The following is a 72,089-nucleotide window of genomic DNA, read 5'->3' on the forward strand; positions in this document are numbered from 1 at the left end:
AAAGTGAAAGTGAACATGGAATACCTCACTGATATATTAAGCAGTTCCCAGGAAGAATATGGGCTTTGATTCAAACAGATTTGTTCAGGAATCCTGTCTCAGTAACATACAAACTCTGTGACTTTGGGCAATTCGCCTAACCTCTCTGTTATTAAATTACCATGCTTGCTTCTCGCTTCTGTTGTTGGAGAGTACCCTACACTTCGCTATCAGAATGTTTATCACCCTCCATGTTCAGGTTTCAACCTCCCTTAGAACACTAAAACCATTTTGAGGGCGGCAACCATGTGTATTTTGCTATCCTTGTATTTCCAGCACCTAACATTATGGCATATAAAATATTTGTTGCCTTAGGGGAGGTGGACTGGAGATCTGGAGCTTCAGGAAGGTTACTTTTCATTTACATACTTTTTATAATTCTCGAATGTTTTACCCTGCCAATTTGGTACATGTATTTCTTTTTAATTAAAAATAATATTTATATGAAAAGAAGAGAAGGGAGAAAGTGGTTCTTGCATATAAATAAGTAAATAAATATTCAGTAATGGAATAGTAGGCACTCAATACTGTTCAGCTTCCTTACTTCTTTAAGGTTGGGATCAAAGTAGGTGATTTTAAGGCAAATTATTTTCTCTATCTTCTTATATGTGATAAACCATATGTATAATTTGAGGACTAAAGTGTAATTTCATTTGGATGTAATTTTTCTTTTATTATGAAAAAGTGATAGTCCAACCAGCTCTATCTTAAATCCAGACCATTCCAGTTTGAGGTTAGATAGAGGAGGGCAGGGGGGGGAAGATTCCTTGGGCCTTTTGCCTAGTGATCTAGCCAGCTAATCAAAGCTTTAAAAATATACTACTACTTTTCCTTCTTTTGCCACAATTCTTCATGTGTATAGCTCTATCAGGGCACCTCATGGAACAAGATGGCTGGAGACTGAGGCATGATGTAGCTACTCCTCAGTCCCTTGTCCAAATGCCATCGAATAACACCAAAATCCCTAAGCCCATCCATTAGCAATTTGCACTTTTTAGCAAACAAGCTTCCCTGCATGGAACACTTCCAAAGACTGGAATTGCTGATCATCTTACTCTGAATGACCACAATAAATCCTTTAGTCTTTCCAAAGGATTTCTGATTTTTAGCTTCATAATTCAGATTATGCTGATGTGGAAAGATTTGAGTCAGAATTTATATATGAACTGAATGCTTTCTGACAGTTTATGCTCTATATTTCCAATTTTAAAGTTTTAACAAAAAATAAAATAAAGGCTTAACAATACGATATTTCTATGAGCAAACAAAACAAGTAATTTGCCCAGGCTATAATCTAAAAGGTAAAGGAAAAATTTCCTGAAGTTTTACAATCTAAGTGAAAAATATTTTCTGGATACTAATTTATCTGGTTAATTAATGAAGAGAGGTCTCTAGTAGTTACCTCTAGATTCTGAACTTGTTTTTTTCTTGTCCGTATTTTTGTTGAGTTGAAAACACAGAAGAGAAAGAACATAGCACCCTGAGTGTATGCCATATACTAAACACTTTCTATACATTATCTTATTTCATATTTTGAATACTAATTAGAGCAATAATTTCACAAAAGAAGGCTCAAAGAATTTAAGCAGGCTGCCCAAAGTTACACAGTTCATAAATGACGAAGCAGAGAACTGAAGTCAGGTATGTATAATTCCAAACATTGTGCTACCTGGAAGAGACAATCAATATAGCAAAATACAGGTTTAAGAGCATCTTGAAAGGCTAGAAGAATAGACCTACAAAGATATAATAAAACTTAACATGATTAAGTTAAAAAATGAACATTCATCTACAAATGAGATATTAGTACACACTTATTAGATAGCTAAAATAAAAAATAGTGACAATATCAAGTGCTGATAAAGATGCAAAGAAACAGAATATCTCATATATTGCTGGTGTGAATGTAAAATGTCATAGACAGCCTGAAAAATAGTGTAGCAGTTTCTTAAGAAAACTAAAAATGCCCTTACCATATGACCCAGCAATGACACTCCTGGGCATTTACCTCAGGAGAAATGAAAATGTCCACACAAAAACCTGTACGCAATTGTTCGTAGCAACTTTAATTGTAAGAGCTAAAACCTGGAAACAACAAAAATGTCCTTCAATAGGTGAATGGTTAAACAACTTTGGTATACCCATACCATGGAATACTATTCAGCAATTAACAAAAAAAACAACTATTGATATGAGAAACACCTTGGATGGATCTTAAGGGCATTATGCTGAGCGAACAAAGCCAATCTCAAAAGATCACATATTTTCACTAACATAACATTCTTGAAATGACAAAATCATAGAAATGGAAAACAGATTGGTAGTTGCCAGGGATAAAGGATGGTGGAGATAGGAGTGATGGGGATGAGTGTGGCTGTAAAGGAGCAGTATGAGGGAGATCTTTGTGGTGATGGAATAGTTCTGTATCTTGAATGAGGTGGTGGTACAGGAATCCACGCATATGAAAAAGTGACATAAAGCAATGTACACACATTGGATGAATGTTAAATTATTGGTTTTGATATTGTATTATAATTATTTAATATATAATGATTGGGAGAAACTGAGTGAAGGGACCTCTCTGTACTATCTTTGCAACTTCATGTGAGTCTATTATTATCTCCAAATAAAAAGTTTTAAAAAATTATACCTGAGTGTATTAGTTTCCTGGAGCTGCCATAACAAAGAATCACCAACTTGGTGGCTCAAACCATAGAAATTTATTCTCTCACAGTTCTGGAGGCTAGAAGTCCAAAATCAAGATGTTAACAGAGGTGATTCCTTCTGAGGGCCATGAGAGAGACTGTTCCATTCCTCTCTCCTAGTTTCTGGTAGCCTCAGGCATTCTTTGGCTTGTAGATGGCTTTCTCTCTGTGTGCTTATAATATCTTCCCTTTATGTGTACCTGTCTGTGTGTCCAAATTTCCCCTTCTTATAAAGACACAAGTCATATTGGAGTAGGGCCCATCCTAATGACCTCATCTTAACTTGAGCAGCTGCAAAGACCCTGTTTCCAAATAGGGTCACATTCACAGGTACTGGGGGTTAGGACTTCAACATCACTTTGGGTTACACAATTCAACCCATAACACTGGGTTTAAAGAATCAATTGCACAAGTACAGGAGAGAAAAACTGGTTTAAAGGCAGTTTATATTAAAAACAAAAAATGAAGAAACAAGTTAACAATTTTAGTTGACCACAGGCTCAACCTAAATTAATAGTTTAACAAGACTGCTTAATAAAATGAATACTGTCTTCCATTGCACTAATACATTCAGATCAGAGACAAGCACAGCCACTCTCTCTCTCACCTATCAAATTTCATATGGAATTTTCTAATCTGATAGATGTAGGGAAATATTGATGAAGTAAAGTAGATTAACAAGAGAACCACTGTGAGTCTGAAAACCAAGTTGAAGTAAATGAGATGAATTAAGATGCTGAAGACTAAAGATGACATAACAGTTTTCAAAGCATTCCTCTTTTAAATCTCTCATACCACCTTAAGAAGTGGTATCCCCTTTACGTTTATTGAATGAATGACAAAGCTTAAATTGTCTAGGTAGAAAAATTAGGCTTATTCAATCTAGCACAAGCAGGTAATATTAAGGCCAGAATAACTTCCTAAAACTTAGAATGTTGGAGAATTTTAACAATAGAAATCTCCAACAGATGGAAATGGCTTAAATGCTCAAAATGTTGCAAATTCCCTATTGCCAGGAAATGCTCAAAAGAAGCTTAGCAACCCTTTGCCAGGTATACTTTTTTATTTATTTGGGTGTTTTTTTTGTGTGGTATGAAAAACATTTTTATTTGGCAGAATGACAAATTAGTTTTTAATTTAGCTTTTTGTTTATATTAATGTGTCCAAAATATATAAAGAACTCATACAACTCAGCAAGAAAAAAATGAACAACCCTGTGAAAAACTGGGCTAGGTATTCTTTAGATGGGAGACTGTACTAGCTTGGTGTCTCCCAACGTTTCTTATTTAATTTTCAGTACTTTCACAAAAAGATATATTAATTTAACCTTCTTAGGAATTTTTTAAAAATAATTTCACCTTTTTCTGAATGCTACATGGTAAAAATGCAACTTTAGATTGAAAAATGTTTGAGAAAAGTGTTATAAATACTATATTAAAAGCTGATTTTAATGTTCTGTACTAATAATTCTAGTATGAGAAATGTTTACTTTTTTAGGTTTAACTTAGCTTATTATCAGAAAAAGCATCATTTTATCAATTTTAAAATGACATCATGTTCACTTTTAGAGTTGGACACAATTAGAATGGCTAAATGAGCAACATTATTGTGCTCATTAACTACAAAAATGTGTACTTCTCTGACTCTTCATAATAGACTCTATGTCATCAGATATATCAGGTATTTTTTGAGATTTTTTGGGGGGAAAACAGTACCAAATGTACCCCAAACCTTAGTTTTCCCATGCAGATCATTCATTGTTATGTAATTATAGACTTTCCCAATATTTGTGTTTTTAAAACTTACTCGGTGCTTTTAGACTGAAAAATAGAAAAAGTTAAAATATGAGATGTCTGAAATTCTTAGATTTTTAATTTTTAAGTGGTTTCTTTTCCAATTTTTCAGTCCTGTTTCTAATTGAAGAGATATGAAAGATTTCAAGCTGCTATTTCCTAAAACAGCACATGCATGTATAAATAACCTTTATTCCCAGTAAATGGAAAAACAAATCTTAGTGTGATTTTATAGAATTTTGAACAGATGAATTTAACATACAGACATGATGCTTGTGTCAGCCTAATTTGCATAACCATTCTCATTTAGTTGATGTAGTTCAACATCAGTATTCTTTAAGTTTCCTGCCTTTACCCAATTCATTAGGGGAACTAATTAAACTATATATATATGAATAAGAATATATATATTTTTAAACTGCATGATGGTGAAAACTATCATGAAAGCTAAAGGTTTGAGGTTGTGATAAATAAATTGAAGTCAAATATTTAGAAGGTTTGCAATAAAAAGAATCTTAGCATTTTTTTTTAAATTTTATTTATTTATTTTTTTCCCCAAAGCCCCAGTAGATAGTTGTACGTCATAGCTGCACATCCTTCTAGTTGCTGTATGTGGGACGCAGCCTCAGCATGGCGGGAGAAGCAGTGTGTCGGTGCATGCCCGGGATCCGAACCCGGGCCGCCAGCAGCAGAGCATGCGCACCTAACCGCTAAGCCATGGGGCCGGCCTGAATCTTAGCATTTTAATGAGTTTAGAAGCACTGAACTTCAGGAATCAGTAGACCAACATTATATTACCTATCTCAAAAGGAAAAGAAAGCAAGTGTGTGGAGGAACAGCTATTCTCATTGTCTGCAGGAAAAAAAAAATGGGTACAACCTCAATGAAGAGCAATTCGACAATATAAACCAAAATTACAAATAAACATAACTCTTCAGTTCAGCAATTTACCTTCTAGGAATTACATATGTGTATATATTTGCATATGTATGAAATGACATATGTAAAGATAAGTTATTGCAGCATTATTTGTAATAGCAAACATGTGGAAACAATCTAAGTGTCCACCAATGGGGAATAAATTATGGTATGCCCATCAGCCATTAAAAAAAAAAAGGAGGACATGGTGTCAAGACGGCAGCATGGGCAGCCTCTGAACTCACCTCCTCCCATGGACACAACAAATTTACAACTACTCTTGGAATAATTACCCTTAAAAGAGAACTGAAAACTGGATAACAAGAACCCCCACAACAAGGGACAGTGATGACTGAGGTGGAAGAGGGAGAAATTCCTTTCTGGAGAGGAAAAATGCCACCTTTGCAAGCTGCAGCACTTCATGGCTGCCCAGGAGCAATCCAAAGGTATGTAGCCTTCCCTGGAGGAGTGGGGGACCTGAGTAGGGCAGCATTACCACTATAAGCATCCTTTGGACTCAGCACAGCCGAGATGAATGTCATAATATCCGGCTTTGCTGGCTATTAACTACAACGGGGAATACCCCCAGAAAAGCTGGAACATAAGGGAAAAAAAAGCCTGCTCTTAAAGGGCCCATGCACAAGTTCACCCATTTCAGAAAGCAACCTAAAATCATCAGAAAGAAAAGTGCACAGTCCTTTGGTGAAAAGAGACTCACCTGATAAGCTCTTGGTGCATCTTGGTGAGAGGTGAGACCTCTCGAGGGACTGAGACATTGGCAGCAGCTATTATTGTGTCCTAATATGGGCACGCTGACACAGATGCTAGCAGATGCCATTGGAGTTCTTCCCCTGGCCTGTTAGCACAGGGGTCTGCCCCACCCACTAGAAAAGCACTGATTTAATCCAGCTCAGCCAGGGCAGGCAGCCCGCCCTAGGGACTGGCCCTACCTGACAACAAGCCCTCAGGCAACTTATGGGCCCACATAGGCAGGGTGCTTGGAACCTCTGCAACCAGGAGAGTGAGTCTGCCTCTGTGGGGCAGGGTATGCGTGAGGGGTGGGGCATTGGTGAAGTATGTAGGGCCTCTGCAGCAGGGTGTCTGAGTCCACTTTAACGGGTCAGGGCCCACTTACGGGACAGGACTGTGTTGACAGGGTGTGTGGCCTGTGGTCAACAGCAACAGACTTATGCTTCTCAAACACAGGGGATCAGCCCCACCTTCCAAAGCCTGAAACAATCAGGTGCTGTCATGCCTGGGGCCAGCCCCACCCAGCTGCAACCCTGAGGGAGCTGACAACAGCCTTGCAGGCCAGAGGCCTACAGCAATTGTAAGCGCCTGAGTCTAGAAACCAGCCACACTGGGGGCCTACTCACTTAACAGAAAAACTGCAACAGGAATGTTCTATTAGACCTTGCAGCAAACTGGGCTGGGGCTCCCCACACCCGATAAAGTGACTGAAAGGATGACAGCAGCCACATGTTGAGCATTACAACCAGCTAAACAGTGGGACAGCCTAGCCTCCCTGGGCACCTGCAGCAAGAGTAACACTGCTATAAAAGAAGGACACGTAGCCCACACAGGGGTCACTCATAGAACTTTTGGAACTGGTGAATAGAGGGAAGCACACTGCTGGGCCTCATAAGGCATCTCCTACATAAGGGCATCTCTCCAAGATCAGGAGATGTAGCTGATCTACCTAATACATAGATATAAACACAGAGAAAGAGGCAAAATGAGGAAAAAAAGGAATATGTTCCAAGTAAGGGAACAGGACAAAACCCCATAAAAAGAACTAAACAAAACAGAAATAAACAATCTACCTGAAAAAGAGTTCAAACAAAAAGTCATAAGTGTGCTCACTGATCTTGGGAGAAGAATGGATGAACTCAGTGAGAACATCAACAAAGAATTGGAAAACATAAAAAAGAATCAATCTGAAATGAAGAATACAATACTGGAAATGAAAAATTCACTAGAGGGATTCTATAGCAGAGCAGATGACACAGAAGAACGGATCAGGAAGCTGGATGAAAGACTAGAGGAAATCACCCAAGCTAAACAGATAAAAGAAAAAAGAATTAAAAAGAAAGAGGACAGTCTAAGGGACCTCTGGGACAACATCAAGTGCACTAATATCCAGAAGGAGAAGAGAGAGACAAAGGGGCAGAGAGTCTATTTTAAGAAATAATAGCTGAAAACTTTCCTAACCTAAGGAAGGAAATAGACATCCAGGTACAGGAAGCATAGAGAGTACCAAACAAGATAAACCCAAAGAGGCCTACACCAAGACACATTACATTAAAATGTCAAGAATTAAAGACAAAGAGAGAATCCTAAAAGCCACAAGAGAAAGGCAACAAGTTACTTACAAAAGAAACCCCATAAGGCTATCAGCTGCTTCTCAGCAGAAACCTTACAGGCTTGAAGGGAGTGACATGATATATTTAAAGTGCTGAAAGGAAAAAACCTACAGCCAAGAATACTCTAGCTGGCAAGCTTAACATTCAGAATGGAAGGAGGGATAAAAGAGTTTCCCGGACAAGTAAACACTAAAGAAGTTTATCACCAAGAAACCAGCTTTACAAGAAATGCTAAAGGGACGTATTTAAGTGGAAAAGAGAAGACCACAAATAGGAATAAGAAAATTATCCAAAAAAAAAAGCGATAAAATCACTGGTAAAGATAAACACACAATAAGGTAGCAGAAAACCACCTATGAAGCTAACATGTAGGTCAAAAGACAAAAGTACTGAAATTATCTATTTCCATGATAAGAGGATAATGGTACACATGCACAAAAAATAAGGTTAGATATGACATCAAAAACATAAAATGTGGGAGGAGGCGAGTAAAAGAGTAGAGCTTTTAGCAAGAGGTAAACTAAAGAGACCATCAAGTTAATATAGATTGCTATATACATAGGTTATTATATATAAACCTCATGGTAATCACAAACCAGAAACCTATAATAAATACACAAAAAATTAAGAGAAAAGAACCCAAAAATAATACTAAAGAAGGTCATCAAACCACAATAGAAGAGAGCAAGAGAAGAAGAAAGGAACAGAGATGAACTACTAAAACACTCAGAAAAAAAGTAACAAAATGGCAATAAGTACATTCTTATCAGTAGCTACTTTAAATGTTAATGGACTAAATGCTTCAATCAAAAGGCATGGGGTGGCTGATTGGATAAAAAATCAAGACCCATATAATTGCTGCATACAAGAGACACACTTCAGACTTAAAGACACTCACAAACTGAAAGTGAAGGGATGATAAAAGATACTCCATGCAAATGGCAATGAAAAGAAAGCTGGGGTAACAATACTTATCTCAGACAAAATAGACTTTAAAACAAAAACTGTAATAAGAGATAAAGAAGGGCACTACATAATGATAAAGGGAACAATCAAACAAGAGGATATAACACTTGTAAATATCTATGCACCCAACATAGGAGCACATAAATATATAAAGCAATTATTAACAAAGGTAAAAGGAGAAATGCAATGCAATAATAGTAGGGGACTTTAACACTCCACTTACACCAGTGGATAGGTCATCCAAATAGAAGATCAATAAGGAAACACTGGCCTTAAATGACACATTAGACCAGTTGGACTTAGTAGATATATACCAACCATTCCATCCAAAAACCACAGAATACACATTCCTTCTGAATAGGGGACATTCTCCAGAACAGATCACATATTAAGCCACAAAACAAGTCTCAATAAATGTAAGAAGACTGAAATAATACCAAGCATCTTTTCTGATCACAGTGGTATGAAACTAGAAATCAACTATAGGAAGAAAATCAGAAAAGCCACAAATAAGTGGAGATTAAACAAAATGCTACTGAACAATGATTGGGTCAAAGGAGAAATCAGAAAATACCTGGAGACAAGTGGAAATGAAAATATGACATGCCAGAATTTATGGGATACAGCTAAAGGAGTTCTAAGAGGGAAGTTTATAGCAATACAGGCCTACCTCACCAAACAAGAAAAATCTCAAAATGACAATCTAAAGTGCACCTAAAGGAACTGGAAAAAGAAGAATAAACAAAGTCCCAAATCAGTAGAAGGAGGGAAATAATAAAAATCAGAGCAGAAATAAAAGAAATAGAGACTAAAAAAAAAGAAGAAATCAATGAAACCAAGAGCTGGTTCTTTGAAAAGATAAACAAAATTGACAAGCCTTTAGCTAGACTCACCAAGAACAAAAGAGAGAAGGCTCAAATAAATAAAAGCAGAAATGAAAGAGAAGAAATTACAACAGACACTTCAGAAACACAAAGGATTTTTAGAGAATACTACAAAAAGTTATACGCCAACAAATTGGATAACCTAGAAGAAATGGATAAATTCTTATAATCATACAATCTTCCAAAACTGAATCAAGAAGAAAAAGAGAATTTGAATAAACCAATCACCAATAAGGAGATTGAAACAGTAATCAAAAACCTCCCAAAAAATGAAAGTCCTGGACCAGACAGCTTCCCTGGTGAATTCTACCAAACATTCAAAGAAGACTTAATACCTATCCTTCCCAAACTCTTCCAAAAAATTGAAGAGGAGAGGAAGCTTCCTAACTCATTCAACAAAGCCAAAATTACACTAATACCAAAACCAAACAAGGACAACACAAAAAAAAGAAAATTACAGGCCAATATCACTGATGAACATCGATGCAAAAATCTTCAACAAAATACTAGCAAATTGAATATAATACATTAAAAAGATCATACACCACAATCAAATGGGATTTACTCCAGGGATGCAGGGATGGTTCAGCATCTGCAAATCAATCAACATGATACAAACTGATTAACAAAATGAAGACTAAAAATCACACGATCATCTCAACAGATGCAGAGAAAGCATTTGACAAGATACAGCATCAATTTATGATAAAAACTCTGAATAAAATGAGTGTATAAGGAAAGTACCTCAACATAATAAAGGCCATATATGACAAACCCATAGCTAATATCATTCTCAATGGAGAAAAACTGAAAGCTATCCCTCTAAGAACAGGAACCAGACAAGGATGCCCACTTTCAACACTCTTATTTAACATAGTATTGGAAGTCCTAGCCAGAGCAATCAGGCAAGAAAAAGAAATAAGAGGGGTCCAAATTGGAAAGAAAGAAGTGAAACCATCACTATTTGCAGATGACATGATTTTATATATAGAAAACCCTAAAGAATGCACAAAAAAACTTTTAGAAATAATGAATGAATATGGTAAAGCTGCAGGATACAAAATCAACATACAAAATTCAGTTGCATTTCTATACACTAACAATGAAGTAGCAGAAAGAGAAAGTAAGAGTACAATCCCATTTACAATCTCAATAAAAAGAATAAAATACCTAGGAATAAACTTAACCAAAGAGGTGAAAGACCTCTACACTGAAAACTATAAAACATTGTTGAAAGAAAAAGAAGACACAAAGAAATGGAAAGATATTCCATGCTCTTGGATTGGAAGAATTAACATAGTTAACATGTCCATACTTCCTAGAGCAATCTATAGATTCAATGCAATCCCTATCAAAGTTCCAGTGACGTTTTTCACAGAAATAGAACAAAGAATCCTAAAATTTATATGAAACAAAAAAAGACCCTGAAAAGACAAAGGAATCCTGAGAAAAAAGAACAAAGCTGGAGGTATCACATTCCCTGATTTCAAAATATACTACAAAGCTATAGTAACCAAAACAGCATGGTACTGGCATAAAAACAGACACATAGATCAATGGAATAGAACTGAAAGAACAGAAATAAACCCACACATATATGGGCAGCTAATTTTCGACAAAGGAGCCAAGAAAATACAATGGAGGAAGGAAAGTCTCTTCAATAAATGGTGTTGGGAAAATTAGACAGCCACATACAAAAGAATGAAAGTAGACCATTATATTACACCATACACAAAAATTAACTCAAAATGGATTAAAGACTTGAATGTAAGACCTGAAACCATGAAACTTCTAGAAGAAAACATAGGCAGTACACTCTTCAACATCAGTCTTAGCAGCATATTTTTAACTACCACGTCTGACCAGGCAAAGGAAACAGTAGAAAAAATAAACAAATGGGACTACATCAAACTAAAAAGCTTCTGCACAGCAAAGGAAACCATCAACAAAACAAAAAGACAACCTAACAATTGGGAGAAGATGTTGCAAACCATATAACTGATAAGGGGTTAATATCTAAATATATAAAGAACTCATACATCTTAACAACAACAAAACTAACAACCCAATTAAAAAATGGGCAAAAGATCTGAACAGACATTTCTCCAAAGAAGATATACAAATGGCCAACAGGCACATGAATAGATGTTCAACATCATTAACTATCAGGGAAATGCAAATCAAAACTACAATGAGATATGACCTAACTCCCGTCAGAATGGCTATAACTAACAACACAGGAAACAACAAGTGTTGGACAGAAGGGAACTCTCATACACTGCTTGTGGGAGTGCAAACTGGTGCAGCCACTACGGAAAACAGTATGAAGGTTCCGCAAAAAATTAAGGATAGAACTACCATATAATCCAGCTATTCCACTGCTGGGTATTTACCCAAAGAACATAAAATCACGAATGCATAAAGATATATGCACCCGTATGTTCATTGCAGCGTTATTCACAATAGCCAAGACTTGGAAGCAACCTAGTGCCCATCAAGGGACGAATGGATAAAGAAGATGTGGTATATATACACAATGGAATACTATTCAGCCATAAGAAATGAGGAACTCCAGCCATTTGTGACAACATGGATGGACCTTGAGGGTATTATGCTAAGCAAAATAAGTCAGAGGGATTAGGTCAAATACTGTATGATCTCATTCATATATAGTAGATAAAAACAACAACAAACACAAAGAGACAGAGAGTGGATTGGTGGTTACCAGAGGGGAAGAGGGGAGGCAGGAGTGTGAAAGGGGTGACTAGGCATATGTGTGTGGTGATGGATTGTAATTAGTCTTTGGGTGGTGAACATGATGTAATCTACACAGAATTTGAAATATAATGATGTACACTCAAAATTTATATAAGGTTATAAACCTATGTTACTACAATAAAAATTATAAATAGAAGAAAATATAATTACCAAAAAAAAAAAAGAGGTGCCAGCCCTGTTGCCTAGTAGTTAAAGTTCCGTGTGCTCCTCTTCGGCAGCCTGAGTTCGCAGGTTCAGATCCTGGGCACAGACGTACACTACTAGTCAGCCATGCTGTGGTGGCATCCCACATACAAAATAGAGGGAGACTGGCACAGACATTAGCTCCAGGCTAATCTTCCTCAAGCAAAAAAAAAAAGAGGATGATTGGCAGCAGATGTTAGCTCAGGGTGAATCTTCCTCAGCAAAAAAAAAAGATGAAGAAGCTTTTTATTTCTTGTTTGTTTTCATAAGGAAGGATATTTATGATATATTGTTCAATGAAAAACAAGCAAGGTGAACAGGTATATAGTGTGGTACTAATTACATGAAAGAGAGACATTATATATATATATATATACACATATATTTGTTTCATATATACTAATAACTTTTTATTGAAGTATAGCATATACATGTACAGAGAAAAGTACACATTAAGTGTAACCTTAAAGAATGTTCATAAACTGAACGCACCCGTGTAACTGGCACGTAGAGTTTAGGTCCTAGATCAAGAAACAGAACATTACTATCATCCCAGGCGTCCCATCATGTCCCTTTTAGTCACTACCTCCACCCTACAAGAGTGGCCACTATTGTGATTTCTAAAAGTATAGGTTAGTTTTGTTAACTTTTGTACTTAATAGAAATGTAGTCATACAATATGTACTCTTCTGTGTCTGGCTTTTTTAATCCAACATTATATTTGTGTGATTCATCAATATTGTCATACACTGTTCAATCTCACTGCTGTTTAGTATTCCATTGTATAAATGTGCCACAATTTATTAACCCATTCTACTGTTTATGGGTATTTAGGTAATTTCCAGTTGGAAGCTATTATAAATACCACAGCTACGAACATTCTAGTATATGCATATACGTGTCCACATACCTAGGAGAGAGTGATAAGATCTGCATAACTGCAATTTTAATAGTAACTGCCATACGGTTTACAAAATTGATTGTACCAATTGACACTCCCATCAGCACTGTACAAGAGTTCCAATTGTTACAAATCCTCACTCACACTTGGTATCTGTCTTTTTAATTTTATTCTTGTATTTGTGTAGTGATCTTGCATTGTGGTTTTAACTTGTACTTCTCTGATGACTAATGATGTTGAATATATTTTCATCTTCATTTGCTATTTAGATATCACCCTTTGTGAGGTGTCTAGGTCTTCTGCCCAATTTTCTATTGTATTGTCTGTCTTCTACACTTTTAAATTTTGAAACGTGAATATATTATTTATTTTTTTAAAAGTACATTTAAAAGTAATGCAATTAAAAATATAAATAAATTTTATAGAGCTCTATGATGCATGCTCTCTCCTTCTTAGAGATTTACAATATACCAGTATTTCAAAAGCTCTGAAAAGTCTTAAAGTTTCACCACCATGGAACAGTTTGGAGAAATGCTGCTTCCATTCTTGTATAATTTTTATTTTTCATGGAATTAATAATTGCCTTTTTTTCACTTTCTTAGATTTTAAGTTCTCTCTCCACGTATTTCATTAGATATATCCAACACCTATCAATATAATTTCCCAAATATTCAAAATTAATCTATAAATTCAATTATTTTAGAGTTTTTCTTCTTGGAGTCTGTCATCTTCCTGCTCCAGTGAAAATAAGTTGCTCTCCAATTCTGCTACATATCTTTCATTCTGGGGTTTCCCTTTCCATTCTTCTGGTCCTGTTTTCTGGATCTCATGTCTCTCTCTTTTGTGTGTGTGTGTGTGAGAGGAAGATCAGCCCTGAGCTAACATCCATGCTAATCCTCCTCTTTTTGCTGAGGAAGACCAGCTCTGCGCTAACATCTATTGCCAATCCTTCTCCTTTTTTTCCCCCAAAGCCCCAGTAGATAGTTGTATGTCATAGTTGCACATCCTTCTAGTTGCTGTATGTGGAACGCGGCCTCAGCATGGCCGGAGAAGCGGTGCGGCGGTGCATGCCCGGGATCCCAACCCCGGTCACCAGTAGCAGAGCGTGCGCACTTAACCGCTAAGCCATGGGGCCGGCCCTCTCTGTTTCTTAACTTACTCCCATATTTTGTTGGAGCACAGCCTCTAGTAGCTTTCTTTAAAAAAAAAAAAAACGGGGGGGGGGGCGACCCGTGGCTTGGCGGTTAAGTGCGAGTGCTCCGCTACTGGCCACCCGGGTTCGGATCCCAGGCGCACACAGACTCACCGCTTCTCTGGCCATGCTGAGGCGGCATCCCACATATAGCAACTAGAAGGATGTGCAACTATGACATACAACTATGTACTAGGGCTTTGGGGAGAAAAAGGGAAAAAAAGGAGGAGGATTGGCAATAGATGTTAGCTCACGGCAGGTCTTCCTCAGCAAAAAGAGGATTAGCACTGATGTTAGCTCAGGGCTGACCTTCCTCAAAAAAAAAAAAATAAATAAAAAGTGGATGGATGGAAAGTAAATGTTTGCATCCTTGTATATATCAAAATGTTTTTATTCTGCTCTTATACTTGGGTAGTTTGAGCGACTACAGCATTCTAGGTTGGAAGTTATTGTCCTTCAAAACTTTGAAGAAATTTCACTTCAGTGTTTTAGCATAAAAGTGTTATTGTTGAGAAATCCAATGCCACTCTAATTCTCATCCCTTTATTCTTGTTTCTTCCCTCTGAAAACTTTTAGAATCTTTTATTCTTAGTGTCTGACCTTTTTAATGATGTGCTTTAATACAGGTCTTTTTTCATTCACTGTAGGTACCTGTTGGCCCCTTTCAATATGGAGACCCCTGTCCTTCCATCCTGGCAAAATTTCTTGAATTATTATTTGGGTCATTCCCTCCCTGTTTACTTTTTGTTCTCTTTTTCTGCAACTCTTAGTTTGTTAACTGAGTGGTTGAATGAGTGAATTGGAAATCGGATACAAAGTATCCAGTCATATCTTTAAAGCTAAGCCTTTTATTTTAAACGATCAAAATTTTTTAAATACACTATTTCATTACAACTTCCCACTGCATATTGTGAAAAGTAACACTGCTACTGTCATTTCAGGCAATACAAAAATACAGGAAGCATTCGTTCTCTGTAGGCGGAAAACCTCCACTCGCCTCAGGCATTCCTTATTACTGTTGCCTCAGAACTCATTAAATGCCCAGCATGGACTTGGTATTGTATATAATATTTGCAGTCACATCCTACAAAATAGTCATCTAAGTAGAAACGTGTTTGCTTAAACTAAAAAGATGGAACTATGTTTGCAGTCTTTTTTTTTGGTTGGCATTAAACACTGATTGCATTTCTCCCGGACCTATAAGAAATTTTTGCAGTCTTATTTGGAGTCAGACGGCTGGATTCTCTAGAGGTTATTTTTCAATCTCCGTATGTAATTACGAACATAAGATAGAAGACGAGAGAGACAAGCCAGTCCCTAGTAGAGGAGCACGTAACAGGAGCTAGACCCCTGAACCTGCTGCCCGGGTTGAACTCCGAAAGCGCTATCATCGCCCTTCCCTCTTGAACTAACTGAGGGCGAAAGAAGGCTGGGTCCAGGGAGACATGTGAATGAACGTACACCCTTCGTGCCTCGCGGGGCTCAGGAAGCGGAAAGCCCTGGAAGTCCGACGCTCCCTCCAGGCGCTCGCCGCGCACGCGCGCATCGGGACTCCGGCGCCCTCCCCTGGCGCCCCCGCCCCCCTCTCCCGGGTTTCCCGACTCCCCCAAGACGCGCGGCCCAGCGCCCGCGTGAGGGCCCGCTGACCAAAGTAGGCTGCTGCGGGAGCCTTCCCCAGAGGGACGCTTCGCCACACCCGGGGAGTTGGGGAGAGGAGACCGGAGGAGCGCTTCCGGCCCCGCCCGCCCCTGACACCCGGCCCGAGCCCGCCGCCGCAGCGGCCCTCCCGCGCAGTGACCGCCGCGGACGCCGCCTGAGGAGCGGGAGGGCGGAGCTCCGGCGGCCGGCGGGCCCTCCCGCGCAGTGGCCGCCGCGGACGCCGCCTGAGGAGCGGGAGGGCGGAGTCGGGCGGCCAGGCCGAACGGCCGGGGAGGCCGTCCGGAGAGGAGGCTCCTCCCGCGCGCGCCGCCGCAGAGCCGACCCCGTCTCCGAGCTGGGGAGCCGCTCTGGCGCCGGAAACCGCGGCCGCGGGGCCGGGCGGCCTCGTGACCTGGCGTCGGCGGCAGGGCGGGCCGCGCCGGCCGAGGACCGCGGGAGCTGCGGACGGCGGCGGCGGCTGAGCGCCAGACCATGGACGGGGACGCCATCTGCAGCGCCCTGCCCACCGTCCCCTACCACAAGCTCGCCGACCTGCGCTACCTGAGCCGCGGCGCGTCGGGCACCGTGTCGGCGGCCCGCCACGCGGACTGGCGCGTTCAGGTGGCGGTGAAGCACCTGCACATCCACACCCCGCTGCTCGCCAGGTAGGGCGCTCCCGCGGCGCGCGGCCGCGCCGAGCTCGGCTGCCTGCCCTCCCGCCACGCCGGCCCCGGGCGGGCCGGCTCTAGACCCCAAGCGGGACCACTTGGGTCGGCGCCAGCCCTCCACCTCCAGGCAGTCCTTCGAGGCTTGGGGCTGGCCTGGTGGGCAGAGCCGGCTTCTCGGGAGATGCGGCAGTCGCACTCTTCCGCTCGTCTCTCTTCTCCTCTGTGCTCTTTCCCTCGCACTCTGCTGCGCCCTCTCTCTCCGTACACCAAAAATCGGCAGTCACGGCCCAACTCGAAACGTCCTCTCGGTTGACGTTGATGTGTGTTCATATAGTGAGTGCGGGTTTTGCCTGCTTTGGTTTTTTCCTTTTTTTTCCGCTTTGAAATCGGGCTCTAGGGCTGCGCCGCCCGGTAGGTAGCTGTTAGCCACAAGTGGCTCTTGAGCCCTTGAAATGTGGCCCTCGGAACCGAAATGTGCTATTAGTGTAAAATACACACCGAATTTCGAGCACTTAGTACTAAAAAAAAAAAAAGAATTTATAGTATCTCATTTAAACTTTTATGTTGTTAGCATACTGAGATGATATTTTTGATATATTGGGCTAAATATAAGATATTGTTAAAATTCACGTGTTTCTTTTTTTTATGTTGCCACTGTAAAATTTAAAATTGTACATGTGGGTCACATTGTATTTTTATTGAACAGTGCTCCTCGAGTCTGGGATGTTTTGGTTTGGGCTTTTTGTTGTTGTTTTTGTTTGGTTTGTGGTTTATCACGGGTAGTTATCTAAGTTTAGATACCAAATTCAACATAGCAGGTTAGTTTCGGCTTGCACTCTCATAGGCAAGTCTGTCCCAAGAGGAAATGTGTTTTGTTTTTGCTAACAATAAACTGAATCGGAAGACTGTTAAATGACCAAAAATTTTGATTGTCTCTCACATCCTGGAACCATTTTAGTGCACTGTACGGGTTTGAAGGGAAGGCTAGTATTAGTTTCTATTTCCAGAAAAACATTTCGACCATATACCGTGACTGTACGTGTTAGTCAGTGGGACTAGTCACTAGTCTTGTGTGTTTTCCTACCGATAGGGATTTAACTAGACCCTGCATTCATTTATTAGTGAGTTAACCTCCTTGACTGCAACATTCTCCTCTCCTCCCCTTAAGTGTAGTGTGAAAATACATCTCGCTAGATGCCTGATTGGCCGGAGGCTGTTGGTATCCAATATCAGGTAGATTCCTCAGCTTCAACCCTGACAGTGTTAACTGAACTTTAATCTGCCTGTGGCTTTTCTTTGCTGTCTCTTGCTGTCAAGCTTGGATGGGCTAGATCTCACAGTAGACTTGAGACACTTGTAGAGATTGGTCCCACATTTTTTAGACCATAATCCAGATCTCGTGACCTGTATACAGGGTATAGTGTCTGTTTACCCTGGACCTTGAATTCTGGGGAGCAAGTGCTGGGCAAGCATGTGTGTGTGTCTATGACTACATAATCAACTTTGAAGAGTGGTGGTTGGTTAGAGAGGGTGGATATATTTTATACTTATACGCAAATATATGGAAATCTAGCATTGTAGGACCTATTAGGTATTCTAAAGCAAATTGATCCTCCCATTTTGGATGCTGCGTCTCAAGATTTTAATTTATCTAGGTTTTGTGCCATTTGGGAGCCAAGGAATGGAGTTCCCTTACTATACTCATTAACAATTTTCATAATCTAAAATTCTTTGCTAAATTGGGTGAGGGAGGTAATTCTGTTGTCAAAGAATCCATAAAAACCAGTGGAACACTGGCATTACTGCATCATGTCCTTTTCTCCTTCTTGTTACCTAGATGTTACCATTAGCAGTATTTATGTAGTCTGAGCATAGGGCTGAGCTATGCAGTTGACTCACAGGGTGTCTATTTCCTGACTTATAAAGTGGAAATGATAAATACATGTGCGTCTTGGGCTCTGGTGCAGATAATGTTTGCATTGTTCTTTGGGATCACCTGAAAAAAAAAAAAGTTTCTGTGCTGTTACATGTTATTTTAGTGATGGCTGACTTCTGCTCGATGAGTAGACCTTCCAGCAATCTCCCAACTCCTTATGAGTAGATGAGTCTGATCAGTTGTTCAAACACCCTGTAGATGATGTAACTGTTTTTTGACTGAAATTTTGAGTTGGGTAATTTTGGTGATATGTCTACAGACGGTATATTTTACATTTTTATTTTTAAAAATACAAAAACATTTTTATGTTGGCTCAAACACTCAAAAAAATGAGTGTTTTCCCACTCATTCAATCTTCCCAAAATTTGACTTCAAGAACTTTCTTTCTTCTCTGATTAAGCAGTGGAATGGAAACAAGACAGGTTTTTGAGTCCCACTATTGCAGTTCAAATCTGACTCCAACCCTACAACTTATTTTTGGCATGACCATTGGAAAATTATTAGTTTATCTGAGCCCAAGTGCCCTTATGTATAAAGTGGGGATAATGAAACCAACTTTAGAGGGCTGATCTTTTAGAATGATAGTACATATAAAGTGGCTGACACATAATAGGATCACAAGAGAAGGAAGAATGCCTCATGCTCGTAATGTGAGGAGGAAAGAGTGTAGTATTAGGTATCACTGAGACTTGCCCAGCATGCCCTTTCTGTAGTTCTTTCTCAGAGGAGCCAGGAATCTTCAGGTGGATCCTGTCTCCCTGCGAGGATGCTACACAATAACTTGTCTGTTGACCTGTGTCTCTTGATGCAAGTACAGAATTGTTTCAACTTACAGAATATAAGTTTAATTAAAACAAGTCTCACAAACTGATACAATTTGTTGCCTCACAGTTGGGAGCATTAAGAGGCTGAAGAACAGGGAGAAGGACAAAAATCTTTCACTTTATGCCATCTTGTAACTCTTGAATTTTGATACATATAAGTATATTACCTATTCAAAACAAAATTGACTAAGATTTTTTGCTTTATTTTGCTCTTTGTGTTTAAAGCAGGCCTCATAGTCTGGTCTGGAATGTCTGTTGCTTTTCTTATTTCAACAGCCATTCATCCAGAGCTTGGTGGTTTAAGAGCAACTAATCATCATCACTCACCTAATAGGCTTCACCTGGAGACGTTTCTCTTTCTGTTATTGCTGCTACCAACAACCATTCATCCAGGGTAAAAACTGATGACACCTTCAATTCCCTTCCATTTTTTTGGTCCCTCTTAGTCAGTCACCATGGCCTGGGTAGTCTATTCAGCTAGTGTATTTCTTTCCATTTCCACTGTGACCTTTACAGTTTCAGGCTCTCATTCTTCACATCTTAACTGGTGTTATAATCTTCTAACACCTGACTTTCAAACTCTTAACTCTTTCTGCTGGTCCTACATCCTGCTACCAAGTTAATCCTCTTAAAAGTTTGTTCTGCTCATGTCATTCCTCTGCTTAAAAACCTGCAGTCACAACTCAGACTACCAAGTAAAGTATAAACACCCTCACCCGGCTTTAAGGCTCTGTGTTGTAGCCCTAGCCTACCCTAGTCACCTTCACTTCTTTCACATACTCAGTTACATATCCTGATTCATATTTAACAATGAATTTTTAAAAAATATTTTTTAAACATAGCCTTCATTTTAACTTCCTTGAATACATTTGATACATACCTGTTAGACATCTACTGGGTGGTAGGTGCTGTTCCAGGTCCTAGGGTTACACAGATGAAAAAGAAAGGCAAGGTCCCTCCCCTCTTGGAGGCCACTTCCATCTCGGATGCCCTTTTTCCAATGGTTGAGATTCTATCCATCCTTAAAGGATAGTTGAAATCTCATCTATCTAAAGAGTGGTGACTCCTCTAGCCCAAAGTTCACTCTCTTTTCTCTGAGCTCCCCATGGTTCTCTGTTTATTTATTTACTTTTTTTTTGGTGCTATTTATCACATTCTGCCTTATTTTTTAAGTATTTATTTTTCTGTCTTTTATTTGCTTTCCTTATTTTTTTAACTTTATTGAGGAATAATTGGCAGATATAATTGTATATATTTAAAGTGGACAATATGATGATTTGATGTACATATTTGTCATGAAATGATTACCAAACTCAAGATAACTAACATATCCAAAGAAGACATACAAATGGCGAACAGATATATGAAAAGGTGTTCAGCATAACTAATCATCAGGGAAATGCAAATTAAAACCACAAAGAGTATTTATTTTTCTTAAAAGATTTCTGGGGAACTTGAGGACACAGATTGTTTTTTTATTTTTGTTTTTTTGTGAAGAAGATCAGCCCTGAGCTAACATCCATGCCAGTCCTCCTCTTTTTGCTGAGGAAGACTGGCCCTGGGCTAACATCCGTGCCCATCTTCCTCTGCATTATATGGGACGCCGCCACAGCATGGCCTGACAAGCGGTGCATCGATGCGTGCTGGGGATCCAAACCCGGGCTGCCAGCAGCGGAGCACGGGCACTTAACCGCTACGCCACAGGCCGGCCCCAAAGCCAATCATTTTGGTACAACGTAAAGTTAATAGTTTAACTAGTTCATGCACCAATCATTCTAATATAGATGGACTTTATAAACTCACTCAAACATTGTGTTCTTGCTTTTTTCTAGAACAGTACAATAATAATAACCTGTGTGTAGCACTTTTTTCTATCAGTGGATTATAGAAGTTATTTTGGTCTCTAAACAGACCTGTGGAGTATATAGGGTACATATTATTCCTACTTTAAATATGATGAAACTAAAGGACAGAGAAGTTGCACAATTTACATGAAGTCCAAAGCTAATTAATGAAAAAAATCCAGGCTTAATTAGTATTATGGACATGCTAATTGTGTATTTTTCATTGCTTTGAAATAATTATGATTTTCTTTCTTTAGTGAAAGAAATGATGTCTTAAGAGAAGCTGAAATTTTACACAAAGCCAGATTTAGTTACATTCTTCCAATTTTGGGAATTTGCAATGAGCCTGAGTTTTTGGGAATAGTTACTGAGTATATGCCAAATGGATCATTAAATGAACTCCTACATAGGGTAAGTATTGTACACTTTCAGTGGCTGTAATTCTGTTTTCAAGCTGTATAATGCTATGGTTTTACATATGATCAGATTATTTAAGGCTATATAGATGAATCAAAATAAAAATAATGAAGAACAATTTCAGTGGTAAAGTTTCATCGTTTATGGCTTCTTTTGTGTTGTTAAAAATACTGTGGAGTCAGGCCCTGTACTCTCAAGGACCTAGATTATTTTACTTAGGTTACTGTTCCTGAGTTTTACACTCAAGCCCAATATCCACATGTATTTTTGCTCAGGTAGGCATAGGAGAGAGAAAAGATAAACTCTGCATACTATACAATGCACTGTTAGGCCAGGTTTTATTTTATGCTAAAAACAAATTAGGATTCAAATTAAGCATTAATAATGCCGGTTCATCAAGTTCTGAGTTAATATGCCAAATAAATCTGAGTACCAAATAGATTAGCCTTTCCAATAGTAGAAAATGGCATGAGCCTTTTGGCTTTTTTCTCAAGGTACCAGTTACTCTGGCTTTGACTATGAATCCCCTCAGTAAACAAATTTGGGGATCCTCATTCTCAGAATATGTTTATTCATCTATCGTTTGCTTGGGTTTATGTCATTAATGTTATCTCCAACCTGCAGTTTCTCTTGAGAAGTCTTTTTTTGGGGGGGGAGGAGGATTGGCCCTGAGCTGACGTCTGTTGCCAATCTTCCTCTTGTTCTTTTTTCTCCCCATGGCTGCGGTACGTAGTTGTGTATCATAGTTGTAGAGTTATAGCACTTCTGTGTGGGATGCCGCCTCAGCACGGCTTGATGAGCGGTGAGTAGGTCCATACCCGGGATCCGAACTGGCAAACCCCAGGCCGCTGAAGTGGAATGCACGAACTTAACAGCTACGCCACTGGGCTGGTCCTGAGAAATCTTTTTAAACCACTCAGTTTATTTAGTGAGGGTTGGTTTAGATAAAACTGAGTAATATAATTTGTAAAATACATCTACTGGATGCTCCTAAATTCTGCTACATCACAGTGTTCTGTAAGTGAACAAGGGACAGTGGGTGCTACTGTCAGCCACTCATGGAGTGACTTCCTCTTTGTTTCAGGATACATCACATTTTATTTATGTTGTGACCATCTGAAACAAGGATGGAGTAAAGTAACTAGTGTGAATGTGTAAGATTTGTGTAACCAGCACAGCAATCAAGATACAAATATTAATTAAGCATAATTTTTTTTTTAATGAATATAAGTAGAAATTCTAATGTTTTCTTCCCATACTCCAGCACCCCAATAGGTACGCTGGCACCTAAATTTGGAGCCCACTAGAAATTCTAGAGCCTCCTTCAAGGGGAGTGCTAACTCCTGGAAGGAATTATGAAATATAGAGTGAGCACTTCTTTACCTTTGTCTCCGTAATCAGAAGCCTCCTCCATATAATGTTCCTGCAGAGAGGCCTCATTATTACTCCTTTGAACTACATAATTTTTAGAAAAAGTTACCTTTTTATAGATTAAAAGTTTCAGTTACTCAAGTGGACAGGGGTCTGTATATACCAGAGGAATTGATGTTCCACATTAGTGTTGTCTGTTTCTTTGGGTTTCCTGTACTGCATTATTAGGGTGGGATTTATCTTGAAGCACCCTCTTCCAACCTCACAAAAGATTGTTGAAAAAAATCAAAATACAATATAAACACAAAGTATTTTGAGCCACTCCTTTGCCAGATTGATCACTGGACTATAAGCTGACCCATTTGCAGAAAAAATTCTCAAGAACAGTTCTGAGCTTTCATTAGAAGCATACTTTTTCATATCATATAGAAAAATGTATCCAGTGGCACGGTGCCTTGATGATTCATTGTTGAATCTTCCCAAATTATCTAATTATTCTGAGTAAATTCATTCTCCTGGGAAGCTGCATTAACTTTTATGTTCAGAAAACATTTATTTTACAAAAGTTCAGATGCCTCTCACTTGTAAGTACTAAGAAATATAAAACATTATGTGGGTTTTTTTTGTGTGTGTGTGAGGAAGATCAGCCCTATGCTAACATCTGCCAATCCTTTTTTTTTTTTTTTTTGCTAAGGAAGACTGGCCCTGGGCTAACATCGTGCCCATCTTCCTCCACTTTATATGGGATGCCGCCACAGCATGGCTTGCCAAGCTGTGTGTCTGTGCACGCCTAGGATCCGAACCGGCGAACCCTGGGCTGCTGTAGCAGAGCGCGTGCACTTAAGCGCTTGCGCCACTGGGCCAGCCCCTAAAACATTATGTTTTAAATGTGTCTATATTATATATACTTGAGAAATGAAGTTGATTTTTGTTTCCTTCACAAAAACAAAGCCCCCAAAGGCTCATTTTTCAAGCTGAAATGCAAATAAATTAAGTATATGGTTAAAAGTATAAGATATTAATGCTTAGTCAATAAATATAATACGGTCATAATTTTAATTGATGCAATTATTCTAATAATAAAGTGTGGTTTTATATTAATAGGAAAATTAAAATATAAATTTTGAATGAATGGTTTGGTATGTACTAGAAACAAATTTTGTGTGTGTATGCGCAAGTTACTGGATATAAGCCATAGAATGGGGAGATAGATGTGAGTATGGCCATATGTTCTGGGTATTATACAGATGAAAAATAATTGAAAACTCTGTCAACTGAAGAAAGAAGACCCAAGACCATGTAGTTATATTACCAATATAAACTAAAAGGAAATATCAGTACTATCAAGTTATAATTATTTTCTCTAAAAAGTGAAGAAAGTAAGATAGAAGGATGTTAATGTCAAATTGATACTAGGTGATAAAAATGAGCATATGTTTTGACTTTATACTGTATTTCTTCTTGGAATATTTAATTTTCTAAGTGGAAATGTAATGAAATTTGGCCACTAATTTCAGGTTTGTTTCTTTCCGTATATATAAAGAAAACTGAATATCCTAATATTGCTTGGCCATTGAGATTTCGCATCCTGCATGAAATTGCACTGGGTGTAAATTACCTGCACAATATGAATCCTCCTCTACTTCATCATGACTTGAAGACTCAAAATATCTTATTGGATAATGAATTTCATGTTAAGGTAATTACTTTAGAAACAAAGTTTATTTGCTTCCTTGTGATTAAAAGCTTTAAAAAGACTTTAATTATTTCTTCCACCTAGCCAATTTAATATCTCTCCCTTTTCTGTAGCCCCTGATTCTTATCTTCAGTGTCCCTTCTTCCTGCTACAGTGGCTTAGTTATTCCTAGACTACAGAGATAGATAGAATTACAGTACGAAATACAGGATTCACAGGAAGTTGCAAAGATAATACAAAGAGGTCTCATGTACCCTTCACCTAGTTTCCGCCAGTGGTTACATCACACATAATTATAGTACAATTTCAAGGCCAAGAATTTGACATTGGTACAATGCATGTATGTAGCTCTGTGTCACTTTATCACGTGTAAATTTATGTAACCACCACAACAATCAAAATACAGCACTACTCTTTCACCACAAAGATACCACTCATGCTGCTGCTTTATAGTCACACCCATCTCTTCCCTTCCACCATCCCTGACCCCTGAAAACCACTAACCTGTTTTCCGTCTCTATAATTTTGTCATTTTGACAATGCTATATAAATAGAATCATACAGTATGTGATATTTTGGGGTTGGCTTTGTTCAGTTGGCATAGTGCCCTTGAGATCCCTCCAAGTTCTTGCCTGCATTAATAATTGGTTCCTTTTTTGTGTGTGTGTGAGGAAGACTGGCTCTGAGCTAACTTCCATTGCCAATCCTCCTCTTTTTGCTGAGGAAGATTAGCTCTGAGCTAACATCTGTGTCCATCTTTCTCTATTTTGTATATGGGATGCCGCCACAGCATAGCTTGATCAGTGGTGCGTGGGTCCGCACCCGGGATCCAAACCTGGGAACCCCAGGCCACCGAAGTGGAGTGCGCACACTTAACCACTACGCCACTGGCAGGCCCCAATTGGTTCTTTTTTTTTTTTTTTTTTGCTGAATAGTATTCCATAGTATAGGTGTACCCCAGTTGTTTAACCATTCACCCATATTAAGGGACATTTTGGTTATTTCTAGTCTTTGGCAATTACGATAAAGCTTGTATGAACAAACCTGTGCAGCTTCTTGAATAAATGTAAGTTTTCACTGCTCTGGGATAAATGCCCAAAAGTGTAACTGCTGGGTTATGTGATAAGGGTATGTTTAGTTTTTTAGGAAACTACCCAGCTATTTTCCAGAGTGGCTGTACTGTTTTATATTCCACCAGCAATGTGTGATAGACCCAGCTTTTCCATATCCTCACCAACATTTGCTATTATCACAGTTTTTTATTTTAGCTCTTCTAGTAAGTGTATAATAATATCTCATCATGGTCTTAATTTGCGTTTTCCTAATGACTAATGATGTTGAACGCCTCATGTGCTTATTTGCCATCTATATATCCTTTTCAGTGATGGCTCTTCATGTCTAAAGCCCATTTTCTAATTGGATTCTTTGGGTTTTTTACTGTTGGATTTTGAGAGTTCTGTGTATTTTATAGATATGAGTCCTTTTTCAGACATGTAGTTTGCAAATATTTTCTCCCAGTCCTTAGTTTGTTCTTTTCATCCTTTTAACAGGGTTTTTCACAGAATGAAAGTTTTAATTTTCATGAAACGTAACTGATTTTGTTTCTTTTATGATTGTGCTTTTGCTGTCATGTCTAAGCACTCTTGACCAAGCCCTACGTATTGAAGACTTTCTTCTATGTTATCTTCTAAGTTTTATAGTTTTATGTTTTTGAATTAATTTTATTATTTTGAATTAATTTTCATATAAAGTATAAGATTTAGGTACGTAGAGGCATCAGCTATAGTAGTGATTTCACAGTTACCCTATATCTAACTGATGACAGTAAATAAAAAGTAGTTGCTTAGTAATTAATACTAAATGTAACTCACTTTATTTTTGTATATTATTTTGCTACACTTACCACAATAATATACATAGTTAAAAATTATTATAAATGTGAAAAATGTTCAAATAAATAAGTAATAGAGAAGTTGGAACAATAGGAAAATTAATGCCAAAAAAATGAAAGAGAAGTAAAATGAAAAACCTTTTTTGAAGGTTCTTCCTCTCGATAAAGGGGGAAGCAAGCTGCTGCCTCAGTGTTGCTGCTGCTGCCTCAGTATTGCTAAAAAAAAAAAAAAAAAAGATACTAATCTATAACATCAATTATAGAACTATACAAGTAGAAGTACCCTAGTGGTCAGCTAGTCTCCTCAATCCTCACTACAACTATCCCTCGTCTCCTAAGGCAGTTATCCTATGACAGGGGAGTCTTAACATCCATGCTTAAATGACTGTGACATTTTCTTATGTGATCAGTCAAAACCCCTTTCCTGTTGCTTCTGCCCGTTGTTCCTAGTTCTACTCTTTGTGATAAACTGAGTTAAGTCCAATTTTACTTCCACATGACAGCCCCTCAGATATTTGAAGATAACTATAATCCCCTTGCCCCTTACATACGCTTATGTTTCATTCTTTCCCCTGCTGAACATCCTTAGTTCCTTCAACCAATTTCCTTATTACATGGGTTTTAACCCCAGGTGCTATCTAGATGCATCTGCATTTAAATCTCTCTTAAATTTTGATCCTCAGAACTGAACAAAATATTCTTGATGTGGTCTGTTGAATGTAGAATTGAATGGTCCTAAATACTGTACCTTATAGTTTCTTAATAATTCATCGGCTTTTGGAGGGCAGCCATATCACAGCATTCAAATTGGGCTAGCGTCAACAAAAAGCCCTGAGAGGTTCTTTTTTTCATGTATTGTTTCTTAAGCCACATCCCCTTATCATGTGCTTTACAGAATACTTTCTGGACATCAGCAAATTTTATCTTGTTAGATTTGAATGATCACTTCAGCCTCTTAAGACCTTTTTGAATGTTGTTTTTGTAGTCCAGGAGTTGTAACTTTCTCTCCCAGCTTTGTGTCATCCTAGAATTTAATTAGCTGGTTTTTTGTATTTTCAAGTCATGGTTAAATGTTAACCAGTAGAGAGCTCAGATCATAGCTGCCACATGGTGCTAAGAACCTCCCTCCAGGTCAATGTCAATCCTTTTGTTAAGCAGCACTATTGGAGAATAATCAGTTAGTGCGCTTTGAATACTTCTAAAAGAGTATTCCTTCCATTTTGTCCATAAGAAGATTATGAGAGTCCTTGCTTGACTGCTTTCCCAGATAGCCTCATGGCTCACTTCCCTCCCCTTCTTCAGCCTCATTATCAAAGTGGCTTTCCCTGACCACCCAGCCAGTTCCTCTCTATCCTCATACCTTGATTTATGCTTCTTCATAGTATTTTTCACCATCAGACATAACATTGTTTTATTAAGATGTTTATTGACCGTCTCCCTCAGTAGCATGTAAGCTCCATGAAGGCAGAAATTTAGTCTGTTTTGTTAACTGCCACATGGTCAGTACATGCCATATAGAAGCATTCAGTAAATGTTTGTTGAATAAATTCCAGATCTTTTATATATACCAGATAGGCTTGCTGTCTTTATAGTCAAGTATGTTATTATTAAAGTACATCAAAATGTTTTATAGTATACAAACTGTTTTTATATTTACTCTTTGGCAATAGCAATACTGTCAAAAAAAAAGAAATGAAGTCAGTCATTCCTTTATTCAGTAAGTATTTGTGGAGCAACTGTGGTGTGCTAGGCATTGTGCCAGGCACTTGGGATGTATCACATGAGGTCTGAAATTGACCACTGGTCTAATATAATTTGTTTTTCGTGAATTCTTGCTGGCTTTTTCATTAATTACTCATAAAGTATCCCTTCTATAAAATTTTCTAAATTTTTTTACCCAGGGATTAAGGATAGTCTCCTACCAGTATGTAGATTTGCAAAATCAACATTTTTTTTTCTTTTTAAAAATCAGAATGACATTTACGTTTCTCATATCCTATAGTACCTCTGCATTCCATTCTACAAAGAACACTAACAGCACCATGGAGGTATTTGCAAGGATTCTCAATAACCTGAATATATATAAAATAACCTGAGACTTATACTTTATAAACCTTTCAACCCCCTTTATTTTCTTTATCTCAGTCCAGAAATTATTCTTGATAGAGAAAACAGAACCAAACTAATAGGTGATGGTCCCTACTTTCTCTTTTTCATTGGTCAATAGGGTACCCTTGGTCTTTCTTTGATATAAATAGAATTTAAAATAGTTCGGCTTTGTGTATTTTTTGTAATTTTTATTAATTTTAGCACATACAGATACTATTCCTATAAATTAGCAACACTCTTTTATATGCATCCTCTGTGTCTCCCCTTTTTACTTTATAAATGTTCCTTAAAAGTGAAAGTTCATCAGTGACTCATGAAAAAGTAAGAATTAACTTGATCTACCTATCTTCTTGGAGGGACCTTTAAATGAAGCGCAAACCATCTTTAAAAATACTTAATAATGGTGAGGCCGGCCTGGTGGTGCAAGCGGTTAAGTGCTTGCGCTCCGCTCTGGCGGCCCAGGGTTTGCCAGTTCGGGTCCTGGGCGCGCACCGACGCACTGCTTGTCGAACCATGTGGTGGTGGTATCCCATATAAAGTAGAGGAAGATGGGCATGGATGTTAGCCCAGGGCCAATCTTCCTCAGAAAAAAGAGGAGGATTGGTATCAGATGTTAGCTCAGGGCTGATCTTCCTCACAAAAAAAATAAATAAATAAAAACTTAATGAAATTAAATGGAAATTCACACCTTGCTACAGTTTTTTGAAGTAATTTTTCTTGCTGGAATGCTAACCAGAAACATAGTATCTAAATGAAAAATATTTACTACCAATTAAGATCAATTGAGACTTTTCTCCTTTAAAAAGAATACATTTAGTTTGGTTATCTGTCAATCAGGTGTCCCTTAGTGCGTCTAAGATACAAATGAAGCAATGATAGTCTTCTTGGAAAAGGAAATATTTATATGTACCTTCTTTACTTTCTCTGCTATTCTGTCAGTCTTGTGTGAAAACCAGAATATTTAGAGGTTGTTCTTCATAGCTTTTTGCTGATGATAGCTGTATGGTTTTACAGATATGAGTAATATATGTAAATGAAACTAGCTATTCCAGTAGGGTGATTATGGATGATTTTTATGAGTAGTGTATTTTAATTTCTTCTAATTTTTTTACCATCTTTTTAATTAAAAAGAAAACCTTTAGCTTTAAAATGCATGTTAAGGTCTTCCGTAGAATGCAAAGGTTCCTACTCTCTTGTCTTCATTGTTAAGTGATAAATTTCTCAAGATACTCAAGAAATCATGGAACTCTTATTCCTCCCATCACATGCTTCACTTTTTTCTTCTGAGAAAGATCCAGATGTAATGAATCATGTCTTTCATATATGGTACTGTTTGTAAGAGAGGAAGGGGAGAAGTATGGTTCCATGTGGAAGCCAAACTCAGTTGGCAGATAGAGGAGGTTCTGATTAAGGTTTCTAGGCCAGGTTTGAAAATGCAAAGGTGAAGATCTTAGGTGAAGTAAAAGGAGCACATAAGGAAGCAAATTTAGGAATACATTTTCTCCAACAGCAAATTATCGTTCAGGCGTAAGAGGAGACCACATCCCCAATTTATTTTTTTAGCATTTTTCACTGTGGCACAAAAATAAACTTTACTTATTATAGTAATGCTTATTATCCTGGCAAATGTGCAACCAGAGTACTGTTTTTGCTTTTAGATGGTGGGTAGGAGGAATAGAGCTTGCAATGCCAGGTAGGAGTAAGTGGGATATGTGATCCCTAGAGTCTTAATACCACCCGAAAGTGATTCACGGCCTGGAACTCCACACTGTGCTCGTTGGTATTGTATGAATAAGAGCAACCTTTAGGGATTGGTTCCTGTGTACAAAACATTAATAATAGTAACACGTATAGATCACTTATTATGTACCAGATATTGTTCTGAGTACCTTGCTTAGAATAACTCATTTAATTTTCTCAATACAACCCTATGATATAGATACTATTATTATCCCCAGTTTACAGATGGTCAGTCTGAGGCACAGAGAAATTGAAACACTTGCTCAAGGTCACACAGCTAATTAAGTGGTAGAATTGGAATATAAATCTAAATAATCTAGCCTCCAGAACCCGTGTTCTTAATCACATGCTATGTTGCATTTTAAAATCAGTCCAGCTTAGCTCTTCATGTATTGGCACCATGTTCTCTTGGTGTTTTCTAATTTTGTTTTTCTTAGACTTACCTTTTTATTATAATATGGTCCATCCCCTCCCTTTTTGGAGTGGGACCCATAATGTTTTTTATCGCAAATTCATCTACACACTAAACAAATTTCTTCTGTTAAAACTAGTAAAGATATGAGTTAAATAATTAAAACACACATGATGTACTGGATGGAGCTCATTCCACTCTGTTGACTTAGAAATTCTGCTGTGTAAAGGTCTAAGTAATTTAAATTAAATGTCTTTAAATTAGTTTTCCCATATTCTTTTGTCCACTAAACGTTGTTTTCATTCGTACATTTTATCTTCTATTTTTTAAAAAAATAAGGAACTTTTTAAATATTTGAGAGTTGGAATAACTCTCAAATTGTATAACATCTGCACAAGATTCACAAGTGAAGTAAAACTATAAAGGACATATCAAAAGTACAGAATGTTTGTCCCTGATAATTCTTTAGGCCCTCATTGTCATGGACATAAATATGATTTATATTGCTAACTATACTGTTGCCAAGAGATATGTTTCTTTTAGTGGTAGACATAAATCATATGATAATGAGCTAAGCTGTATTGGGCTTTTGCTTATTTTAAAACTTAAGGATATTATTTTTAGCGCATTATAAATAACAACATATAAACCTGAGTTGTAAACAATACTCAGTGATAAGCATAAGAGATATGAGTAGTTTAGCAGTTCTGTGAGGTGTAGGTGAATTTGAAAAGCACATGCTATAAAGCTGCTCATCATCAAAAGTAGTGTTCAGTGTATACACTCATTCAGATTATGAGGTAAAAAATACTCCTCTTTAGTTTTTCAAAACTTAGTCTCCCTTTTAAAATTTGTATCATGTGCTAAACTTGAAATCAGTATGTATTGCTTCTAGAGTTATTGCACTCAATATTATGGAATCCAATTTATTAAGAAACTGGTGAAATATATAGAAATAAAGTATTAATATAGACGATATTTCTCCTGGTCTTAAATCTAAATACAATGAGTATAAACAAAGATAGTCAATTCTTGGATTTTTTTAAAGAGAATATTTTTTAATTCAATTATTTATTCTTTTCACTTATAGATTGCAGATTTTGGTTTATCAAAATGGCGCATGATGTCCCTTTCACAATCACGAAGTAGTAAATCTGCACCAGAAGGAGGGACAATTATCTATATGCCACCTGAAAACTATGAACCTGGACAAAAATCAAGGGCCAGTGTCAAGCATGATATATATAGGTATAGTATGTTACTTTTGCTCGGAGTTAACTTGTCTGAAAAAACAAGTTTAATCAATCAGAATTTTGAAGCTACATTTTTTTTTTTTTTTTTTTTTTTTTGTGAGGAGATCAGCCCTGAGCTAACATCCGCCAATTCTCCTCTTTTTTTGCTGAGGAAGACGGCCCTGGGCTAACATCTGTGCCTATCTTCCTCCACTTTATATGGGACGCCGCCACAGCATGGCTTACCAAGCAGTGCGTCGGTGCGCGCCCGGGATCCGAACCAGCGAACCCCGGGCCGCCGCAGCGGAGCGCGCGCACTTAATCGCTTGCGCCACCGGGCCGGCCCCTGAAGCTACATTTTAAAGTGTGATTATTTATTTATTTATTTATTTATTGCTGAGGAGGATTCACCCTGAGCTAACATCTGTCACCAGTCCTCCTCTTTTTTTGCTTGAGGAAGATTAGCCCTGAGCTAACATCTATGCCAGTCTTCCTCTATTTTGTATGTAGGATGCCGCCACAGCGTGGCTGATGAGTGATGTTGGTCCTCGCCTGGGATCTGAACCCGAGAACCCAGCCAAGACAGAGTGTGCTGAACCTAACCACTATGCCACACTGCCAGCCCCAATTTTGAAGTGTGATTTTTATTCTCTCATAAGTGTGGTGAAAATAAATTAGAGACCAGCGTGACTACTTTTCAAATTAAAGATTCCTTCCTTTTAAGCCACTTTTATATCCTTGGAAAAATTTTAAAGTTATTGTCCTGTCGGTTTATAATATAATGCTCCAGTTTTTACCATATTTGACTTGGATAGGGGGAGGGAAACAGTGTGGTTAACACTTAACACTACCAAAGGAGACAGTACTTAGACTAGAAAAAATTCAATAGTATAGGGCTACATAAGACATTCTTTTTTATTGCTCTTTATTTTGTGTGAAAAATAAAATCATCTAATTAAGGGCATAGCTTATCTAGGTGTTCAAGAATGATTAAATTATCCACAACGAGTTATCCTTGCCTATAACTTCGTTTTATTTTGTTTTTTTGTGTGTATGTGTGAGGAAGATAAGCTCTGAGCTAACATTCATGCCAATCCTCCTCTTTTTGCTGAGGAGGACTGGCCCTGGGCTAACATCCGTGCCCATCTTTCTCCACTTTATATGGGATGCCGCCACAGCGTGGCCTGCCAAGCGCTGCCTCGGTACGCAGCTGGGATCCGAACCTGGGCCGCCAGCAGCAGAGTGCGCGCACTTAACCGCTACGCAATGGGCCAGCCCCTTTATTTTGTTTGTTTGTTTGTTTGTTTGTTTGCTGAGGAAGGTTAGCCCTGAGTGAATACCTGTGCCATTCTTCCTCTGTTTTATATGTGGGTCGTTGCCACAGCATGGCTGATGAGTGGTGTAGGTCCGCGCCCAGGATCCGAACCCGCAAACCCAGGCCGCCAAAGCAGAGCGTGCTGAACTTAACCACTAGGCCATGGGGACAGCCCTAACTTCAAGTTTTTATTGCAGTAATTTCTTTTTTTTTTTTTTAAGGAAGATCAGACCTGAGCTAACATCTGCCAATCCTCCTCTTTTATTTTTATTTATTTATTTTTTTTTGCTGAGGAAGACTGGCCCTGGGCTAACATCTGTGCCCATCTTCCTCCACTTTATATGGGATGCCACCACAGCATGGCTTGACAAGTGGTGCGTTGGTGCACGTCCAGGATCCGAGCTGGCAAACCCCGGGATGCCGCAGCAGAGCACACGCACTTAACTGCTTGGGCCACCGGGCCAGCCCCTACAGTAATTTCTAATTTTTCAATTTAGGATTAATTCCCTTTCAAAACAAAACTGTATATGAACATTCATCATTTTGGTTGTAGATGGTGATTCTTTATACAGCATTCCACTATGTTAACACTTTCAAAAATGGTATCTCCACAGTCAGCTTTTAAACTTAGTGCTATTTTAGGGGCCGGCCCCGTGGCTTAGCAGTTAAGTGTGCGCACTCCGCTGCTGGCGGCCCGGGTTCGGATCCTGGGCGCGCACCGACACACCGCTTCTCCGGCCATGCTGAGGCCACGTCCCACATACAGTGACTAGAAGGATGTGCAACTATGACATACAACTGTCTACTGGGGCTTTGGGGGAAAAATAAATAAATAAATAAAATTATTTTAAAAAAATAAAAAAATAAACAGTGCTATTTTAGATTATTATGCAAGGGAGATTATAATGTAATATGTATATTTTTATCTTAAACAGCTATGCAGTTATCACATGGGAAGTCTTATCCAGAAAACAGCCTTTTGAAGGTAAGTGTACTTTGATTTCCGTATTCTAGATAACATCAGGTTTGTAGGCCGCACTCACAACTATCTAAAGCTCATTTTATTTTAAATCTGCCTACCATTCATTTTGTGGAAAACACACTATAAAAACATAACAGTTTATCAATTGTGAATCCACCATATACTGGAAAGTGTACTAGATTAAGGATCATAAAAATGTAGATTCTCATTCTTGTTCTGAGAGTAGTTAGCTCTATGATCAAGCTGCTAAACCTCAAGTCCTCATTTTTTTCATCTGAAAAATCAGAATTTTGAACGCTGTTTCTAAGATTCATTCCAACCATGAAACTCTTTATATGAAAATTTAGTTAGTGCTTCTTCCAAAACAACCAGAAAACACTGAAGAATAATTTTTTTTTTTTTTTTTTTTTTTTTTTTTTGTGAGGAGATCAGCCCTGTGCTAACATCCGCCAATCCTCCTCTTTTTTTGCCGAGGAAGACGGCCCTGGGCTAACATCTGTGCCCATCTTCCTCCACTTTATATGGGACGCCGCCACAGCATGGCTTGCCAAAGCAGTGTGTCAGTGCGCGCCCGGGATCCGAACCAGTGAACCCCGGGCCGCCGCAGCGGAGCGCGCGCACCCAACCGCTTGCGCCACCGGGCCGGCCCTGAAGAATAATTTTTAAATTTTCTGATAACATTATTTCTTTATTTTGAGGTTTGTGTAAGTCAGCTTGCTGTGTAACAAACAACCTCAAAATTTCAGTAGCTTACAAAATAAACATTTATTTCTCATTCACGTTAGATATTAGTTGCTGTGGCCCTTCTTGGCTCTATCAAGTTCTGCTCAGCTCTGCTGAGCTCCACTTTGCTTTGCTCTACTCACATTGTATTGGCCAAATCAAATCACGTGGCCAAGCCCAAAATTAATGAGATGAGGATATAAACTCCCACAGGGAGTACAGCGGGTAATGAATTATTTTTAAGATTTTATGATTCCTTCATTTTCATTTGGTTGGTTTTAGAATGTATTTAATATATTGAAACATAAAATATTTCTAATAAATGAAATATATTTGTTTTGACAGAAGTCACCAATCCTTTGCAGATTATGTATAGTGTGTCACAAGGACATCGACCTGACACTAATGAAGAAAGTTTGCCATTTGATATACCTCATCGAGCACTTATGATCTCTCTAATAGAAAGTGGATGGGCGCAAAATCCAGATGAAAGACCGTCTTTCTTAAGTGAGCGTACAATTTTAATTTTGACCTTTTGAATTACAAAAATAGTGAAGATACTGTGAATAAAATATTCCTTGAAAAATTACACAAGTTAGATGAGAAACTCAAAGTTGTTTGTTTTAATTCTCTTTACTCTTGTTATTCATAGCATTTATAAAAGGGTAACTGCTCCAACGCAGAATTGAGAATTCCTAACAGAAAAGAGAAATCATCTGATAGGGTGATTCCATTCATGTGTTCAACAAGTATTTATTGAACACCTACCATGTGCTACATACTCAGGGGAGCACTGGAACGGAGTAGTGAACGAGACAGTCTAAGTTGCTAAATTCCTGGAGCTCGCATTCTAGTTGAGAAGGCAGAGAAGAAACAAATGAATAAACAAGTTATAAATTTTGGAAATTCTTTAAGGAAATAAGCAAGATAATATAAGGGAGGGGAGGAAAGCCCTTTACTTAGGAATAAATATTTGAACTGAAATTTTAAGCTTGAAAAGGAGCTAGCCATTCAAAAGCTAAAGGATGAGTATTTCAGGCAGAGAAACCACAAGGGAAAGGCCCCACCCGAGGCTGGAAGAAGAAAGTTTGGTATTTGCAAAGAACAAAAAGAAGGCCTGAGAGCTGAAATATAGTGAGCAAGGAAGGGAAGAATATGAGATGAGGCTGGAAAGGTAAGAAGAGGCTGTTGGCTGTTATAAAAAGGTTACATTTTTATTCCAAGTACCGTGGTAAGCCATTAAAGTGTGTTTTGCAGGGAAATGACATTATCTAATTTAAGTTTAGGAGAAATCACTCTTGCTCCTATGTGGAAAATTGATTGGAGAAGAGCAAGAGTGGAAACAAGGAGCCCAGCTAGGAGATTCTTGCAGGAGTTTTCTAGTTAAGGTGGTAATCCTGGAGATAGAAGAGTTAGACAGAATTAAGATTTATTTCAGAGGTTAGAATGGATCATCACCTAAATGCAAACAGAAGAGAAAATCTTCATGACCTTGGATTAGGCAAAGAGTTCATAGATATGATGTCAAAAACAAGATCCTTAAAAAAATTGATAATTGGATTTCAAAAATATTGAAAATTTTTGCGTTTCAAAAGATGCTAAGAAAAAATAAAAAGACAAGCCACAGACTGGGAATCTTCATTTCAACTAAAAAAGCAATGAAATATATTTTCCATTCAAAACTTATGTCTAGTGCTCATCAGCATTATATTTAAAAAATCAAAAAGTGCTAAAATAATAGGTTTACATGTTATGTCTTATTTCCCATGTGGGAGGGTATATATCTTCTTTGTCTCTACTGCCACTTCCAAATAGTAGATTCTTCTCCATTCCTTAAAATTTCTAGCTCTTTTAAAGATCGTGCCATCAGGCAATTCTTACTTCTCTAAGAGCTTTGTGGGTTTTCCCTATTGTTCATTGAAGACTTTGGCCTTTGGCTTACTGACTTTTCCACCCTGCGTTGATCGGTACTGCTGAACACTTGAGAGGAACCCTCTGCAGATCTCTGGAGTTCTCCCTCTGTGCACCTCTCTCCTCTCTGGTACTCTGTCCTATGAACTCTGTCTGCCTTGGTCTGCCCAGACTCTCAGCCCCCTCTCCTCAACTCTGAGTGTCCCAGGCTCCACATCACTTCCCTCTCTCTGTGGGAAACTGTAGAAAGCTAGAAACTCTCAAGGCAGCAAGCCCGGGCAGTCATAAGTCTCACCTCATTTGTTTCCCCGTCGCAGAGATCACTGTCCTTTGTTTTCTGATATCCAGTGTCTTGAAGACCACTGTGCATATATTTTGTCTGGCTTTTTTGGTTATTTCAGGCAGGAGGGGAAATTGGTCCTCGTTAACTCCGTCTTGGCCAGAAGTGGAAGTCACTGCTTTCTCTTTAAATTAATGGCCAAAAGCGGGCACTAAACACTACTTAGCAATTCTATTATGCTTCTCAAATACATCTACTGTTCCATTCTGATGTTTCAACTGTTCTTAAGGTGTGATGTGGGGACTCCTGGGGGGATTTGGTCCCTGAGACTCTTATAAGAGGTTCACAAAACAAAACTGTTTTCAAAATAATAAATACTAAGATATTATTTTCCCTTTTCCCTGTCATCCTCTCAAGAGTATATAATGAGTTTTTCCAGAGGCTAAATGAGGTGTGATGATATCATTGCTCCAGCAGATAATGGAATGTGTTCTCATATGCTCTTATATCTTAAAATTTTCTCAGTTTTAATTTCTAATATGGTAAATATCAATAGCTATGATCCACATATACAAAAGCTCTTTGGGGTACTCAATAATTTTTTTTTTTTTTTGAGGAAGATCAGCCCTGAGCTAACATCCATGCCAATCCTCCTCTTTTTGCTGAGGAAGATTGGCCCTGGGCTAACATCCATGCCCATCTTCCTCCACTTTATATGGGATGCCGCCACAGCATGGCCTGACAAGTGGTATGTCGGTGCACGCCCGGGATCCGAACCCGGGCCTCCAGTAGCGGAGTGCGCACACTTAACCGCTACGCCACGGGGCCCGCCCCCTAGGGTACTCAATAATTTTGAAGAGTCCTGAGACCTAAAAGTTTGAGAATTGCTGTCTTAGATGGTCATCTTATACTGCTGGAGGAGAGACGCAAGTCCCATTTTTCATGCTTTCAAAATGAAGATGAAATTCCATTTCAATTCCCAAGAAGGAAAGTAAGGGAAGAACATTTCCAACTTCTATCTGTCCCTCAGACATTTCTCCTCAGACTTATCTCATTTGTTAATTTTGGGGAAAAACTGAGTATGCTTCAGTTTATCTGGTCCCTTCTCAGTTTTCTCCTTCTTTTAGAAGTCCCTGTCTAAAGGATGCACACATTTTCTACTCCCCGCTGTGGAAGCAGGGTGAGGCCTGTGGCTGAGTGAATAAAGCTGTCAACTACAGGGGTAAAGTATTACCAAGCCCATTGGCCCCAGATCTAAAGATACATTCTCCAGTTAGCTTTATCAGTAATAAAGGTGGTATTTTGATCACCATCTATCTTTATTCTGTGTCTTTTCTTAATAGATTCTAAACTTAGGAAGAGAAGACTGAGGTAATGCACATTGTACTTTATTCTTAAACCTCCTACACCCTATGCTCCATCTTTCATTTGAGCTGATCACCGTTCTCACACTACGTGGAGAAAATAGAAACCGTGAGAGGGAACTCCCTCCTGGTTCTTCTGCCAGATCTGCAGATCTAGTTGTGCTTGTATCCATCTTTCCTGCCTTATTTCTTTTACAGTGGAAAAAAATGTCCACATACATATACAAATGGAAACAGTATCGCTTGTGTTCTGGGTACCATTCTCTTCCCCTCCCCAGCATTCTGTTCCTTATATTCTCTCTCAGCCTTTGCATTGCCAATCTCTGCTTGTCTATAGGATCATTCTACTGTCATACAGATGTATTCTATTATTATCTCCTATCTTTATCAAGAAAAAAAATCTTGACCCCATAACATCCTTCATCTACCGCCTCATTTTTCTGCTCTCATTCAGAGCTAAACACCCTGTAAGAATTGTCCATACTTCTTGTCTCTAATTCTTTCCCTCTAATTCATTTTTTAACATACTTAGATAAGTCTTCTGTTTTCATATTTCCCCTGAAACTACATTTGTTCAGGTTACCAATGATGGTGATGTTGGAAAGTCCTGCTTACCTTAGTTGACCTCTTGGCAAATTAAACATGACTGACCATTCTCTGCTTGAAACTTTTCCTTTGATGGCTTCTGAGACTACTGTCCTCTTTCCCTCAATCTCTTTCTCCCTTCCTCTACTCAATTTCTGACTGTTTTAATGCCTCAGAGCTCTAATATGGGTCCTTAACCCTGCTATCTATACTCTTCTTCCTAGGTGATCCAGTCCAGACTATGGCTTTATATACCATCTATATGTTAGTGACACTCAATTTTATATCTGGAGCCCTGGCTTCTCCCTTGAGCAGCAAGTTCATATGTTATTGTAGTAGTGGTAGTAATTATGATTGTTTCTGCTTGTTAGCTATTATGAATAATGCTGCTATGACCGTTCATATGCAAGTCTTTGTGTGAACATATATTTTCATTTCTTTTAGGTAACTACCTATGAGTTGAATTGCTGGGTTGTATGGTAAATTTAACTTTTGTTTTTAAGAAACTGCCAAACTTCCAAAGTGGTTGCATCATGTTACATTCCCACCAGCAGTGCATGAAGTTTTCAGGTTCTCAACATCAGTGTCAATACTTGTTATTGTATGTTTTTTTAATGTAGCCATTTTAGTAAATATGGAGTGATATCTTATTGTAGTTTTAATAGGCATTTTTAATGACTAATGCTGTTAACATATTTTCATGTGCTTTTTAACTATTTGTATATACTCTTTTGCCCATTTTTTAATTGGGTTATTTGTCTTATTATTAAGTTGCCAGAGTTCTTTATATATTCTAGATATAAGTCCCTTAGCAGATAACATGATTTGCAAAAATATTTTCCCAGACTGTAGCTTGTCTTTTCATTTTTCTTAATAGCATCTTTTAAAGTGCAAAAAAATTTCAGTTTTATTTGAAGTCCAATTATCAATTTTTTTAATGGATCCTGTTTTTGATGTCATATCTTTTTAAGAATTCTTTGTCTAACCTGAAATCATGAAGATTTTCTGTTGTATTTACATTTAGGTGCATGATCTATTTCAAATAAAATTTATTTTTATTTTATGTCAAATAAAATTCTATGTGTGATGTGAGGGTAAGAGTCAAATCTGTCTGTTTCCATGTGGATATCCACTCCTTTCCTGCACTGAATTGCCTTAGCAACTTTGTCAAAAAGTGATTGACCATAATTGTATGGGTTTATTTTTAGATTCTCAATTCTATTCCATTGATCTATACGTCTGTCTTTACCTGTAATAAAGGCTCTTAAAAGACAGTTGAATGTCATCATTTTGGGGGAAAATTGACTTAGGGCCTTATCAGTTAAATATTAGCATTTATATTTTTCAATTTAATGATTAGAAACTATATGACCTCAAATTGTATTTTTTTTCTTATTTAGAATGTTTAATAGAACTTGAACCAATTCTGAGAACATTTGAAGAGATAACTTTTCTTGAAGCTGTTATTCAACTAAAGAAAACAAAGGTAAATTGCTAAGTGAAATGCTGGAAATTATAAGTTTAAACAATTATATATTAGTCATGGAGATGTTTAGTTTACTTTAGTTTTTATCTATATACTTATCACAGATGTAGGCTATAGTATTGGGGGAGGAGAATTTACCAGACTGTGAATACTGTCTTTCCTTTGTCACCAAAGAGCTTTTCCATTTCATTCAAATGGCCACCTCCAGATTTCAAGGAATTCCCATATATCAAATGTAAATTTAAAATGTATAATGAGAGCCGGCCCTGTGGCTTAGCGGTTAAGTGCGCGCGCTCCGCTGCTGGTGGCCCGGGTTCGGATCCTGGGCGTGCACCGACGCACCGCCTCTCCGGCCATGCTGAGGCCGCGTCCCACATACAGCAACTGGAAGGATGTGCAGCTATGACATACAACTATCTACTGGGGCTTTGGGGGAAAAAATATAAATAAATAAAATTATTAAAAAAAAATGTATAATGAATGCCAATTGTGTACAATGAATGCCCTAAATCACTAGAGGTTTTTTTTAAATCTACATTTGTTTCCCTAAAGTTTTTTTTTTTTTTTTTGTGAGGAAGATCAGCCCTGAGCTAACATCTGCCAGTCCTCCACTTTTTTTGCTGAGGAAGACTGGCCTTGGGCTAACATCTGTGCCCATCTTCCTCCACTTTATTTGGGACGTCACCACAGCACGGCTTGCCAAGTGGTCCGTCAGTGCATGCCCGGGATCTGAACTGGCGAACCCCGGGCCGCTGGAGCGGAGCTTGCGCACTTAGCTGCTTGCACCACCAGGCCGGCCCCTCCCTAAAGTTTTAATTCATACAGAGTAGTAGATGTCTGGGTTCTTGCACTTCTTTTTATTCAGTGTACTTGGGCTTTTCTGAGATTTATTGCCAAGTTAAGCTGTAGAATTTTTATTAAGAATTGAGGCCAAAAAGTGTATTTTTTTATTGCTTATTTGTTTTTTCACTTTCCCACTCAATCATTCAATGTTGCTTAGACTAAAGTAGTAGTTGATATAAATTACCTAGAACCATTGTCTTATTTACTCATTCTGGCTCTTGTAGATCCTATTACTGCGAGTTTTTCTTAATATTATCAAAAGTTGTTTAAAAAGCAACTACAGTCCTTTAGGGACGAAGTAAGCATAGTTTAGCACTTGCTGGGTTTCATTAAATTGCATTTGAGATATGATAATAAAAATCATTACTTATTATCCATACTCTTGGATTGTAAAGAGACATAATCTACAATTTACTTATCGCTAAATGACGTTGCTACTGGCCTCTTGTGGTTTATTGGATCTATTGACATACCTTTGGTTTAAAAGGGAAGTGCATAAAAGAAACAGCTACCCTTTACCAAACTAAAAATGGATAGTGGCAATATTAGTGCCTGAGTTTTTTAAGGAACTAAAGAGGAACTGTGTTTTAATTCTTTTGATAACTTTTCACTGACGTCCTCACTTCTGAGGAGGTACAGTCTTTTCCAGAACATTCTAGTTTCTCCACTTCTTAGTAGATACAAACTTCTGATAACATTTCTTTTTGCTTTATCGTTTCAGTTCCCTTTTCTCTTACAATTTTCTCTTCTTCTTCCAAGCAAAGGTGGATAGAAGGATCTGTTTTCTTGCTTATAAAACGGAAGAGAACCATTCAATTTCTTTTTTGTCTCCAAATGACTGCAAACACTAGGATCTATATTTAAAACTATTAATTTTTAGAAGAAATTTTGGCTTTTTTTTTTGTGGGGAAGATCAGCCCTGAGCTAAACATCCATGCCAATCCTCCCCTTTTGCTGAGGAAGACTGGCCCTGAGCTAACATCTGTGCCCATCTTCCTCCACTTTATATGGGACGCCGCCACAGCATGGCCTGACAAGTGGTGCGCACCCGGGATCCGAAACCCGGGCCGCTGAAGCAGAGCGCACGTACTTAACTGCTACGCCACGGGGCTAGCCCCTGGCTTTTTAAATAAAGTAATTTAAAGTGTATATTTTTGAATACTTGAATGCTATTTAATTACTTGCTTTGGTATTTTTAAGTTGCTATATTGTTTTCACTTAGAGTTGTTGTAGTTACTTTTTTTTTTAAATCCTTATATCAATTCTGTGAAACCAGTAGGGCAAGAATATCATCCCCAATTTATAGATGATATAGATTATAGATGATATAGATTATATATGCAGATAATTAGTAGTTTTTTGATCCTAAAATTTCTTACCCATGTAATGGAGCAGACAGTCACAAGTATGAATCCTGGAGGGCTGGGTGTGGAACCCACCAATTTCTAAAGTTCTATAGAGCAATTGGCTTTACGTTGGTTTGGGGAAAAACAGCAGGCTGATAGGTTTGATTTTAAATACTCAGTAGTGATGGTAACTAGTCCAAGCCTGATTTATAGACAGGAGTAAATCACTTAGTGATTTTAATACGCAAGTATAGCATTTAAGTAAATCATCTGCTTTACAGCTACCATTTATTGAATGCTTACTAAGTAATCTTGGGGCCTTAGGGCATATATTACTTCTAATCCTCCTTACAGTAATCCTCCAAAATAGGTATTCTTATCCCCAGTTTATAGGTAAGTTGAGATTAAGTCTCATGCCCAAGATCAAACAGTTAGGTATCCTGGGATTCTAAACCAGATCTGACTGGCTACATGACCCCCATCATTCCATTAGGGCACACTGCCTCCTTTACTTAGTCTAGCCCTCAGTTTCTTATCTGTAAAATGAAAATGATAATAGTACTTACAAGCACAGTGCCTAAAATATAATAAATGTTTAATAATTATGGATAGACACACACATCGAAATTTGTTAAGTATCTAGTTTGTACCAAACACTTTATTGTCTCACTTAATCTCTAGAACAATCCTGCATGTAGGTATTATTCTATTTTTAAAGATGAAGCCTTGAGAGATCAATAGTTTGCTCAGGGTAACCACTTGATATGAGGCAGGTTTCAGTCTGCGTCTCTAAAGTTATTGCCCCTGTTCTACACTGTGTCCACCTGTAAGTTATATATTGTTTGGTCAACTGATTGAGATTTCCTTTCCATTGATTTTGCATATAAAATATGTTAAGTAGATTGTATTTTACTCATATAATCTCCTAATTACCTCCAATTAAAGTTCGTATATCTATTCATTCCAGTTACAGAGTGCTTCGAGTACTATTCACTTATGTGACAAGAAGAAAATGGAGTTATCTCTGAGCATATCTGTAAATCATGGTCCCCAAGAGGTAAAAAAAATTATATTGATAAACTGAAAATGTGAGAAGAATATGAAAAATCATTTAGTCTAACTCCTTTTATAGATGGGAAACTAAAGCTTGGGGGGTTTTAGGATTTGTTGGGTAGCCCATGGCAATCTCCAACTTGAAATCCAGCTCTCCTGATTCTTAGTTCATTGTTCATCTCGTCAAATCACAGTCCTTGCTTCTTTGTTTAGCATTGACTTCTGTCCCTGTCATTGTTTTATATGATGAATTGGTGTTACAGGGTAGTACGTAGGCAAATCATTAATTACAGTTCTGCCACAATATTTGTGCCTTCCTATCCAAATGTAAAATAACTATGATAACTGCCTTGTCCTTACTTCTTACAATGATTAATATAAAGGAAAATGCTATTTTTTTGGCTATCCAAAAAGAAAGATTTTCTTAGTAGCGATCTTTCAGATTTATGTCATATTAGTCGTTTCTTTTAAGTATATGTAAGATATGTTCCTTTTACAGATTCAGAAAAGTAATGATACCTTCGAAGTGAACCTTAAAGCACAGTACACAGTTTATATACACTATCTCATTGGATCTTTGAGCCCATACATGGACATTTTTAGATAGATATTATAGAAAAAGAAACTGAGAGCCAGAGAGTTGAAATACCTTGTCGAAGGTTAGTCAGTAATTCCATGACAGAGCTGGGAGTGGAGCCAAGGTCTACATTACTTTTTTCATGGATTCTCACCCCTTCATGTTGAAGGAACCTGAGGCATTGAGAATAGGCATTTGCTGTAAATCAGTAGTTAACCGGAGTTGCAGATTTCAAATTTCTCAACCACTAGACAGAGCCTCTGAGATCATGTAGAAAATATTGACGAATAATGATTTCCAAAGTATTTAATTATTGCCCTATCCTCCCCATTTGGGTTGATAAGGAAATTGAGTTCATTTATATTGGTTATTTTATATATGAGTTTCTTTAATTTCATAAAGGTATAGTTTGCAGTAGTATTTTTTTTTTTTATAATTTTCTTTCTTTCTTTATTTTTCCCCAAAGCCTCAGTAGATAGTTGTATGTAGTAGTTGCACATCCTTCTAGTTGCTGTATGTGGGACGCCGCCTCAGCATGGCCGGAGAAGCGGTGCGTCGGTGCACGCCTGGGATCCGATCCCGGGCCGCCAGCAGTGGAGCGTGTGCACTTAACTGCTAAGCCATGGGGCCAGCCCTAGTTTGTAGTAGTTTTGATTCTTCATTTATCATAAGCCAAAAGCAAGAACTATTTAGAAATTAAAGCTGTATAACTTTTAAAATGATTTTTCATCAATCTAAGTCGTTTATCCTGTCTTTACTTTAGGAATCGTGTGAATCCTCTCAGCTCCACAAATGTGGTGGTTCTCCCAGAACCTCAAAGTCCCTGTCGGCTCCTCAAGACAATGATTTTTTATCTAGTACGTAAGTTTTTCAGTCACTGTTACTTGCAGGTTTTCCATTTTCTTTCAAGATCAGATTCTTGGCAAGCAAGCATGGTTTGTATGGAACATGTCTGTCATTTGCATTCATAACTCATTTTTAAAAGTGACAGTCTAAAGATGTAAAAATAGTAGTGGGATGTTCAACAAGTACATTTAAGTATTAGAGGTATTATGTTAGACACTGGAAAGATACAAAAAAATCTCTTGTAAGAAAGAGGAGAAATGTTTCTAAGTAACCATAGTTTGAGTTAGAAAATGATGTATTCTAAGAGATATGGATATGGAGCTAAGGCGTTACAGTGGAAGAGTAACATTTTTTACAAAATATTTTCACAACAACCTTGTGAGGGAGATTTCGTCATTTTACAGATTTTTAAGATCAGAACTTCTGGATCATATAGCTTGTAGCTGGCAAATCCAAGACTCGAAGCCAGGTCTTTTCATAAATATTTTCATGTCACTCCACTATGCCATGTTGTCATCATGAAGAAATTATTCATGTCACTCCACTGTATCATGTTGTCATCGTGAAGAAATTGTTTCTGGCTCAAGGTCAGACCTATAGTTGTAGAAGATGGGCATTCCAGGCAAAAGAACAACATAGAGGCACAGAAGCAAGAAAACACAGAGAACAGTGAGTAATTGGATTTAGCTGGTAAAGAGGGTAAATGAAAAGACATAAAAGATCAGTAGGGTGGAGTCATACCATCACCAATTCTAACACTAGGCTAAGCTATTTGGGCTTTTTTACTTGGGTAGGGAGCAAACTTGCAAATTTTTGAGCAATGGTGTGACATGATAAAATTTTTTGCTTTAGGAAGATTCATCCCACATTGGCTGAAATATGTAGGATATTTTGGAAGGAAAAGGAGACTTGAGGTGGGAAGACCAATTAGGGGACTGCTGGTCTATTATTGTAGTACAGGTGAATGATTATGAGACCTGATCCAGAGTACAAGAAGGGAAGAGTGGTGTGAGATGTTATGGAAGACACACTGATAGGACATTATAACATTTTACTTGTAGGAGCAAAGAGAGAAGAAAATATAAAGCCAAACAAGTTCTTAAGCCTGGTGACTGGGAGAACATTGGTGCTATTTACAGAAATAGGCGTTGAAACAGATTTTAGAGTTAAGATGAATAATTAATTTTCTTTTTTTCTTTTGTGAGGCAGATTAGCCCTGAGCTAACATCCGTTGCCAGTCCTCTGCTTTTTGCTGAGGAAGATTGGCCCTGGGCTAACATCCATGCCCATCTTCCTCTACTTTATATGGGACGCTGCCACAGCATGGCTTGACAAGCGGTGCGTTGGTCTGTGCCCGGGATCCGAACCTGTGAACCCTGGGCTGCTGAAGTAGAGTGCGCAAACTTAACCGCTATAACACGGGGCTGGCCCCATAATTAAGTTTTTAATGTTTTTTTTAATATGAGGTGCTTAGCAGCACATACGAGGGTGATATCTAGTGGGGCTGTTGAAAATGTTAAGACTGAGGTTCAGTGAAGACAGAATTAAATTACACAGATTTGGGAGGAGAGGTGACAGTTGAGGCCCTGAGGTTGAAAAGGATTGCCAAAGGAGAGTGTAGCAAGAAACACATCATATATAGATTTAGAGGACACATTTAAAGTGCAGGAGGAAGAAGACAGAGAAGAAGAAGTATGGGACTATGTGAAGAAGTAAAATTCTATGATTTAGAATTTACGTAGGACAGACAGGAGTATGGTAAAAACATTCGGTATAAACCCTTTTTTGTTCTAAAACATATTTACTTGCAGAATTTGGTTTATGAACCTGCTTTAATAGCAGTGAAAAATTAAAGACATTGAATACTATCTTCTTTATGACCCAGATGTTGATATTTTAGCTAATAGGAATATTATACTCCTAATAAAGATGTTGTGTTTTATAGGAAAAACTGAAGACTATTCTATACTGCATCACTGTCCAGTAAATCACAGTCATGATAGTAACACTTCTGTGGCTCAAAGGGTGACATTCTGTGATCACAAGACTGCCCCGTGCTCTTTAGCAGTAATAAATTCACTCTCAGCTGAGGGAAATTCAGGTAAATATTTACTGTGAGACACTTTGTAAATGATGCCATTTACCTCATATCTGTATGTTCAGAAGATTTGCCATACAGTAAGTTTTGTCTTTATTTCCTCAGTGTAATAAATACATACCTTCTTAAGTAGGAAAGCACTTCCAATCCCAGAAGGTCTGAGTGCTGACGTATAATAATAAGCCCAGATGGTGTTCTGTGAACATCTGAGTAGGAAAGGAGTGCTGGGAGGAGGTGTGACTTAATATGTCACTAAAGGCCAAATTATATTTGTTGATTTAACAAATATGCAGGTGTCCTTTATATTAAAAAAAAAAAAAACTGAAAAATAAAGTAGTTTTGCCCTATTTTTTTTTTTTAATTTATTTATTTTTTCCCCCAAAGCCCCAGTAGATAGTTGTATGTCATAGCTGCACATCCTTCTAGTTGCTGTATGTGGGACAAGGCCTCAGCATGGCTGGAGAAGCGGTGCGTCGGTGCGCACCCGGGATCCGAACCCGGACTGCCAGCAGCAGAGCGCACGCACTTAACCGCTAAGCCATGGGGCCGGCCCTGCCCTATGATTTATAGCATATAAAAAGGCAGTGCTTTTTATGGGAGGGGAAGGGAAGAGGTAACCCAGATATCTGAATGTTTCCTGAAAATTAACAGCATTCTCCAAAATACTGGTATTACTTATGGACACAATCATAGGAAAATTAGGTTTTATGTGGTTTTTTTGTGTGTGTAATTTTACATGTCTGTCCTTGCCTTTTTAATTGTCATGCCTTACTCTTCTACAGAGCGATTACAGCCTGGTATAGCCCAACAGTGGATCCAGAGTAAGAGAGAAGACATTGTGAACCAGATGACTGAGGCCTGCCTTAACCAGTCGCTGGATGCCCTTCTGTCCAGGGACTTGATTATGAAGGAGGACTATGAACTCATTAGTACCAAACCTACAAGGACCTCAAAAGTCAGGCAATTACTGGACACCACTGACATCCAAGGAGAAGAATTTGCCAAAGTTATAGTACAAAAGTTGAAAGATAACAAGCAAATGGGCCTTCAGCCATACCCGGAAATACTTATGGTTTCTAGATCACCATCTTTAAATTTCTTTCAAAATAAAAGCTTATAAGTGACTCTTTTTCAAGAAGAAAAGTGAGTTTATAAAAGGATATTTTATATTTCTGTGGCCTTGAGCATATTGTTTTTATAAAATCTATATGAGTATTAGAAGCTTTAATGAAGTTTCTTTTTCAGGTAAATATTAGTCTCCTATGACATTACATTTTTTTTTTTAATTAATATAAGTAGAAAGTTTGCATTTTGCTACAAAGTTCAATTTTTTGTCTCTTTGGTTAATTGAAACTATTTTTTAAAGTGTAGTAATTATATTCTTATACATAACAGTGCCTTAAGGTATCATGTGTTTCTGATGGAAGCCATTATTATCACATTCACTTTCTTTGTGGACTATTTATTACTTGTCCGAGACACAGTTTGGCTTTATGAAGTATACGCTTTATACTTTTTTTGTGTGTGTGTGAGGAAGATCAGCCCTGAGCTAACATCCATGCCACTCCTCCTCTTTTTGCTGAGGAAGATTGGCCCTGAGCTAACATCCGTGCCCATCTTCCTCCACTTTATATGGGATGCGGCCACAACGTGGCCTGACAAGCAGTTCATCGGTGCATGCCCAGGATCTGAACCCGGGCCACCAGCAGCGGAGCGCACGCACTTAACCGCTACGCCACAGGGCCACCCCCACACTTTATACTTAAAGGAGAGATAGTACAGCATTCCTATCCTACAGTCCCAGGTTTAAATCCTCTCCAAAGGATTGTTCATTAAACTCTATTGTTCAGATTACATTTTTAAATTTTATTTATTGAATTCTTCTTTAAAAAACTGTTTCAGGGGCTGGCCCAGTGGCGTAGTGGTTAAGTTGACGTGCTCTGCTTCAGTGGTCTGGGGTTCGCAGGTTTGGATCCCAGTCACAGACCTACGCACCGCTCATCAAGCCATGCTGAGGTGGCATCCCACATACAAAATAGAGGAAGATGGGCACAGATGTTAGCTCAGGGTGAATCTTCCTCACCAAAAAAAGAAAAAAAAAATTCTTTCAAAAATGAAACAATACAAAGTATATAAAGAAAAAGAGGGGGCCAGTCCGGTGGCACAAGCGGTTAAGTGCACGTGCTCCACTGTGGTGGCCCGGGGTTTGCCGGTTCAGATCCCAGGCGCGCACCGACGCACCGCTTGGCAAGCCATCCTGTGGCGGTGTCCCATATAAAGTGGAGGAAGATGGGCACGGATGTTAGCCCAGGGCCAGTCTTTCTCAGCAACAACAACAAAAAAAGAGGAGGATTGGCAGATGTTAGCACAAGGCTGATCTCCTCACAAAAAAAAAAAAAGAAAAAGAAAAAGAATAATCTTTTAACATGGGTTTCTGTCCCCATGTCTAACATCAACCTCTCCCACTGTCAGTAACAGACAAGGTAACCGAAGTTTAACAGTATGATGTGTATCCTTCTGCACCCTTCTTCCTGCTCATATTTAGAGTATATGCTCATTTGGGAAAGTCTTGTCTTAATATTATTATTATCATTATAACACATCATCTTGCAACGAGCTTTTTGCACTGAACAGTACTTCACGTGCACCCTTCCAGATCACATATAGAACTAACTCACTCTTTTTAATTGCTGCATAATATTATCAGGGCTGCCTTTTTATTCTCTTAACTCGTTCACATCAAGTTCAGCCCAAACATAAAGACATAGCATGAGTTCTTTTTTAGTTAACAGGTTATGTCACTAAATGAAAATTTACAAGTAGCAATAGCCCTTTCCTGAAAATGTTTATTAGCAAAGTCAGCAAAAAGTGCAATACAGGATAAATATGAAAATACAAACTTTCAAGAAGCACCAGAATCACATGAAAAGAATGAGTAACTAGATGGCATTGAGGCAATTAAATATTTTATTAAAGTTATAAAATAAGTTAATCCCCATTTTGGAGCTCGACATTGACCTGTGGTGCCTTATTGCTGTGCCTCTGAGAAATATAGAATTTAATAAGGAAAAATGGAAACTAACCATATAAGTTATCTATTATGTCTATTATATTTTGAGGTGTTAGGATAAAGATTTAATTTGGGAAACAAATTGAAAAAAAAATGTCTTCTTTTGGAGCCTTTCCCCTTTCTCTCTCTCTCCCCCCCTCCCCCTTCCCCCCTCCCCCTCTCCTCCCTCCCTCTCTCTCTTTCTCTCTCTCTCTGTCTGTCTGTCTGTCTCTCTCTCTCTCTCTCTCTCTCTGTATATATATATATATTTTTTTTTTTGGTAAGGAAGGCTGGTCCTAAGCTAACATCATCTGTTGCCAGTCTTCCTCTATTTTTTGTATGTGGGATGCCACCACAGTATGGCTTGATGAGCGGTGTGTAGGTCTGCACCCGGGATCCGATCCCATGAACCCTGGGCCCCAAAGCAGAGCACGTGAACTTAACCACTACGCCACCAGGCCAGCCCCTCTATACGTAATATAAAAAAAAGTAATTCTGGGCCGGCCCTGTGGCGTAGCGGTTAAGTGCGCGCGCTCTGCTGCTGGCGGCCCGGGTTCGGATCCCGGGCGCGCACCGACGCACTGCTTCTCCCGCCATGCTGAGGCCGCATCCCACATACAGCAACTAGAAGGATGTGCAGCTATGAGATACAACTATCTACTGGGCCTTTGGGGTAAAAATAAAAATAAATAAAAAAAAAAAGTCTTTTGAATCTTGATGGCTTCAAATTGACTTCTATATCGATTTGATAATGTGGTATATCTGGATTGGCAAAGTGAACATTGCCCAGTTTTTTCCGTTTTATGCTTACATCTAAAAACTCGGAGCTTTCCAGCCAGTCTGCATGCTCGTGGCCCTGTGCACGCCAGGTACTTGCTCCCATGATTTACTATAAGGGAGGCACACGTGCAGCCCTCATCACTACAACTCTGCAGACTTGTTCTGTGCAGATAATAACAGTGTACTGAGAAGAAAAAGTTGAGTCTGCAGCAAGTCTCATCCCCTGGAGAACTGTTAGAATCTCAGCAGCCAGTTTTCATTATAACCTGTATTTAATAACACAGTGATGTTTAGGGGAAGGTGCAACAGTGTATGACCAGGCAGTATAGAACAGGCCCTGGCATAGAGTAGACGCTTTCTAAAAATCTCTGTAATGAATAGGTCGGTGGAATGAAAGCTGGAGAAGGGAGGAAGATGTTTCCTTGAAATCACGTTTCCCAAGCTGGAGTGCAAGTACAGCTAGTAATAGATGGGATTGTTCTCGGTAGTGTTTTGACTCAGCACTAAATAACATTTGAGTCATACAGTAAGGCAGTTCTTTTCAGTTCTTTCTTGAGCCTTCTAATTAAGGAGAAAGTCACAGTTGTGCTATCACCTTTTAATCCCCCTTGTTGACAAAAGAATAGCCTTCAGGCTCAAAACTTCAGGAACAATATTTAGCAAGAATTTTATAATTTTTTAAGTTGTATTTCATTTGAAAATAACTTTCTACATATGACAAGTGGTACTAGTTTTCTATTTATAATATATAAAGTTTCATTTTATAATATTCAAATAAAAAATTTGAAGTACTAAATTATAGATAGTACATGAATGTGACAGCAATTATGGAAGTAGTAGGAGAATGACAGATTAAGATTCAATCACTCTAGGAAGGGACCTAATAATCTATAATAATATGCTTTTCACTAGATAGTACTAGGTAATGCTAAAGAGGGTGTTCTTTGCAGTGTATTTGAAGGCAGCGCTACCCAGAGTGAGAGTAGTCCACAGAGTAGCTGCATTAGCTGTCACCTGGTGGTGGTTAGAAATGCAGATTCATGGCCCCAATCTCAGACCTTCTGAATAGATCTCTGGTGGTGAGGTCCAGGAATCTGTTTTAACAAACCCTCCTGGCCTTTATGCATGCTCAAGTCCAAGACACTTTGTTTTAAGAAATATGATAGACTTGTACACAGAATAATGTCTCTTTAGGTTCACAGATCTGTTTTCCTTTTGTCTGATTGCCATACTTCTCCAGAATGTACAGTCTCAGAACTGAGATTTGATTGGAAAATTCTACTTTTTTTTTGCATCTAACTTGAATTCCCAAAACAATTTTAGTCATGTTTTGCATTTTGGAAAGATCGCTTCGCTTAAACATGATAATCAGATCAGTAGATTAGAATCTACAACTTGGGTCTTTAAGGAAGAGCTTCAGAAGGGACAGTTGAATTATAACATCAAAGAGCAGAGCTGATGTGGGACAAGAGGCAAGACTAAATTGTGCAGAAAGTTACACTGTACTAAAGAAATGGGCATGTCTAGGAAAGACTGAGTTGTTGCAGGGGCAGTATCAAGCTGTGAGGGCTGGTTTTTATTTCCCTCCTCTGTCATTAATCCTCCACTCACCCTCACGCCCTTCAGTCAAATACTCAATCCCCTAATTTATGAAGAAAAATTATGACCAATTGAAAGAAAAGGAAAGTCAGTAAACTTTCACGTTTAGCCATTCTCACAAATATCTCATTAGTTTCAGAAATGTTTCTCCTCTAAAATCACACCTCCCGTCTCCCAAAGAGACTAGTTCCCAAATTGCCTCCTGCTTTTTCTCTTTTCCAGAGTCATTTTTTCCCACATTTACTTTGAAAACAAAATTCCTTTGCTTGATCTGTGTATCCATTCTAGTCCTTTTCCTGGAAAATTGTTGTACACTGCTGCTACTCTTGTTACCAATTTCATTCTTAATCATTTAAGTTTAATGTCATAGAATTAATCTTTAGGTTGAAAGGGGCAATTATGCATTGGATGCCTCCAATTCCTCTATAGTAAAGATTTTAAGTCAACATGTATCTCATGACCAAAAACTTACATTGATGATGAGGAAACTTATTATCTATTCAGGCAATGTACTTCATCTCTAAACAGTTCTATCAGATAGTTCTTTCTTACATTCATTTAAAATTTATTTGCCTATAGTATGTATCTATTGGTCCTTGTTCCAAACCTTGGGATAGTATGTAGAGTAAATCTAGTCCCTCCTCCATATGACAGCCTTTTATATATTTCCAGACAGCTCTTCTGTTCTTGACGACTTTTTTTTTCTTGCTTCAAAATAATCCCTTGAGAGGCATGATCTATATTCCTCTTAAAGTATGGTACCCATAACTACACAATGTTCCTAGTTATGTCTCACCAGCACTGTTGGGATATTCCCTCCCTTATAATTAATATACTAAAAGCCCATTTTTTAGCAGTCACATGTCATTGTTGAATTGATATTTAACTGTCAGCTGAAAATCTTATACATCTATGCGATTTTGTCTTATTTCTCCGTTTTTATGCTCAGGGTGTTTTAGGCCTATATATAACACTTTACTGTTGTCCCTCTTAAATAAATTTTTCTAAGTTCATCCCTAGTTCCAGTCATTAAATATAGTTTTGATTCCTAAAATGGAATCTCCCAGCTTGTCACTCACAAATTTGACAAAGTTACCTTTGTAATTTCATCCAAATTACTAATTAAAATGTTGAATGGTGCTGGGCCAAGGACAAAGTCTGTAAAGAGCTACAGGCTTCCTCCTTCAACTTGACAAAGCTCCGTTAATCATCACTATTTCGGTACATTTGTTTACCTAGTCAGTAATGAATACTTGAAATACTTCAAGTATTTACGTATTATTTATCATAAAATTGAATTACTTTTGAATTGAAAGTACTTGAATGTATTTACGTATTTATCATAAATTGAATATGATTGAAATACTTTTAATGTAGTTACATATTATTTATCATAAAAGAATATGGAATCCTCAAGTTTGATCAAAGTGATCTCTATTTCCAGGTCAGTTTTTAAAGCATTGTCTTGTTTTTTCATCTGAAGTGTGTGCTTCTTAAGTGTAAGCACACTTTTTTGTGTGTGAGTACATTAAAATGTTAAAAGAGATATGTCTCCTGTCCTTAACATAGAAACAGTCTGGTATTGCTCAGGCTCTGGTTATGAAATCTAGGTGCAAGATACTGTGCCCACCAAAATCTCATGATTTAAGGATACCAACTGTATAAAGAATCCCCAAATTCAACATCTGAAGAAAAAAACTAAGAAAATTGTAGACTAAATGGAAGAAAACTGTAAAATAAGTATAAAAATACCGTTAGAGAGATTTGAGTGAGTATATCTTTAAAACTAGATATTACTGTAAAATAGAAACAACTATAGATCTAGAAAATTTTAAAGTATTGTTGGTGTTCAGGGCAGGCCACCCCAACATGTGCCACTCTGCTGTGCTGGTTATTTCAAGGTGAAAACAGTCAAGGCTCAGAAGACAAAGGAAGAACCTGTGACCTTCCCCCAAACTGCCTAAAAGAATTTAGGAAGGAACTATCGCCATAGATAGTTCCAGGAAGGATAGTTCCAGGAAGGAACTATCGCCATAGATAACTGTAGTGTAATATGATCTAGGTACGGTAGACGGGGAGGAACCTAGCAAGGCCCATTTGCTCAAAGTTCTCTCTCAGTTCTCCTTGTCTTTGGAAGGTGTGGCAAACATTTGTTTACCAAGTATTAACTCTTTTCATCTTCCTGTAAATTGCCTTCTGCTTTGAAGTTTCAGACCTCTATCTCCTTAGTTCAGAAAGACATATATACTTCATTTTGCCCAACTGTCTTTGGAATTCTTCATGCTTATGTGAATTCCCCATGCACAGTGTCAACGAGACTCTCTGGAATACAAGAATTCAGTTAGGAAAGCTTTATTGCTCATAGAGTTTGCAAACCGGGGAGACATGCGTGGCCTTCAGCAGTAAACCAAAGTATGCTCCAGGAGAACAAAGGAAGAGGGCTGTCTTTTAAAAAACTGTTCCTGCCCAGGTTGCCCCTCAGGTCTGCTTATACAAATGAGGGATGCAAGCCTGCTTAGTGATGATTGGTTGGCACAGGTCACAGTTTTATTGGTTAGGTCCAGGTGGCTGTTGAGGGCTTTTGTAAAATCAGGAACTTTGGCAGAGTCAAAGCTTAAGAATGCATTCTGTGGTTTTTCTGAGAACAGGGTATGTGACTGCATCCCAGTCCCATCGTGGCCACTTGACTCCATTTTGTTTGTAGGTCCTGGTCAGCCACACAGAGTCCATCTGGTTCTCAGGGATCTTTTTTATTTCATTTTTTCTACAGCACGTATTAAACTTTGATTTTCTCCTGTTACCTGCCTTATGTCATTTTAATTATTTGACCAGCCACAAGAACCAGAAGGGGAAAAGGGGGGCAATTCTCCCCTCCCCCACACTATGGTCCTCAAAATAATAGCCCAGAAGCTATTCATTCTTGAGAACTGTCCCACTTCTCATTCAACTACTGGGAGTTTGCTGAAGTAGATAACCTGTCCAAAGCTCCAACTTCCATAATCTTTGACTGATTCCTTTTTGAGGATATTTTGAGACCCTGAGCAAACAGGAAAGCTACCAACAAAAGAGCTGCAAGTACTTTTCGTTTCCAGTTGGAGGTCTCTTCCCCTCACTAAGGTCGTACAGTGCTGCACTCACCTTCCTCCTGCCCCCTTTGCCTTTGTTTCTGACATACTCTCCAAGTAGTTTTCAACACTCAGTGAAGAATGTTGAAAAAAAAGGACGTGCTCACCAAGACTCTGGGCTGGCAGGATGGCCACCACCTCTGCCCCTTAGCAGAATGGTACAAACTGTAAAGCAGCAAGAAAAAAAAAGATTAAAAAATTAACTGTCTCTAGTTTTTTGAGCATAGCCTTGTCGCAAGCAAATGAGCGAGATTTCACCCAGGCCTCCCACGAAGGTTAAAAGGACTCAAAATTCTAAATTTCTTTTACTCCCAGAAGTGAGTTAATAGTTTTAGAATTTTAGGCTCATTGTGGGCAAGGGAGGAAGCTGGAAACTAGGACTAGGAACCTGGCCCATTTATCTGTTAAGTACCATAGGCACAGAGCCTGGGGCCCATGAAAATGTTTTAAGTTTAATTTCTTTTAAAATTAGAAGGAATAAAATGAATGTAACAACAACAAATACAGCTAGGCTTATAGCAGTCTTATAGGAATGCAGTTGTAGGGTAGAATTGTTTCTATTGTTTATGGGGGAAGGAGCCCACGAAAGTCCTGGTGCAGCCCTGATGAGAAGCAGCTTCCCTGATGCTCTGTGAGTGGACGGTGGGTTGGGAGGTCTTCTTGGGTTGCAAAGACTGGACCCAAGCAAGCACAGCACTCAGAAGGGCCAGGATGGGGGTGGAGGCAGAAGGAGTGGACAGCAGGAGGTTGCACTGGTCCACTGCAGGCAGGACCAGTACCCAACAGCACCTGCACGTAGTGGAAAGAGCAACGGGAACAACTGCACCGCAGTTTGAAGGTGTGGTCGTTGGAGCATGTGAGTTATCCACATTCCACCTGCCAGGCTGGATACAACCCTCAGGACCCTGAAGAAAGTGCGAGATTCAGACTTCTCACCAACCCTCTTAGATGAGACCTGAGCCAGTTTAATTAACTTAGAAACATAAATATATGTATCTTGTTCCTGAGTGTTATAGGCAAAATCACTCCTGATACATAGGCTTATTGGAGAACAACCTTTTTGAAAAACGTGATTTTCATCTTTTATGTCAGTAAGAGACAGTTTCGGAAGTAAATCAAATTCCTGGGGAAGAAACAGCCTCTATTACAAGTTCTTCTCAGTCTTGGACAGTATAGTCCCGGGAAGTGGTTTTCTCTCTAACGGTATTGTATTTAGAGGAAAAAAGGCAGTTTTGTAATTCTAAACCTGCAGGAAATGCAGACTTCAGAGGCTTCTGGTTTTAGGCTGATAGGATTCAGGACTCACTGCTCCGAAATATAACATCTTGGCATATTGAATATCTTAAGCTGAAGGAGTTTGAGAAAGCAGCAGAAGCAGGAAGGTCAGTCGGACCTCCCCCCTGCCTCGCCCTTCTTCCCTGAAACACGGTGATAAAAACTCCCACAAGAAAGGTGCCCTCCCTGTACCAGGAGGAAGGAAGATGTTCTTCTCACCAGAGACCAGGAATTTGGGGCCAAGAAATCTATATAAACAGACTTTACTAAACTAACCCTTATCTTCCTAGTTACTAATTCACCCCTTACTCCCCCTAGACCAAAACTTTCTGTCTTGTTGATTCTTCACAAATTTATTATTTTCTTGTCTAAAAGGTATAAAAGCTCCCTGTTCTGGTCACTTCTTCAGGTCTTCATTCTCTTGTGAAGGCTCCCTGCACATGTAAAAATTCAGTAATACTTGTGTGCTTTTCTTCTGTTCATCGGTCTTTGTCAGTTTAATGTTCAGACCCAGCCAGGGACCCTAAGAAGGTTGAGGAAAACTTTTTCCTCCCCTGTAAGGCATTGTTTGTGAAGTTCAATGACATTATCCAGTTACTTTTTTTTGTCAATTAATGGCTATCTGAAATACTATATTTTGTAAGCGTTGATCACCATAAAACTTTTACTTCCCTTTTTCTCCATTGGAGGTCATATTATCATTCTTGCCACAGTCATTGTGTAAAGAAAATTATACTGAATTAAGTGAAGAAACCCAACTGTCTAACATATCCCTATGAAAAAGACAAATATGGAGAATGTCAGATATATCTGTACTAGTTTATTTACTAAATACACTAGTTTATTTACTAGTAAATATACTCTTTAAAGAGAGCCATTTTAGAAGGCTTATTTTGTCACTAATTCAAAAACAACTTTTGCTAATGGGTTGTTTTTGTTTGTTATTTTAATGATTGTCAAATGAAATCAAGGAGCTAGACCTGCACAAGTGTTTCCTGTCAAAGAATGCAAAAAGAAAAGAAAATTGATCGAAAATTGCCCTGAAGGTATTGTGTGACCACTAAAGACAGGTAGAACTTTTAAAAAATCAGTTAACTAGATATTTGATTTACCAATAGTGACATTATTATATTAAATACTTAACAACTAAATTTTTCTTTAAACTTGAAGTATATTTACTACTGATGTTGGGGAAATATAATTAAAAACAAAATCTTTTCCCAATCCAGAAATTCTCTCCACAAAGATAGTAGAGAAAGAAAACAGTGTAGTTATTGAATAAGCATTAAACTGTTACCGAACCAAAAGTAGGTTTGCCTCCTGGCGGGTTACAATAATACTCTCAACCAGAAGTAGTTGTCACACAAAGTAGAACTTATTTGCAGCAAATAGGAGACCATGTGGAATCATTTCCAAAGTCATTTCCAAAGTCGTGGTTGTCCCCAAACATGGGAAAGCAGGGCCCTTTTATTTCGGATGGGGAATGAATATTCAAAAGGGAGAAGTGGGTATTCGCTTGTGCAGGCTAAGTTGGAAAACGTGCTTCCACAGACACTGCAGGTTATGGTTTTAGGGCCTAAGCTCCTCCTGGGGAGATCTTAGCATTAAAAATGAGGCAAAGGTCATAGGCCTTGCTCTTGTGGTGAGGCTTGGTCTGGCTCAGGGTGGTTGGTGATTGCATCTCTTAAACAGTTAAATGCTTCTGAACTGTTGTTCCTTGAGTTCCTCGGGGCAATTAGTTGGTGACAAAACTACAATGTGATATGCATCACAGGCAAATCGCTAACAGATTGCAGGATAGAAGTAAATGTCACTCTTTTATATAGCCAAGCAGATGCAACCAATTCCCTACATGTTCTCAGGATAAACAATAACTAGTCCTCAGGTAGGAGGACTTGCAAGCACTGTTGGTCACACATATTTCATCCTAGATTCACATCGTAAGTGGAGTGACCATCTGTGTTAGCTGATTGTCTTTATCCAAAGGACAAATAAACTTTTCATATCTTTATGTGTTGGATTCCCAAGGGGAAGGGGAGGGAAATCCCAACTCACCAGGTCTCGGGATGACGCGGGCCCACAGACACAGAAGACTGAACTTGATGCAAACGCAAGAGGTTTATTGAGCGGAGCTCCGGGTCGACTCGTGTCCCTCGCAGGAGACAGAGGGGTCGACCCCGAGCCTTAGGGGGCAAGTTCTTTTATAGGATTTGGGAGCATAAAGCGGGAAAAGGTTGGCGCGGTTTTACATGATTGGTTAATTCAAAACATTCAGACAGTTACATTTTATGGCGCGAATTGCTACGGCGCGAAACAGCTATCAAGGTGCACACACATGTCCCCACCTGGGCCCCCTCCACCCCGACCCTCCCAAACTTATCCCTCTGTAGCACTCCCTTGTTCTCAATTTTCTCTGAACAGTTTAGGGTGAGTCTTCCGCGAACAGAGTCAGTTGGGATCGATAGACTCTATTCATAGAAGACTCGCCCCAACTGCCCCTTAAGGTGTTAACATATTAAATTTTTAACATAATTTACATCCTTCAATGACACAAGGTAGTTTTGAAACTTGGAGCTAGGTTCCCCCGTCCCCACCCCGGGCCCAAGTTAGGCTCCTACCCTCGGGTAGAAATCAGAACATGGGGTGCTATCTTCCTTGATGACTGCATTTCAAAGAAATGGCTCCCAGGTCTTAAGAAAGACATCTCTGTGTTATAAAGTTGACCAAGGCCTGTCTAGTCTCCAAAAGGATTTATGTACATTCCAAAGACATGAGGCAGTGCTTACAATTAAGTTTTCTAAAGGAAGTGTTCTGAGTAAAAAAAGTAGGGGAAGAAAATGTCTTCAACAGGGAGAAGTAACCCTTTTATTTTTAATTTGTATTTGTCGTTACACTGATTATACAAAATTAGGCTTTTTTGAAAGCCTGGAAACTGGGCTAGTTGTTTCACGTTGTGCACATAACTTTTTCTTCATATAATATCATTTTGAGGAGGACCCTATCCTCAAGGAAATTACTTTTTCATGACTAAGTAAAACAATGATCCATACACAAAAAAATAAGATAATTACAAATTATAGAAAGAGCTAAAAATTAAATGAAGACGGTGTTGTGAGAGAGAATGTGTGTGAGGTGGAAAGAATTAATTTGCTTTGGGGGTTACGAAACACCTCTCTTACCAAGTGACACTTAACACTGCGATATTATGGAGGAGAATGAGCCATCCATGCTGAGGGGTGGGGGAAGAACTTTCCAGGCAAGAAGAGCTGGGGGCAATATGGCTGGAAGGCAATGAGGAGGATGGTGTGAGATGGTCGGAGAGATAAATACAGTCCAGAACCTAAAGTGCATTTAGCAGTTTAATCTTATTCTAAACATGATGGAAAAGAGCTGAAAAGTTTTAAGGAGAAATTTATGCCCACTGATGGCTCTGTGAAGAATGGATGTGGGGGAGGGGAGAGGCAAGACTAAGACTCCACTTAGAACACCTGGACTAGAGTGGAGCAGTTTAGACAGAGAGAGGATCTGTCTGCATTAATATGCATTTTAGAGTTAGAACCAATACAATTTAGTAATAGATTAGATATGAGGGAAGGCAAGAATTAAGGATAACTTTTAGGTTTTGGACCTGAGTAATTTAGTGGGTAGGAAAGAGAGTAGGAAGAAGTTTTGTTTTGATTTGGTTTGGTTTTGGTTAATGTTTGTTTTGGGGGAGTGGAAAAAAGAGATCTGTTTTGGATGTAACAAATTGAGAAGACTTCTAGACATCCAATTGGAGGTATCACGTAGGCAGTTGTCTGGAGATCATGAGAGTACACCAGACCAGAGATTTAAACGTGTGAGTCATTAGCTGAGAGATGATTTTTTAAACTGGAATTGGTTAATAATAATATAGTAGCTAACATTTTTTGAATGCTTACTCTGTACAAGACTTACCTTGTCAAGTGTTTTTGCAAATATCATTAATTCTGAAAACACTGTTATTTGTCCCTACCATATAATGAGGCAACTGAGCTTAGGAGAGATGACTGAGGTGTGATTTTCCCTAGGTCACCCAGCTGGTAATTTGCAGAGTCTAGGAAGAACTCTGCTGAGTGCAACAGCAATGCCTTAACCGCCCTGACCTCTTTAATCAGCTTTTGAACCCTTTCTATTGCTCAATAGATTCTTCCTCTTTCATTTGCCAAATCCCTGATGACACATTTGAACAGCTGCTATAATGAAACCCAACATTGTATTCTTTTACTCTAAAAGAAATGTCATCCCAACCCAAAGGGGGGAAAACCAGGCTATGAGCAAGGCTCACAGATAAATCAGTCATGGATGGTATTAGAGTTAATCCATCTTTATTAGGCCCCTTGTGTAGAAGTTTCTGTGTTGGGTCTATGTAGCCTAGAAAGACTTATGATGTGGACCTGTATTCTCAAGTTGCCTAAATTCTTGTTGTAGAAGAAAATAAATACATACATGACAGTTAAAAATGATAGACAGATGTAGATATATATGCCAAAGAGTGGCAGAGAGAAATCATTGATTTACTAAACAAAAGTTACTGAAATCCTCTGTGTGCAGGCACTGTTGAGGGACTTGGTATATAGTATGTCAGGAAACAAGACAGACACATGCACACGTCTCTTTAGTCTTTTTAATCTCTGACAGCCCACTCACCCCTCCTAGGTCTTTTACATGCAGATCACACAGCTGTGTGATCTCAATTTCAGAGTGGTATTCACAGGCAAAGAGCCTGGCTGGCAAAATACAGTCAGAAACTAGGGCCAAGATTTTGTCTTCGAAAACCAAAATTATTTTTGCACTATTCTTCAGCTTTTGACTGGTATGCTCTTTTTTATTATTATTGCTCCATGAAATATGTCGAACAGTGGCATTAAAAAAAGATATGTTCAAGCCTAACTCCTGGAACCTGTGAATGTGACCTTATTTGGAAAAAAAAGATCCTTGCAGATGTCATTTAAGTTAAGGAAGTCGAAATGAGGTCAGCCTGGATTAACTGGGTGGGGCCTGAATCCAATGACAACTGTCCTTATAAGAGACAGAAGAGGAGAAGACACAGACGGAAGAGGAGAAGACACAGACGGAAGAGGAGAAGTTCCATGTGAAGACAGAAGCAGAAATTGGAGTGATACAGCCATAAGCCAAGGAATACCAGGAGCCACCAGAAACTGGGAGAGGCAAAGAAGGATCCTCCTCTACAGCCTTCAGAGGGACCGTGGCCCTGTGGACTTGTGGCCTCCAGAATAGAGAATAAATTTCTGTTCTCTTCCTAAACCACCAAGTTTATGGTAATTTGTTAATGGCAGCCCCAGGACACTAATACACTCCATTTTTAAAAATAGACTTTATTTTATAGAAGTTTATGATTTCTAGAAAAATTAAGAAGCTAGTACATAGAATTCCCATATACTCTGTACTCAGTTTTCCCTATTATTAGAATTTTACATTAGTATGGTACATTTGCTACAATTAAATGAACCAATACTGATACGTTACTATTAACTAAAGTCCATAGTTGATTCAGATTCCCCTAGTTTTTGCCTAATATCCTTGTTCTGATCCAAGATCTCATCCAGAATACCACACTACACTTAGTCCTATCTCCTTAGGCTTTTGCATGCTTTTTGGTCCAGCAATTCAACACCCAAGAATTTACTGTAAGGTAGTAATCATAGTTCTGTGTAAAAATTGAGCCACAATGATGTTTACTGAGCCATTGCTTAAAAATTATTGAAGAGCCAAAGAGCTTTTGCTTATGTGGGTTATATCTATCCGTATTTGCCACAGTGGAAAGTAAAACTGAGAAGGGGCCGGCCCAGTGGCGCAAGCGGTTAAGCGTGCACGCTCTGCTTCGGCGGCCCGGGGTTCACAGGCCCGGATCCCGGGTGCGCACCAACACACCGCTTGTTAAGCCATGCTGTGGTGGCGTCCCATATAAAGTGGAGGAAGATGGGCACGGATGTTAGCTCAGGGCCAATCTTTCTCAAGAAAAAGGGGAGGATTGGCATCAGATGTTAGCTCAGGGCTAGTCCTGCTCACAAAAAAAAAAAAAAAAAAGAAAAAGAAAAAATTTTAAACATTTATTAATTCATTAAAAAAAATAATATGCCCATTACATGTTACTACATCTTTATGAAAAATAACTATATTTTCCAAAATGACAAAAAAAATTGGTGAGAAGAATGGCATTGTTTTACATTTTTGCAAATGTTTCAATGTTGAAATAAGATAAATAGAAGAAAGCTGGGTTCTCATATATGTATTCAATCCATTACAAAACACATGTCTGTAGCCTCTGGAAAACTCCACTGTTCACCTGTGAGAGAATGAGAGGGAGAAAGGCAACAACATCTTAGAATTATTATGAAAATAGGTTTGACTTCATGGACCCCCTGAAAGGGTCACAGGGAGTCTTAGGGTCATACTTTGAGAAATTCTGGCTTAAAACAACAAAAAGTTTGAAACAACATAAAAATATCAAATAATAAAGAATATCATTAAATATTCATGCTCAATCTCTGGTATTATGAGATCTTCCACACCATTATACTAGAACCTACAGAATTCTTGTTAACTGAATTGAAACCGTTTTTTTGTCCTCTTTCTCTCTTGTTATGCTAGCAGAGGTACTCCTGTCACCGACCAGAAGTATCCCCGTCACCGACTAGTGTCCCAGGAAACTCAAGGGTGGGTTTGGAAGCATTTATCTGTTTTTCCAAGTTGTTTTTTTATGTTAAGGAGACACAACCAGCAGCCACCCTGAAGCTAACCAAGCCTCCCTACAAGAGCTACGCCCAGGACCTTGCCTTATTTTAATAGACGATCTCTTCAGGAGAAGATTAAGCCTCATTACCGTAATCTTCAGTGTATGCAGAAGCATGTTTTCCAACTGAGCCTGCACAAGGAATACCCACCTCTCCCTTTTGAATATTCGTTCCCCAACCGAAATACAAGTTCCTTCTTCCCTTTGTTCAAGGACACCATGACCTTGGAAATGATTCCTCCTGGCCTCCTATTTGCTGCAAATACACTTTACTTTGTGACACAACTTCCACTGGTGTAGAGTCTTGTTTAACTCACCAGGAGGCAAGCCCACTTGGTTCCGTATCACCCCTCCTCCTTCTAAGAATAATCCTTTGTTTCTGCGTTTTCCCTCCAGCTTGGTGAGTGTTTTTTCCCTTTCACTTCATCCAACACTCCCCTCTGCAGGGTCCTTCCGGTAACACTTAACCCTGCTCAAGACTTTCTCATATTAAAAAAAAAGTTTCACCTCTTTCCATCTACCTCTCTCTTTCTCCTTCCTCTTTTTATTACAGCCATATTTCCTTTCTTTTCTTCCCTTCTTTCTTTTTTTTTTTTTTTAATAATTTTATTTATTTGTTTTTTCCCCCAAAGCCCCAGTAGATAGTTGTATGTCACAGCTGCACATCCTTCCAGTTGCTGTATGTGGGACACGGCCTCAGCATGGCCGGAGAAGCGGTGCGTCGGTGCGCGCCCGGGATCCGAACCCGGGCCGCCAGCAGTGGAGCGCGTGCACTTAACCACTAAGCCATGGGGCCGGCCCCCTTCCCTTCTTTCTAAAGTAATAAGGTAAAAATAAAAAATCACAGTTATATGCAATATACAAAGTGAAAGTACTACATGATCCCTAAACTCCACTAAAATAATCACAACTCACAGTCTGGTGTTAGGTTTCCACATTTTGTTTTTCCATAAACTAATTGCACATACTGTTCTAGAACTTGCTTCTTAAAAATTTATATGTTAGTACATTTAAATTTCCATCGTTATTTTAAACCACTATATATTCCATAATATAGCTGTACCAATATTTATCCTATTTCCTATTGAACATTTTGATTTTTCCAGCTTTCTGCTATTAGAAACCATGTGAAATGGCACATATACTTTTGCACACTTTTTAAGTATTATGGCACATGTCTAGAAATTGAACTACTTGGATCAAAGAGTACAAACATTTTAAGTGTTAGTGAATAATGGCAAAGTCCCTCCTAAGAGTTTGTATGGATTGACTCCCACCAATAGCTTAACTTAATTATGGCCGGACATCTTGAAGGAGCTGTCTATAGCAATTCTCACTCTTGCACCTCTCTGGTTACTCTCTAGTCCCTCCTCAGCCCGTTTAATCTGGCTTCTGTCTGAACCACTCTCTTGACATTTGCTCTTGCCAAAAATGACTAAATCTAGGGGAAGTTTTCCTTCTATTTGATGTGGCTGACCACTCTCTCACTTTTTCTCCTTTTCCGATGGTTCTCTTCCCTTTTGTGACACCACACATCCTTATTTTTTTCTCCTATGTTTGCTCCTTTCTTGGTCAAGCATCTTACACCAGGTTCAGTCTGGGTCTTCTTATCTTCTTATTCTATACCCTTTCTCTGATCTACCTCATTCTCCTCTATGGTCTTAATTGACATGTAGACATCAATGACTCCCAAAGTCAGCCCTCTCTCCTGAACTCCAGATTGACTTCATACTAAACCTACCCAATTGAATGTTTCACAGGAAACTCCACGTTCCAAACTGAATGGGAGGAAGACTATCCTCTACTCACTCTGGGTCTTTTCTGGCTGGGCTACGAGTTAAATTGACATGAGACCAAATAGCAGGAGAAAATCAAACAAAGCTTTATAACACGTATACATGGGAGAGACCAGTGAAACTGAGTTTCTTGACCAATGGCAGAGGTTTTCACCTTAAACAGCATATTCAGGTAGACAAAAGAGGATGTTGGGGGTAGGGAGAGTCAGCTATGGGAGATTACCAGAAATCACAGTAAACAAGAGTAATGTTATTATGCAGATTTAAGTCCTTGCCTTCCACGCTGATAAGAGTTTCTAGAGGGGCCAGCCCCATGGCTTAGCGGTTAAGTGCACATGCTTCGCTACTGGAGGCCCAGGTTCAGATCCCAGGCGCGCACCGACGCACCGCTTGTCTGGCCATGCTGAGGTGGCATCCCACGTACAGCAACTAGAAGGATGTGCAACTATGACATACAAGTATCTATTGGGGCTTTGGGGAGAAAAAGTGGGAAAAAAGGAGGAGGATTGGCAATAGATGTTAGCTCAGGGCCGGTCTTCCTCAGCAAAAAGAGGAGGATTGGCATGGATGTTAGCTCAGGGCTGATCTTCCTCACAAAAAAAAAAAAAAGAGTTTCTAGAAATAAGGTCATCCCCCCTTCTTCCTGGTACAGAGAGGGAGATAACTTTACAAATGGAGATTTCCCTTATAAATGTAAATGTCTCTTACAAAGAATAACTTCTACTTTTACTTGGAATGGGCTTAGCAAGGACCCTCTCAGTCTATCCATACCCAGAGTTAAATTCTTTTAGGCAGTTAGTGGGGTGGGGTGGGGGGTGGAGTCAAAGTTTCTTTCAGAGAAAATAATCAAGGTAAACATATTTTAAGCCAATTCGGATCCCCCACAAAACTGACCTTTTCATTCCTCGCTACAATGCTCACCCTAAACTTGCTTTCCTTCTTGTGTTTCACATGTCAGCAAATAATACCACCATCTATCCAGATAAGCTTGATGCTCTCTCCCTCACTTCCTCCTCCCTCTACTCTCCAACTTCCCATCATTCATTTCTAATTAATCACAAGTCCTGTCAATCCTATCTCCAAAGATATATTCTCAATCTGACAACTTTGTCCACCCTATCGTACTATCACACTTCAGATCAACACTGTCTCCTTGCACATTCGCCTGATATTTAAAAAGTAAACCCAGACAAGTCACCCTCTGGCTTAAAACATTTTGAAACCGGCAAACAGTTAGCCATTGATGATTAAGTAGCTAGGAACTAAAGTTGTTTTTCCTTTTTGCAATTACTGTTTATAGCTTTTAGCTGTTTACCCGCCCATTGTTAACTGTGCTGTTTAGGCAATATGCTATCTGACTCCCACTAGGTTCCTATAGATGACATCTCCCTGGAGCCTGGGTCACCATGGTATGGGTGTTTGAGCTGTTTTTCAGGAATTAGGACTCCCTTGTCCACTTCAGGCCGGTTAAGACCACCAGCCTGTCAACTCGGCCTGTGCAGATGTCCAATAAGCGACCTTTTGACAACAAGAGGCTAAAAACTGCACCCTGGGGTCATGCCAACGCGGCCACTTTGTGAGCATTCATCCTATGAAGAGGCATGAAGTCTGACTACACTTGCACACATCATTGATTACCTCATCTCTCCTCACCTCTAATCATCTATCTCCACATTTCAGACCACCTTACCCCCTACCCCATAAGTATCCCTGAGTCCCCATTATCAGGGAGGCAGATTTGAGACTTGTTCTCCCGTTTTCCTCACTTGGCTGCCTTATGATTAAACTCTCTCTCTGCTGCAATCTTGTCATCTCAGTGTTTGGCTTTCTGGGCAACAGGCAAAAATGAACCTGGGTGGGTAACAATTTCAGTGGCTTCTCATTATGCTTAGAAAAAATATCTACAAGGTCTGAGTCTGCTGATCTCTCTGATCTCATGTCACAACACACTTCTTGCTGGCTTCTCTGCAGTCACTGGCATTCTTTCTCTTCCTTTCACAAATACTATCTTCCTGGACAGGAATCTTCTCCTGGCATCTTCTCACTCTTCAAATCTCAGCTCAGATCTCATTTCCTCTGAAAGTTCTTCCCTGAGCACCATATCTAAAGTAGGGTCCCTGGTTATGCTTCCTTACACCACCCCATGTATTCTTTTTATACCATTTCTCAAATTGTTAAATTTATTGTCTATTTGTTTTATTCCCAGTAAAATAAATTCCATATGGGTCGGTGGAAACCATACTTATTTTAAGTACTTACTATAAGTACTTTTAGGGCCTAGCACTTCCTAGTAGTTTGAAAAAATATTTCTTGAATATTGAATGAATGAATGATTGCTCCTTTCCTCAGTACATTTTCCACACTGAACCAGAGTTATCTCTCTAGAGCACAAGCTGGGTCTGTCCCTCTCTCTTCTAAAATCCTCATGATTTTCCATTACCCTAGGACATAACCCTTCAAATTCCGGCTTCTGCTGGCCTTTCATTCTTCTCATCACCCCAAATTCTTTTTATTCAATCTGATATACCCAAGCTATCAGCAGTCCCATAAACCCCAGCTATCCTCTAGGCCTCAGTTTTCTCTGTTTCCTTCTACTTTAGTAAGACCATTCTTCTCTTTCCCTTTACCAGCCAGTCTAGATTTTTCTGAAAGGTCTCACTTTTGACATTTACGACTGCACCCAGCCTTCCTTGACTCCTAGGTATGGGTCTCTTCCCGTGGGCTCCCCAAGCTGTCTTTACCCACTGCTAAATAGTAGCTGCCAAAGATTTCCAGATCCTAATCCATGGAACCTGTGAATATTACCTTATATAACAAAAGAGGCTTTGCAGATATGATTAAGTTAAGGATCTTGAGATGGGGAGATTATCCTGGATTTTTGGAGAAGGCCTTAAATGTAATCACAGTGTTGTTAGGGGGAGAGGGAAAAGAAAGAAAGCATGTGACCATGGAAGCAGGGAGAGATTTGAAGATGCTATGCTGCTAGCTTTAAAACGGAGGCAGGAGCCACCAGCCAAGGAATGCAAAGAATGCAGCTCTAGAAGCTGGAAAAAGCAAGGAAACAGATTTTCCCTTCAGAACATCCAGAAGGAACCAGTTCTGCCGATACCTTGACTTTAGCCTTGTGAAACTGATTTTGGACTTCTAGCCTCCAGAACTGGAAGAGAATAAATTTGCATTGTTATAGCAGCAAAAGAGAACTAATAAACCCACTCCTGTCACTGTTTTAGCTCCTTTTATTGCAATTGCCTGGCCCTTGGTCTGTATTCCCAACTAAACTGTAAACTCTTTGAGGACAAGCATTATGTCTTATTCACAATGACTTTCAATGAGCCTAGCAGAATGCCTGACACAAATGTGCTGAATTGGTATTTCTTGAATATTGTTAAATAATTATGGCATATGTTCATAATAGAATATTAGATATCATTAACATGAAACTATAGAAAAATATCTAATGTCACAAAATGAAAATGTATTTAGTGAAAATTGTGTTTCCTAAAAATATATATACTATGACTCAAAATTTATAAATTATGTATGTATTATGTATAGAATAGTCATAAAGATTAATAACAATGATCTCTAGGTGTTGGGATTATGATTATTTTATTTTAACCATCTAAACTATCTGTAATTAAATTTGTTTCTGCAATAAACAAATATTTATTTTGTAATAAAAAATATGATGCTTTAAGAAGAAAGATCTCTAATGATATTTAAGCTGACCATGAGTTAACACAGTATTGCTATTCAAAGGTAAAATCTTGCACAGGATATGAAATTAGGAGCATACTGTATGTTCAAACCCAAAATAGTATTACTCATTAGACAATAGTGCTAATTAAATGTCCATGTATTCAGGTATCAGGAAATCTTTTCTGGACAATATTACATATTCCTTAGTTCTGTAATCAAAAGAGATGACTATGCATTGCTATATAAGCACAGCATGGTGAAAATGTGCAGATGTTGGAAAATTCAGACCAAAATTACTATGCCGAAAAATCGAGCCAAATAAATACAAGATTTTGATGTGAAGTGGCATTGCTAGTATTATTTCTTAAGAGATATTGAGTGCCTGTTATTTATGACTAGGTCCTGTAGTTTCAGTGGTAATGAGTAGAGGTGGCATCTCTGTCCTTAGAGAGCTTACATTACAGTGGGGCAAATAGACAATAAACAAAATAAATATATTAAATAATTACAGATTGTTATTAGAGCTTTGATGACCACGAATAAGCAATAATAGTGACTAACAGAGGGGACTTACACTACAGTAATTAATAAAGAGCTGTCATTGAAATTGAATCCTAAATGAGAAGCAGGAACCAGCCTTCCTAGGATATGATCATTTAGTCTGAGAGAACAAGAAATGCGAAATCTCTGAGATGGAAAAAGTGTAGCTTTTTCTGAACAATGGAAAGGAGAGGGGCCGGCCTCGTGGCTTAGCGGTTAAGTGCGCACGCTCTGCTACTGGCGGCCCGGGTTCGGATCCCGGGCGCGCACCGATGCACCGCTTGTCAGGCCACGCTGAGGCCACGTCCCACATACAGCAACTAGAAGGATGTGCAACTATGACATACAACTATATACTGGGGCCTTGGGGAGAAAAAGGGAAAAAAAAGGAGGAGGATTGACAATGGATGTTAGCTCAGGGCCGGTCTTCCTCAGCAAAAAGAGGAGGATTAGCATGGATGTTAGCTCAGGGCTGATCTTCCTCACAAAAAAAAAAAAAAAGGAGAACAGTGCAACTAAACAGTAAACAGGATGGGTTAGGGAAGAGCAAGATCACACAAGGCTTTACAGGCCACAGGAAAGAGTGTGTGTGTATAATCCCAAGTGCAAAAAGAACATTATGGAGGGTTTTTAGAAGAGTAGTCATGTGATCATTTGAATTTTTTTAAATCATATAGGCTACTACATGCAAATATGGGTTTCAGGGACTCAAGAGTAAAGGCAGGAAGACCAGTTAAGAGGCAATTACAATACAACAGTCCTGGTGGGAGACTGTGTGACTTGGACAAGTGTCTTGGCTGTGGAGATGGAGAGAAGTGGCAAAGTCAAGATATATTTTGGAGAAAGAACAAGCAGACTTGCTTACATATTGGCTATGGAAATATGGGGATGGGGAGGAAAGAAAGGTCAAGATTTTTAGCTTTAAAATGTAGTTGAATAATATTATCACTTTCTGATATAGAAAAAACTGAGAACAACCAGGTTTGGGATGAAAAATACCAAGAGTTCAGTTTGGGGTGCTTTAAGTTTAAGATTGCAATGAGAAGTCTAAAATATCAAGCACTAGTCTGTGATCAGAAAACTATGAACTGGATAAATAAATGTGGGAGTCATCAATATATAGATAGTATATAGATATAACTTAAAATCATGAAAATTGATGAGATTATCAGGAACAAGAAAAGAGAAGACTGGATAAATAAAACTTGACTGAAATACTGTAAATAGATGGTAACTATCCAAAGGATAATAAATGGAAGAACCTTAAAAATACTTAAGTTAGTAATGATTCTGGAACTATATCAAGAAATTTAAAAAGTAGAATAATGTTATTTCCAACATTACTCTTCATAAGAAAAAAAATCTATGTAAATAAGGAGGAGATATTAATTTCCAGTGAGAAAAAAAGAGACAAATTTTGAAAAGCTCGATTTTTTTTTTCAGTTCTCTTTCAAATACTTTGCATGGTCATGGGTTATGAGCAATGAATGAACACGCCCTTAAGGAGATAATTTAACAATTCTGCCAAAGGAAGATCAAGTA

General features: G+C 38.6%; 1 protein-coding gene across 4 annotated transcripts; it reads left to right on the forward strand.

Annotated features, from left to right (window-relative positions):
• Positions 1–16,776: 16,776 nt before the first annotated feature.
• RIPK2 (receptor interacting serine/threonine kinase 2) lies at positions 16,777–51,159 on the forward strand. 4 transcript variants are annotated; one of them, XM_058564552.1, is made up of 12 exons: positions 17,010–17,025; positions 20,065–20,182; positions 21,890–22,043; positions 24,964–25,119; positions 32,359–32,516; positions 34,751–34,800; positions 35,866–36,027; positions 41,061–41,146; positions 44,303–44,392; positions 45,729–45,822; positions 47,757–47,912; positions 48,692–51,159. In XM_058564552.1, exons 3-12 carry the CDS (start codon positions 22,008–22,010, stop codon positions 49,027–49,029), a joined length of 1,326 nt encoding a protein of 441 aa, XP_058420535.1. In that variant the 5' UTR covers positions 17,010–17,025; positions 20,065–20,182; positions 21,890–22,007; the 3' UTR covers positions 49,030–51,159. The 4 variants fall into 4 exon arrangements, with proteins under 4 accessions (XP_058420532.1, XP_058420533.1, XP_058420534.1 ...); XM_058564549.1 differs by lacking the exon at positions 20,065–20,182 and having other exon boundaries at positions 16,777–17,025; XM_058564550.1 differs by lacking the exons at positions 20,065–20,182; positions 44,303–44,392 and having other exon boundaries at positions 16,777–17,025.
• Positions 51,160–72,089: the final 20,930 nt, after the last annotated feature.

The sequence above is a fragment of the Diceros bicornis genome, chromosome 21, assembly GCF_020826845.1.
Source record: "Diceros bicornis minor isolate mBicDic1 chromosome 21, mDicBic1.mat.cur, whole genome shotgun sequence".
Taxonomy (NCBI): Eukaryota; Metazoa; Chordata; class Mammalia; order Perissodactyla; family Rhinocerotidae; genus Diceros; species Diceros bicornis.

Bases quoted from the DNA above. Each gene is read 5' to 3' on its own strand.
- RIPK2 (XM_058564549.1), top strand. From the start codon at position 16,853: ATGGACGGGGACGCCATCTGCAGCGCCCTGCCCACCGTCCCCTACCAC. The intron at 22,044-24,963 runs GTAAGTATTGTA...GTATATATAAAG, and splicing joins TAAATGAACTCCTACATAGG to AAAACTGAATATCCTAATAT. The intron at 32,517-34,750 runs GTATAGTATGTT...TATCTTAAACAG, and splicing joins GTCAAGCATGATATATATAG to CTATGCAGTTATCACATGGG.